Source organism: Sycon ciliatum, chromosome 6 (assembly GCF_964019385.1).
Source record: "Sycon ciliatum chromosome 6, ocSycCili1.1, whole genome shotgun sequence".
Lineage (NCBI taxonomy): Eukaryota > Metazoa > Porifera > Calcarea > Leucosolenida > Sycettidae > Sycon > Sycon ciliatum.
The window spans coordinates 27,761,542-27,833,630 of NC_088648.1; the positions used below are offsets into that span (position 1 = coordinate 27,761,542).

The 72,089-nt window shown below is 46.6% G+C and overlaps 1 protein-coding gene across 1 annotated transcript; it reads right to left on the bottom strand.

Moving 5' to 3' along the window:
- Nucleotides 1-20,641: 20,641 nt before the first annotated feature.
- On the bottom strand, nt 20,642-42,719 carry LOC135820177 (P-selectin-like). The gene is made up of 8 exons (XM_065333489.1): nt 42,587-42,719; nt 42,263-42,436; nt 40,808-40,981; nt 37,326-37,496; nt 37,030-37,209; nt 28,207-28,383; nt 24,735-24,983; nt 20,642-20,646 (listed from the first exon to the last, which is right to left on the bottom strand). The coding sequence occupies exons 1-8, from the start codon at nt 42,711-42,713 to the stop codon at nt 20,642-20,644; spliced, it is 1,257 nt and encodes a 418-aa protein (XP_065189561.1). The 5' UTR covers nt 42,714-42,719.
- Nucleotides 42,720-72,089: the final 29,370 nt, after the last annotated feature.

Genomic DNA, 72,089 nt, shown 5'->3' on the forward strand with positions numbered 1-72,089 from the left:
TATTGCACGAGCGGGAAATGTGAACACTAAAAGCCAAAATTGAGGTTGATGCACACTAGAGTGCACACTAGAATGCTCTTCGTTGAAAACATTATCCAAAAAGATGAGCATTTGATGAAGATACGGAGACAGGCCACTGGGGCATTCACTCCGTCAAGGCTGCGCGACCTCCAATGCTGGCCGTTATGGATTATCTTAATGCACCTGCCTGCCACGGCTGAATCAGTGGAGCATTCGCATGGCCTTCAGTTGATCTTGCCTTCAAGTGAAACAGACTTGAGATCAATAATAGAATACGTGGCGGACACAATAGGTATGGAACACCTTACTGCATGTGTCCGCTACAGTTGAATTGGAGCATTAGCGTGGCCTCCAATTGATCGTCCAGGATTCCTTTCTTGGCGCTTGTCAGGGCTGCAAGCAGGGAGAAAACACGCTCAGCAGCCGCAGATGATGGCACAAAGCAGAATGTAGCCAGGGCTGCCCTCCGCCAATGTGGAAGCTGCTCTGGTTCTTGCACCAAAGTAGACAGTCGTCGCAAGCTTCGACATCTGCAGCAGCCACCAAAAACACAGGCTATTCATCTTTTAGATGTTGAATGGCCACATCTTGGCCAAGAGGAGGAAGGCGACGAAGCTGGTCTACGTCCTGAAAAGTTGTTGCAGTTGACGGGCTTTGGCTGGGCAGAATATGCCTAGGACTTTGTACAGCTACTCGACCTGGTAGAGTGGACTGTTAACATGACTGAACTTATGCAATAAGCATGCGATAGCGGGTGGTACGCAGGCTCTTGCTTGATTGACAAGAGCTCGGGTCTGATCAGCATCTTCGTTCGCTAGCTTCTGATCCATGGCCTCTGTGTTGGGATAGTGCGCGTGAGCAGCTGCTGTCGCCAGTTCCTGTAGGGGTTCGTACGCGTTGACGATGATTTGGCCGTCCCCGTCCATCAGGTATGTCTTCTTCACCAATCTTGCGCCGACACCAATCACTATAGCAAGATCCAAGATCAGCAGCTGGCGTTGGTTGGCATCATCTAGAATGCGGAGAAGACGAGCGCGTGTGGCATGGGAAACAGTCAAAGCATTTAGGAATGGTTCGACGTCACCAAAGTGAGGGAGAAGCTGATTTTGAACTTTCCATTCACTCCACCACCTTGTGTTGTTGCAGTGCGGGATACCTGTGCCAACGTTTGCTTTACAAGCTAATTTGGCAGATGGACTCCTGCAAAAAGACTAATCCAGGCTTGTGTGAACTCATCTAGGTTGGGCGTCTGGAAATGTCTTCAAAAGTGATCCAAAGTATGCGATGCACAGATGATATCCAGTAGGTCAGGGTACATGATATCCTTTACTTTTGTCAAGGCAGCTCCGTTAATTAACAGCGGCACCATCCCGCATTGCGGCTATTAGCATGTCGGGGGCAATTTGATATTGCGTTGACAGGCAGGGGCTGAGTTCCCTTGCCAATTGGGAGACGTTGAGGCTCTTTGCCGGGACATGAAGCCAGATGAGGCAATACTGGAGCGACCAGGTTGAATCTACATATCTTGTCACTGTTACCAATGCCTTCCCAAGGTGACCGGGCCTCTTTCAGTTCTTCCTTCAGCTGCTTCACTAGAGGAGGAACGGCACATAGAGTAACAAGTGGCTTGAGCCAGTCAATCATTTGTTTCTGTCAGACTCCAAAAGCGAGCGTAAGTAATCAACCTTTTGTTGTTGTTTGGCTTTATTCAAAGTGGAGTTCCAAAACAGGCCTAAACCTAATGACAATGGTCCCACTGATAATAAGAGAAAAGAAAAATACATAATAATAAGCGGACAAACAGAACCAAGAAGAAGATACAGCTGTAGTTAGATAACTAATATGAGCACGGCAGCAGGGGAAAAAAAGTCACAAGCACGGCAACCGGGAAGAAAGGAGTGAGTGAGTGTGAGAGAGAGAGAGAGAGAGAGAGAGAGAGAGAGAGAGAGAGAGAGAGAGAGAGGGAGAGAGAGAGGTAGTGAAGCAGACGAGTTCATCCTAGTTGACGGTACTGCCTAACAGAAAGGCCAGGCTTAGCGATTTGAAAGTGGAGCGCTTTCTTTCGAGGCGTGCTGTGTCTGGGAGCTGGTTCCACAGGATAGCTCCAGCATGGCTAATGCGCTTAGCTGAGGATGCAGTGGGGGAGACAGGAATGATGAGTAACTTGCTGCTCCTTCCTCGTGTTCGGAGAGAGGGACTACGGGTGAAAAAGCTTGCAAACAGAGCACTTGAAGATTTGTTCAAGCAGCGCCAAATGATTACAAGAATGTGCATGTGGGTGTATATGCTGAGGGTATGGGCATTCATGCGTTCAAGTAAGGGAGCCGTGTGAGTGCGAGGGGCTGCCCTGCACACCGAGCGAGCCGCACGTTTGAACAAACTATTTAGGCGCTTATCCTGATAAGACAATAAGAAAGGGGCATAGGCAGCATATGCATAGTCAAATTCTGATAGTATGAAGGACCTGAAAAACTAAACACGGCAAGAAAAAGGCAAACATGCTGCACTTCGATTTGGTAGCCCAATCTTAGCAGCAACGCTGCGTGCAACATGGCTTGTCATGGTGTTCCAGCTCATGTCTGAGTCGAAATGTAGGCCAAGATACTTGGCCGTTTTCACAACAGGCAGCGTCTGCCCATTACAAATGACATGCAGCTCAAGTGCTTGAGATGGGGATGGGGGAATAGGCAATATCTGTGTCTTTCTTTCATTAAGAATTAAACCACGGCCCTTCAGCCACGTGGCCAGGTGCTGAACAGCAGCTGAAAGGTGTGCAGAAACAGCTTCCGCAGACTCCCTGCTACATCGTATAGAGATGTCATCAGCAAACTGGATTGCTCCCACATTAAACGGCGATAGTTCTTCTGCTATGCCGCGGGCATAGACAATAAATAGCAGTGGGCCCAGTACCGACCTCTGGGGAACACCTGAGTAACTGGTGTACGGGAGACTTCTAGTCTGGCCAACCTGAACGCACTGTTCTCTATCAGAGAGGTAATCCACCAGCCAACAGAGTGCCGTGTCGCAGATGCCAAGTTCGAACAGATCTTGCACAAGAGTTTGATGTTTCACTTTATCGAATGCCTTTGACATATCAACAAAGGCTACACCTGTGTTGAGTTTGTTCATACGGGCCTCACAGATACCTTCCACAGCTAGCACTAGTGGGTCGGATGTAGAGTGGTGGGATCTGTAGCCGAATTGAGTTGGCGGGAATAAATTGCTCTGGACTAGATATCGTGTGAGTTGCTCGTGGACTATCCTTTCCAACACTTTGGATGCAATCGATAACAAGGACACTGGTCGATGATTCTTTGGCATGCTCGGATCTCCGCCTTTGAAGAGTGGCGATATCCTAGCACTATTTCTCTGGGCAGGAAATATGCCCTCTCTCAGGGACTTGTTAAAGATCAAAGTCAGGGATGGCGCCAGTACGTCTGCATGTGCGCGGAGAAGGGCTGCAGAAATGTCATCATCACCGCTGGACTTGGCCGGATTTAAACGTTCGAGGAGCTTCCTCACTCTGGCAATAGACACTGGCGCAAAGGCTGTCAGATCAGTGCTTGAGGCGGGCCCGTAGGGAAATGAGAGATGCACTGGGCGGCTGGCGTCCTCTACTATCTCTGCAAAGGTGTTTCGGATGGCATCAACAGAACATTGAGGTCGCTGAGATTGTCGATGTTTACCACTCAATTCTTTGATCGTGTGCCATGTCTGTTTGGTATTGCCAGACGCAGGTCGAAACTTGGATTGGTAGTAGGTCTCTTTCTGTTGCCTATTATAGCTGGTAGCTTCCCGCCTGGCAGCCTTGAAAGCTGAGTGGGAATGTTCTGTTCCATCACTAAGTCACCTCCTATGGAGCCGGTTGCGCTTTGTCAAGAGGTGTAATAACTGGCGGTTCATCCATGGTACTGATTTTTTCTTGCGTCGAGGGCTTGGTGCAAGAGGAGCATGTCTGTCTAACACTTGTAGAAAGCGGCTGGCCCACTCAGTCCACATGACAGTTGGGCTTCCGTCAATTTCACAAAATCCTGTTGGACCAAATCTGCCTTGAACTGGTCATGATTTATGTTTCGGTAGTGTCGCCGTAGCCCAGAAGTTACAGTACTTCTTACTGGGCTCAGTTGAAATTCACTGAAAACTGCTGCATGGTCACTGAACGCGATGGGGATAACAGTAGCCATATTTAGAGGGTCGAATGTATTGTAAAATTGATCCAGTGTGGTTGGTGCAGAGTTTGCTGAGAACCGAGTCGGCTGGTGAACTCCGGGATATAAACTGTAGCTGGCCACGAGGTCAGATAGATAATGAAGCTGTGGATCTGGAGGTGCTGTTGGATTGGTGTTTATGTTGATGTCGCCACAAATAATCACGTTCTTCCCGGGCATTATAGCTGAATGGAGATGGTCGTCCAGGCAGTCCCAGTATCGAACTGGCTCAGATGGAGGTCGATAAATGGTTCCTATCAAACAAGTTCCAGATTGGCAATGGATTTCTCCCCAGCAGCTCTCAATTGCCGATTCTGTGAGGTCCATTCTTGGCTTGACCAGGAGGGATGCCTTGGAGTACAGGCAGACTCCTCCGCCGGCCTGATCTTTTCTGTCTGAGCGCAGTATGTTGAAGCCATCCAAAGCTATCTCTCCATCAGACACGGTGTCGTCTAGCCAGGTCTCGTTTACACAGATGATGTCAGGACTGTGAAGGTCGGCAAGCCATGGCAGCTCTCCAACTTTGTTCCTCAGGCTCCTAATGTTCAGCAGTAAAATTCGAATTGTTGGAGTTTACGTTTGCATATTCAGTTCATGAGCAGCAGGGTCGTTGCCTAATCTTCTTCCAGTCATTGCACAGATATATTATCCACATCCTGACTTAGAGATGCAAATGCGTTGCCAACAGTGACACTAAACTTCGCAGCTTGAGTCTCGGGCGGCGAGTCACGCTGATAGCCACGTGATTTCTGGCCTGGAGTCCGGGCCGGTGCACCACAACCTTTGCGAGTGGGATTCCTGCTTGCAACATAGAACGCACAAACTGGATCCACAGCAGAGACTCGGCTGAACTAACGGCCTCAGTATAAGCAGTGCCAGCTAGAGCCTTCCCAAGTCGCCAAGACAGATTCCTTGACAAGCTTCTGCCTCTGAGTTTCCCTCTCCAAACGGGACTTAACGAGTATGCAACTGTGATCTCTTTTCTATGGGCCAACCGCGCGGCGCGCTGCCTTCATTACATCATTCAGCTGCAGTTCGCGCACTGCGGAAAATCAAACACCGCACTTTCCCTCTAGTTTGAAATGAACTTTCGTACAGAACTGGAGTTGTGTAGGTACTGGAACGAATCGAGCAAAAACGGATGGGCTCGTGCGAGAAATTGAGAGTTTGAATGCGCGCTTTCAGAGCGTGATGAAGGCAAGTTACGTAATGAAGGCAGCGCGCCACGCATGCACCCATAATCACAGTTGGGTTATGGACTCTTGGGTTATGGACTCTTGCCTGTAGTAATACATCGCGTATTGTAATAAATGTTGCCAACCAAAGACCAACGCTATAACCGATACCAATTTGTACATGACGATTAGACGATGTGTGTAGATCTACCATGCAGTCATGTAGAACGTCGTATAATGCCATTTTTTGGCCTCGTAATGCTTTATAACGCTCGTAATGCTCCGGGTGGTGTATAATGCTTGATATAATAGAGATGTGAAGTTTCACGTAAAAGTCTTACGTCCGTGAACTTTTACGTCAAAAATTAAACAACTTACGTAAAATTTGACGTGTTTTACGAGAGTTGACTGTCCCGCACGTAAGTTCGTGACGTGGGTTTTTGGAAGTTTCGCTTGGTTATCCTGAACGAATTTGTGTGAGTTATCGAATTTTATCGAGTTTGTTGGAAGATTTGATATTTGTGTGAACTAAATCCGAATCCTGCCAGGCAAAAGTTCACGTCCCTATAAAAAAAGAATACTACTACGTCACGTCGCACATGTAACTTAACCTCTAACATTTACAATTAACATGAGATTTGCACCGCGTTTTGAAAAAAGGCAAAAACGTGTAACTTTTTTTGTATTTATATCATTATATATCTATATATACAGTGTAACTTAACCCCTCTATTGCCGGCATTATACGCCAACACCTACATCCCGCTCGCAAGTATCAATAAATCAGAAGTAGCGACAAAGTCGGCCATTTCAAAGATAATCTTAACCGTTCACCTCTCCACACTGCGCTATTGGTCCACATTCACAACACCACTCCAAATCGAGTAATTTCGTTCTTGGGTAGATGTTCCAGATCCTCCAGACAGCTGTTTTGCTCATTAAGAGATTAGCGGCTGATACGCACTGCCACTGGCTACGCGTGCGCCTACAACAACTAATTTGTCGTCAACTGCAGGAGTGGCGGCTGAGGAACCTCGCAGGGCGCGCAGGCAGTGCAGTGAACGTCCCACGGGCCTCTGGGACTATCGCGGCGTCTGGCCGTCCATTTCTCTCACCTCGTCGTCCAGTCACTATGGGACAAGTTACCTTTTTTTCTTCTTTTTTTTTACTATTGACACAGCCCTACTGGAAAACAGGTGGAGAACAGAAAGAAATGAGGAAAAGGACAAAGCATAGGGGATGTAGGGACGACGTGCTGATGTGCTGGGAGCAACTCAACCGACCAGAGGTCTGGGCGTCAGCGTTTTAACTAGGCATCGAAAAATGTGTGTGTGGGGGGGGGGCACAAGAACAACTGCAAAACAAACAGAAGCTAGAGAATACCACAAACTAAGAACTTGGTGCGAAATAGGGAGAAGAAAATAATGACGCCCAAAAGCGCTAAATACGAAATTAAGAAAAAGGAAAATAATAAACCACATAGCGCTAAAGCTGCACCAAATAATACTGAAGTAAGTTAAATTATAATATAACCTACTGTATCTATCATCATGCGTGTTTGTCTGGCACCGTTATAGCGAACTTCTAGTGGATTTTCTGCTGCGCGCGTTTGTCTGAATTATAGCGCCATCTGTTTGCATGTCACAGCAGCACGGTGCGTTTCGTTATCGCCTTTAAAACTTGTGTCACCTTTAACTTCTTTGGGTATGCCGCTTTTCTATGTAGAAAGTGCGCAAATGCCCACTTTTCCCTATAAATGCACTCATTCCTTTATCTGCTGTCCATTCGTTATCTACTTCCATTGAGAAGCTCTTAATGAGCGAAACAGCTGTCTGGAGGATTTGGAACATCTACCAAAGAACGAACTTCCTCGCTATGGAGTGGTGTTGTGAATGTGGGCCAAGAGCGCAGTGTGGAGAGGTGGACGGTTAAGATGATTGTCTTATTTTGAGATTCCATCAATACTCTTATACTGGAGCTGGAATGAAGAAGACAAAAAGTAGCTTGCCGTTTAGCCTTGAGCACATTGAGCAGCTAATTGTGTGCTTTGCCTCTGAAGGCAATCGTCCGCAGGTGCCAAAGGGACAAGTATCCCTTTTTCCCTGTCAATGCATGTTTTCTGAGATCCACCATGTGAGGAACAGCAGCTTGCATAGGAATCCTCAGTTATGTTCTCTTCTCGCATCATGCCTGTATATCAAGGTTCTTACCACAAACACCTTCCTGTCCCGTTTTGTATAAAAATGTAATATTTTAATGGTCATCTAATCCGTTGTAGCTTTTAAACAAAAGAATGCTATTAACCGAATGTATTTGGCCCTCTACAAAGTACCTATGCTCGCCTCTGGGATGTGGTTTTTGCAAACAACAATTAATCCTATTGTAGGGCATGCATCCATTTTCGGCTTCGGGTAACATGACGTGACTCCTTTTACATTGGTGTAAGCTGTGTTCCTGGTACCAAGCACAGAGTCAATGTGCGCAAGATAATTTCGGAAGCAGGGTGATGTTGCATCTGAAGGTTCCAGTATTTGATATGAAAGAGAAGTACAATGTTGTGAAGCAGATTCAGGAGTTGCTCCTGTCCAGTCACTGTCACTGATGTAATAGAGACCGTCGGTACTGTTACAATTGAAGTGAGCTGCAAATAGTGATAAGGATAGTGGAAAAGTTCGAAAACAACAACAATAGCAAAGAAGTGAATCATCGTGTCCGTTCCAGAAGGCAACTCACCACCCTAGCGGCGTATGCAGGGCCTAACGGTGGAGGTGATTGGGAAAGTCTCGCAACCACTGGCACAAATGCCGTGAAAACCCATTAGCTCCACCCATTAACCCCTTGTGCCTGGCCACAAATTCCCAGTGACCTGTGGGTAGCAGCACGGTAGGAAACACTGCTCCAAGACCAGCAACATGCTCTGCCCTAAAGTCTATAAAAAAGTAAAAAAAGTAAATTATCGTATCCGTTCCCGAAGGGAACTCACGACGGCCGCTAACACCCGATAAACCCTAGCGGCAGATGCAGCGCCTAACGGTGACCTAAAGTCTATTGAAGATGGTTAAAGGGCGAAGTTTGTCTCCTCCGCGGAGGGCATTGATGACGTCACGTGTGATTAGTATTCAAATTCCCTGCATTCGAAGGTGTTAGTTGTTCGGATTTTCTGGTGATGAAGAACGATGGTTGGTCGACATTCCCAAGCTTCAAAACTGCGGCCATACTCCAAGGAACCTTAAGGGCCTCCTCAGGTGCCTCTGGTAGAAGCGCAGCGTAATGAGCGCCAGGAGATTGGCACAGGCGAATTCACTGGTCGACAAGTAAGACACGATTGGTGTTCCTGCCAGAAATGTGGAGTGATGCAGATGGCAGTCGATTGCCTTTGCTGTCGAGCGAGCGATGGACAGCGATGGACAGCGCTTTGACACCCATTACGCATCACCCCAACTTCCCGTCAGCTTTTCTATACACTTACCAGGTCCTCGTCCGATCCATCCTCCTGCTAGCGTTTTCGATTGAGGTAAAGTGATTCCTTTCGAGGTGTTGTTTTCGGTGGGGAGCTAGATTTTGTAGACACGCTTGAACTCGATGATAACGTTGGAGCTGCACACTCCACGCGAAGCAGGTCGATTCATAGTGGGCTGAACACAAACGATGCCACTTTATTGGCTCAACGAGCTTGTGGGTTTTCCAACCGGCGACTCGAGCTGCTCTGCCCATGTTTTTGACCCACGAAAGACGCAACTCAGCGTCGTGGGGAAACATGAACCATGTCAAATTTGTGCATGCCTCATCCATTGATTCATTTGAACAGCCAGGAGCGCAGAACCTCCGCATGAATGACAGGAAATGTCAAGCTAGCACATCGACGGCGTGAAAGAAACAAACTTTACGACTACCGTGCAACGCTTCACCCCCACAGTTTCAGCCGTGTTCCCATTTGAGCTCCGGGAGCGCATTGAGCTCCTAATAACACGTGACGTCATCAACACCCTCCGTGGAGGAGACAAACTTGACCCTCCCTGGCTTCATATATCGACTTTTGGGGTTTAGTTTTCGCAATTCCCCATTCCTTGGGGGTCTACGAAGCCCCTATGAAGAGAACACACTACCGAAAAAATTCCCGGGGTGCCCCTTAAATAAAATTTAGGAAAGATCAAACCAGCATTTCTGCATTATTTAAGTAGTAATCATGCATCCATACGTCGTTCATAGCAGTGTAGAAGAACAAATAGAACATTTTTTGAACGATATGTTTTCGTTTTCTTCTTTGTTTTTGTTTTTTTATAATTTTGTTTTACGAAGTACACAACCTACTCGTCAGAAGGGGAGAAGACAACAGAGTATACAATAAGAAAACAGCAGGGAGAGAGGGAGCTGCAAAGCAAGCCTGTGCTGGTGAGGCGAGCCCACAACTGCTCCCTTTGCTCTGTTATTTACCATGGTATTGGTGCACCACCACACTTCTTATACTTTCTTTCTACGCCATGGCTGGCAAACGCCCCCTCCTCATCTATATTGGCAATGATTCATCCTTAGCCGCTGGAAAGTGTAATAATAATAACACCGACCTATGGTCTCGGCATTAACGTGAGCTTGCGCACCATAGCCTAAAAGAAGGGGGTGATTTAGTGCGATAAAGACAAGAGAAGGTGAGGTAGAATGGTTGAGGAGAGAGAGAAAGAGAGAGCAATAGACTGAGAGAGACAGAGAGAGACCGAGAGAGAAAGAAAGAGAGAGAGATTGATAGAGAGAGATAGAGAGAAAGAAAGAGGGTTAGAGGGGTGGGGGTGGGTGGAGAGAGAAAAAGAAGAGAGACAAAAAGATTCAAAGGCAGTTCAGATGGCTGTGAGCATGATGCAGTACGTCGGGGGGGGGGGGGGGGAGCTTCAAGATGGAAAAAGCTGTTAAAGAGTCTGTGGCCCAAAGCCACTGGCTTCGGCGAAGATAGTAGTGGACATTCGCTTTGAAGGATTGTTGGCCCTTATGAGATGGTGGTTTGGTGAAGAGGGAGGATGGCGGGCGTTCCAGGTGTTGATGATGTTGTACGGAAATGCGCGTCTTAGGTAGTTAGGAGAGCCTGGAGGGAGAACAATATCCAGTTGGTAGGGGTGTGAAGCAGGCTGTTGGCATTCTCTCCGGGTTACAGGTGCGGCATGGTGGATAAGGAGAGGGGGACCATGGATCTCAGTAGAGGAGGACCTGGCTGGCCCAGTAGCTTGTAGACGAATTATCATCGGTTCTAGAGTGGAATAATATTATACATAGGCAAAGAATTGAGGGACATGAACAATCACGCTACAATAGTGAAGAGTTTAGTGCAATCGGTGTCTCACAAACAGCATGAAGATGAATATAATACAAAATCGGAAAAAAGAATGAAAAAATATGACTGTCGCGACCAGGACTCCAATCAGTAACCTACGCTTCAGTGCAGCGAGTCAATTAGCATTCCTGCTTTTTGTTGATGAGAGTTATCTGTATCATGCCATGTTACTCCTTACGAAAAACGGAGCGCGAGATGGGCTGCGCAGCGCAGCAAGTTGGACCCTCCATAATTCTGAGCACCAGCCAAGCGTATTTTCGAGCGAACTTCGTAAATTGTGCCGACAGGTACTCAAAATGTCGAAATTAGAGCTTTGTTCGACTTTAAAAGTACCTCGAGCAGAAAAGCAATTTCGAATGTAGCTCGCGGGCTACGTGTACATGGGCAGTGGTATTGCACAGAGCCACAGTACATGATGCAGTACTCTCCTCGACAGTTGGTGTAACACACGGCGCATCCGTGACCTAGCCAAGGCATCAAGGTTCAGGGTCCATACGCCGAAAACCATTTCGGCGAGTGACATTACATTGCTGTCGACTGGTCGAAAACCGCTTCGATGCTTGGACAATTCTTGACAGGCACACTTCGCCGAATTGCCATTTAGGCGATTACCATTCGGGAGAGAGGTTGTTCGACTACAGAGCATTTCGCCGAATTCTTGTCTTTTACTTGCCTGGTCCCAAAAATACATAGTGAATATGTTATACTAGGTAGGTACATTAGGTAGGTACATTTTTATTTGAATTCGCAGAACCAAACGGGCGGTGTCGCCCAATTACATGGAAGCGAATGGAAACAGTAAAATATTGTAGGAAATAGCCTAACATGATAGCAGGGTGTAGTACAAAGCAAAGAACGCTAAGTCAATGAATAACGTTAACGTTAGAATACAACAACGGGGAGGCGCATGACTGGTACTGTGGAGTACCGCAAACGTTCAAAGATTCCTGCAGTATTCAGTAGTGCTAGCAAGACAGAACGGGAGGCAGGCTTGTTTGAACTGGTGGTACTGGGTAATACCACGCACGTCGGATGGCAGGGTGTTCCATAAAATGGACCCACGAGCGGTTGGACGGTCGTGGCCGGCTTTGGAGGCAGATTTGGGCACTCGAAGGCCCAAGCTGCGTTGCGCGCGCGTTGTTCGAGTACTGGGATGCTCCAGAAGGGCTTGCAGTGCATTGCTTGCCCGACCATTCGAGCAACGCCAGATCATAATAAGGGTCTTTTGCTTGTGGAGCTCTCCGACGCCATACAGCTGCAGACCAGCAAGCAGAGGTTGGGCGCTTGTGCGAGGTGGCAGGCCGAATACGGCGCGTGCCGCACGGTTTTGCTGGACCTGAAGGCGGGACCGCTGGTCTTGTCGAAGGCACCCAGAGAACGCCACGGACACGTAGAGCAAATCTGGCATCACAACGGATTTCACGTACTGCTCTCTGGACTTTCTTGTAAGGCAACGGCGGGCTCTCCAGAGTGCTCCCACCTTCTGCGAGGCCTTCTTCACAGCATTGTTAACGTGTTAGTCAAATCGAACGTGCTCGTCTATCGTGATGCCCAGGTACTTCGCATGGGGAACTGCTGGTAGCGGGTTTCCACGGCATTTGACAGTAATGTCTTGGCCGGAAATTCGCAGGACATGGCTTTTGCTAGTGTTCAGGATTAGATTCCGTTCCTGGAGGTGGTTAGCAATCGCGGTTGTAGACGTTGGTAGAACTCGCGATACTTCCTGGCAATCAGGTTGGCTGAACGTGAGAGCAATATCGTCAGCAAACTGCACTGAGATGGACGGACTGGCAATGGTGGGCACATGCCTGGTGTAGATGTTGAAAAGCACGGGTCCGAGAACGGAACCCTGCGGGACGGCACATGAGCATGTGCCACTGACACCAATGGATCCAGCGATTTGCACTTGTTGGGTGCGTCCTTCGAGGTAGTCTGTAAACCGTTGGAGTGCAGTGCCGTGAAGGCCAACTTCGAAAAGATCGCGTACAAGAATGTCATGCTTGACTTTGTCGAAAGCCTTCGACATGTCCAGCAAACACACACCACTGGCTAGTCGCGCGTCCTTTGCATGGAGAATGTTCTCCGTCAGGAGTACCAAAGCGTCTTCAGTGCAGTGGATACTAGCCTTCAGAATATCAAAAATACCTTGAAACATTAGGAATTAATGCCTCCCCGCCGTGCATTGTCATGTACATGAACATGTCCAGTACCGCCAATGCGCCCAAGTTAGCTGGTGTGGTCTGAACATTGTCCGCTGCATTTCAGGATCTGCGCTCTTTTCGCTTCAGAGCTACGGGAGATGGTAAGCTCGCCACAGCTCACCCTTTTTCCTAGTGACCTTGGGACGATCCGGTGGGAAGAGTCCTGGCTCGTCGCGGCTTGTTTTGTCTTCATGCAGCCTCTTGCAGGGCAGTTGGTCTCTCTTTCACAGCTCCAATAAGCAGTCTCATTTCTTCCTCTCTTGTCTTGCACGTATGCACACCCATCCTTGACTAGTTTGGGTTTGCCTCCCAAAGTTAGGCCAGTGAAATTGGTATAAGCGTCCATGATTGAGTCACCTAGATAAAGGATTCGTACCCAAAGCTTACAGTTTTTCAGTTAAATTCGGCGACAGGGTCGGCGGTGAAAATATGACTTCGTCAAAATGTACTCACCGGATGTGTCATTCGTCGAAAAAATCAACCTTCGGAACATCAAAGTTGCGAAATGTCATTCGACAAATTGAACACCTCGAGATGTGTGGCCTCGAAATGTCACGCGCCTAATTGACTGGGTACCAGGCAGCATCTAGCTAATGATACCGTTCTAGCAGAGCTTTGCTGGAGCAAAACAGCTGGTGACAGTCTCTGGCCTGATTGATTGATTGATTTTATTTTGATTCGCGAGACCAACCCAGCAGGAGTGCTCAAAAACAGGCCTCAACCCAAGAAAGCATCCGTCGCTTCGCGTCATTCTCAACGGTCGCGAGAAACACCAGCAACTCTCTTCGGTCCAGTTTACCTTCAGCAAAGAGGCGAAGCGGGTCAAACAAATAGACTTGCAATGCTGCTATAATCAAGAGCTTATGTACTCTTGAAAATGTATGACAAAATCGCGAAGCCCCTTGGTCATTCACAAATCAAGTTCTACTAAAAAACAATGTTGCAAGGGGACTATTACCCCTGTCCCGGGGGCTTCTACTTTGAATATCCACATGATTCAGCCTAACAGTAATTTTTAGGATCAACGAACTTTTGTATTGCTTCCACAGAATATCAAAATAACAGCTTAAATAGTGGTTTGTGCAATGCCCTCGCTTCATGCAGTCCCTCCCAGCAAATGAGACTGCTGAGTAACCTTGATGAACGGTGGCATCAGTCACCTTCTTTAAAGTGCAATACAGAACTCTGGGAACATTACAAATAATCCACCTGGAGAGAATAGTTTGATATTAGTTATGAAAAGTATGAATGCCGCAGTCATCACCAACGCAACATGACAATTTGTTGCGGGAACATTCTACAACAAAGTAGAATATAACACATTAGTTCTTCCTGGGCCGCCACAACCCGCTTTATTATCTTTTCCTTTACTGGACTTCTTGAAGTCGATAAATTGTGAAAAGGAAAACTTGCCTGTTTGCTTGTCCACTCCATTTTACCACTGCAGACTACTACCACCTCTTCATTAACGACCAGCGAAAATGGGTCAATTTTACTGGAAACACCCGACCTCTAAAAAGTTCGTACTTCTGGCATCCATTTCCCGATGTACAAAATCTTGAGCTTCCTGGAAAGCTGGAACGACGGGAGAGACGATAAACCAAAGCACAAGTCTCCACAAGTTTGTAGATCAGCTATAGAGCAAATCGAATCTGTCCCAAAATCATCGCGCATTCGCGCAAGTCAAAGAAACTGAGCCTTCGCACGCCATTCCACTCTTCTTCCTTGTATCGAGTCCATTTTTCTTGTGCACACTCCCGCGAGTCCACTGCTCGACTTCAACTGCAGTTGCCATGACACCAAATGGCAAAAATACAGAAAGAATGAAATCCGCAAAAAAATGTTGTTCTGGCCGTGTGAAGCTGGGTAGCCGTCGACCGCCATAACTCAGCAGTCCTTCAACCTTTCGCTTCGACGATTGATTCATTCGAAGGCGGAGAGTTTTCTCGTCGAGATGCATTCTTCGTTCGTTGCAATTTAGAAAGAGTTGGCTGAGTTACGATAGTTTGAACGTGCGCGCCTCCTGCACATTTTCATCAGTACGGGATGTACACACAGGACACAAAGGCACACAATGAAAACCTTGTACACTCAGGACGCAAATATAAGTCCTTATTGGACGGGCGTCATTCCCAAGGACATAAATATACGTCATCGGGCGCTTTCGCTTACATTCATTTTGGTCAATTCTGGAATTAGGTATTGTTGATGCACATTTCTATTACACAAAAAGTGACAAATTCCGTCGTTAGAATTGATTGTAACCAATTCCGTCAAATCTGTCAATTCTGAAGAGAGGGCGGAATTTCTCTAATTCTGGCGCCCGAATTGCACACTCGTTGTGTTACCGGTCTGGTAATGCTTGACTCCAGTCAAGGAAGAGCCTCCCTGGCTGGTGTGGCGCGAAAGCAGGGCTTCAACTGCATTTCTTTCCTCCCGAAAAGCTAATTGCCGCTGTTGAGTTTCCGCTGATTATTAGACCAGATCATTTTGGGTGGTCCTTTCGCACACGCATTCCGCTTTATCTAAGCCCAATATCTTTGCTGACATGGAGCCTTCGCCGGGATGGACCAGTACGGGAATCTTGGTCGACGCGCGCGCGCGAGGGTGTAAGGGATATCTTTTACGACCAATTTGGTTTGTGATATAGCATGAATAAAATGCGTTGTTAATTCCAGTCGTTCGTTCACATGGCCGGAATTCATACATTCTGGTCATTCGAGAATTACAAAACCCAGTTCCAGAATTGTTTAAACGTGCAATCGAAAGCGCCCATTAGTGGTGAAAGGGTTATAATCTTTCACCGCTAAAAACGTATGTTTGTGTTTAATTATTAATGAAACCAAAAAAACGACAGGTAAGAATGTGGCTGATGCCTAAGGGGAACTAACCCTTACTGGATCCCAGCTATTGGGGCGGCCTGGACAAAGCAAAACTTTCAAGCTGGATATGTTTCTCTCCACACTTGTGCCGCTAATTAAAGCTTGGATTTGCGCCCTTTAAGTTTTTACCAACAAATCACATTCCACTGAAGAAACCCCAATGTTGGACTTAGACTATTACAGTGAAACCTGTCTAAGACGATCACTCGACGCACCTACACCTCAACTGTCACTTACCAACATAAGAGAAGCGGCCCTCGACATTTCCTTCCAACCAAATTTGACTTAGAGCAAGAACCACCAGAGCGAAACAGCGAAGTTGACCCATTGCAAGCCAGTGCATCCTGAATCGAAGCAGAAAATGGTCATGTGTTTTTATTAATGTTGAAACGACTCCTCTGACTTCTCGACTTTTCGCTCGAAACACAAATTTTGCGATCGAGTTTCCTTTAAATTTATGTAAATAATCTACGTGGAGATAATAATTTAAATATGTATAGCTATAGACATGATGAAGGCCGCAGACATCACGCAACTACGTTACTTGTTCGACATGTATGTGTTATATCATTTTTCTGTACTGTGTCGTGCGCGTGATATTCAGCAGTTGAAAATCCTTGAGGCAGTTTCTATACGTATTCATAAGCCTGTTTTGTGTAAGCAAAAAAAGCACATTGTTGCGCTGAGGCTGTATTCATAGGTTTACACTTCGTTCAGTGCTTTCTCACCTTTGGTTACGTAATCTAGTTACCTTTTGCGTTTCCTAGCGTATTTATTGCACTTGTATCATGTATCATGATGTATCATGATGTTATTTATCATTATGTTATTTCTAAAATCTAACATCTTTCTATAACAGTACTTTACTTCAGTGTCTTTGGTTGTATCCTTTAGTTCAGTATTTTTCCCACTGATGATAGGAACTAGAAAATCGATTCTGGGTTTCAATAATAATTATTATTGTTAAAAAAATCCCAAACATGCCGAACATGTAACGTAGTTGCGTGATGTCTGCGGCTTTCATCCTATGTAGAAAGTACAAATATGTGCGCTTGAACCTCTGTAAAAAAACTACCGTAACTACAAGCACATGTATGTGTAATAATTACCAGATTTTCACAAGTTTGCACCGGTTTGGAAAGCTGGTAAATACAGTTTTCCAGCGATGTTGAGATGAATTTTTGTCAGAGCGCCCAGGTGGTAAGTTCGACATTACTTCAATTACCCGTCTACTCACTGAACCAGTAAGCTGCATTCTCCACAATCCCAGCCAAACTGGGGATTTCGCAAAACCCAGCCAAACTGGGCATTTCGCAATGGGCTGGCCCATGACAAATGAGCACCAAATTCTTTCTTCAAGCTGGGCGAACCTCTCCCTATTGGACGATCTTATTTCCGTAGAGTAAGCGTGCATATCTGATGTAAATTGGCGTCGGGTGTGAACTATAGTTCTGATGGATCAATGGAGTATTGCAATAACTATATCGTGCTTAATTGCATGAAGAACAAAGGATAGAGCGATTGCCAGCTGACTAGAAATCCCGGGCGTTTGAAAATATAAGGGTGGTGATGTAAGGAGTGCTACTTGGTTTGCAAAGGAAATCAGTTTTTAACATGAATTTTGTGAGTTCCGCATAAAATATCGTGAGCATTAGCTATTCTCAGGATGTAAATTTAGTGGTGGGCCTCAATGATGGATCATAATGATACATTAATAATGAACCTTGTTGTACAGGTACAATGATATAATCGTTTTCATTTTCAGGAAATGGCCAATACCTTATAGCCGGTTCACTGTGGATAGGTATTACTGGAAACGTCGTTAGCATTCTCAATAAATCGCACTCCTTTTACGGACTCTTAAGTGCATATTTTTTCATTAGAAAGGAAAAGGACATATGGAAACGAGTTAAGAGTAACTCTCCACCACTGTAACTAGATACTATATACAGTCAGAAAGTGCAACAACTAGGCACCAAACAAACTGACAGAGTACTGTCAGTTTGTCAGGTTTTGTGCCTAGTTGTTGCACTTTCCGAATGTATATAGTATCTAGTTGAGCACTCTCATATGGAGTAGTGCCTTTGCTGTTTGCATTACGCAGAGCTCACTGACTTGTCAGTTTGAGCACTCTGGCAAGGTACGATCGGGCCTGATTGGAAATGTTTATTTCCGTTGCTATCTGGTTCGGCCTCATTTCCTCTGTGCTCCGCTGATCAGTTCACAAAGAACGAAACAGTATACTGTCCGCAGATTGAGTAGTATCTAGTTACAGTGGTGGAGAGTTACTCTTAACTCGTTTCCATTATGTCCTTTTCCTTTCTACATTTTACTTCCACATTATGGGATTTTTGTATAACCCCACACCCGTCACTGTTGAATATTCGATAATAGCGTGGATTTCCCCAACAATATATTCTCATTTTTTGTTATCCTCTCCCATGCCGTTGTACATAAGCGGCTTGCCGCGTATATGTCAATACTACTACTACTATTGGATCAAATCCCGAGTTTCAAATTTCTTTTTTTGGGTTCATTTTTTACTATCTCTTTCTACGTCTCCAACTTACTCCTTCTCCACTCTTTCCTTCTTTTTTCTTCATCTAAGTGCCCCACTGCCTTTTTGTAAACCGTTGCGACTCCCTCTCGTTCTATGGCTCTGTCCTTCCTAGTTCCTCTCTCTTTATTTCTGTCTTATCACTCTGTACTTCTGTCAACATTTATTTCTTTCTGTCTCCTTCTCTCTCTCTCTCTCTCTCTCTCTCTCTCTCTCTCTCTCTCTCTCTTTCGTTCTCTGTACCACTCTACAAGGCTATCTTTCCGTCGGTCTCTCTCTTACTGTATTTTGCTGTTTCCGCCTCTGTTTCTCTCCCTCGCTTTCTCATTGTGTCTCTTTCCTTCGTTGCAGTTCATGCCAAAGAATATTAAATAATATCTACATTGCCTTTGCTGCTTGCATTACGGAGAGCTCTCTGACTTGTCAGTTTGAGCACTCTGGCAAGGTACGTTTGGACCTTGTTATAATCTGGCTTTGGAAACTATATTTTTCATTGCTCTTAGGTTCAGCCTCATTTTCTCTGTGCCGCGCTGATGAGTTCACAAAGAACGAAACAGCATGCTGTTCGCAGATCGAGTATTTTCGCTCCTGCTCTTGTAGTAGTTTAGCACTTTCATGTGAGGTAGTGCCTTTGCTGGTTGCATTACGCAGAGCTCACTGAGTCGTCAGTTTGAACACTCTGGCAAGGAACGTTCGGGCCTGGTTTAAATCTGGCTTTGGAGATTTTATTTTCATTGCTATCAGGTTTGGCCTTATTTTCTCTGTGCTGCGCTGATGAGTTCACAAAGAGCGAAGCAGAATGCTGTCCGCAGATTGAGTAATAATATCTACATCCACATGTATTTAGTAACCTCTGAAAAGCGAAAAGATGCCGGGCTTATCCTTACCAGGGCTCGATCCATGCTTGTGTTCAGCAATGCCCTTACTACCTGTAAACACTCCCCACTGTTCAAGTCCCTAGAATACTAAAATGCCTCCTCTGCCAGCATTCATGACGTTCTCTCCCGACCCGCTTTCAAACACAAAATCAACTCCCTACTGATTAACTCAATCTGCTCTGGCAACGCTCATACTTTCCAACTCCATAACCCGCAGCCTCACCCACAGCATCTCACCTTGTAATGAACGGGTCTCCTATTTGGCGATGGGGTCATCATGAGAAGAAAAAATCCAAACAAACAAACTGAGCTACTAGTATTGGACTAGGCCGTTAGTAGAAGGCGCTGACATTTTTTCGCTCCAAAGGCACCTCCCACAATGAGCCACACATACTGATTGCTCATGTTCTAGTTTCACCTTGTCCACTAGCTTATTTGGCTAGAGCGTTGCTCACCACAAGCAATGTCCAGGGTTCGAGTCCTAGTGGGTCTGTTGTTTTTTCTTCTCTTTTTAGACCGGTCGCTCCCCTGATTTAACCTTCCAATTCTAAATTCTTTCTTAGTTTATAGAAAATATAAAGAACCAGCCGTACCGACGCACTACAACTGACTGGCTAACACCTCCTGCACAACTTGGATGCGCACTCCAACAGCCTTCTCTTACGGAATCACAGCCATTCCGTTCCCTGGGACGCAGGACACAAAGGACAGGACTAGTTTGTTTTACATGATATTGTTGAAATGACGGAATTAAAGACGCAAAGAGACGACCAAGAAGACTGACAAAAGGACTCTCGACTATAAAATCGAGCAATGTTATATCACACATGCACGCGACTAGACGAGACAATTTGGGGAATGCCATCACACAGGAAAACAACACATCATTTCACAACACTTGCCCCCTAGATGACATTCCACAAAATAATAAACCGACACCACGTTCCACATGCACAAGAGCAAAAGTAATCACAGCAAGAGAGAAAAATCAAAACCAGCTTACATTGTAGCACAACAAGCTAAAAAGAGCCAACAGAACTCAGAGCAAACGCTCTAAAGAAAAAAAGGCCACGACACAGGGCCGCCAAAAAAACTATATCCGACGCTCTACAACCAGGCCACGACACAGAGCCAAACACAACAAAAACCTAGAGCCGGTGCTCTACAACCAGGCCACGGCACAGGGCCAAACAAAAACCTAGAGCCGACGCTTCAAAACCCAGGCCATGACGCAGGGCCAAACCAAAAACACCAGAGCCGACAACGTCGCTCTACAGCCAGGCCAAACCACAGGGCAAAAAAAACAAGAGCCGATGCTCTAATCACAGGCAAACAAGGCCAACTGAAACGCAAGGGCCGAAGCTCCAACAAATAGTGCCATGCGCGCAGCAGCGCAAAATTAACCTACAACACAAAACAATGCAGAATAACAGAACTACGAGAAGAGCAACTGAACGACACCAACCAAACTCAAACAATACAACAACAAGCAACGAACTGAACAGCGAGAGAAACACGATCAGACAACACAGCGAGCAAGACAACAAAAAGACGAACAACAAAGGACAACACGCAGTCGATGATGCCAGACCCACTGGCCCCTGGCGAGCCACATGCTCCATGCAATACCTTCCATCCCAGGCTCCAGTCCCCAGATTCTGACGGCTCACCACTTCCCTCTTCGTCCACCCTCTTGGGCCCATACCAGCTCCTCTCCTGATTTTGCTACGCTCCCGCTTACTTGTTACCTATACTTTCTTTCTTGTTGATGACGACGGCGAACAGACTCACGACAAACTAACTCATCCTCTGCGTTCCGGGTTTCGGCATCACGTTGCTGCGGAATCACAGGTATTCCGTTCCCCGGGACGCAGGACACAAAGGACAGACTAGTTTGTTTTACAGTATATTGTTGACATGACGAAAATGAAGACTAAACTCAAAGAGAAGAACAAGAAGACTGACCAAAGGACTGTCGAATATAAAATCTGCCATGCTCATATCACACACGCACGCGACTAGACGGGACAGTTTGGGGAATGCCATCACAAAGGAAAACAACACATCATTTCACTACACTTCCACCTCCTGATAGCGTAGGTGGGTAAAGTGGGAAAGCGATGTGAACAATGAATAATCCAAAACCGAATGCCTCAGTCAAAAAGCAATTTACTTCGACTGTGACTATTTTGTTGGACAATAAGCAGCGGTCACAAGCAGCAGTTTCACACGAAGATCGTTTCGACGTATAGGTACTGTTGGTCAGTGTCGTGCAACGTGCACTGTTTCCACAGCTGATTGCTTAGTAACTGGTGGTGTTAGTGGACATTGTGGGCCATAGGAACGACGGGCATTTCGTAGCTGACCAACATGTAGTGCATCTTTGCGATCTTGGCCTAAGAGTTTCTCTGAGCCGACTCTGCTGTTTATGCCGAAAGTTTGGAAGCGAACTCAGCTTCAAACCGTGTCATATGTTGTTCCCCTTATCCATGGCTGCAACTTGTAGCGATCGCGAACCAAATTTAATGGCAAACCAAGTCCTCGGTGAGTGAGTTTAAACTGCACAATGACTCAACCTCAGCTCTCCCATTGGAATGAAATTTCAGCCTCGGGGAATATCGACCATATGCACAGTTGCTTTTCATTAATCTAAATACAATTGTACATATGAGTCGTTTGGAAGGCTTTACTTGGCCGGTGTTACCCTTTCTAAAGTAATTTTATAGGAGAAACGGAAGCTAATCGTTGTGCATAGTGGCTCCCAGATGTCGCAGCTTCTGGTCTCTTGTTTCCGGAACCGGGGGAAGAAAACCACCAGTCGTTCTTAGCTAGAAAGTGGTCAGATTTTCTAGGGGCTCGAAGTTGTAAAAGTAGTACTAGAATTCCTCATGAGCCCTCTTCCTGGATATGTTAAGGATCGAGAGAATCCTGCCAGATTGGTGTAGTTGTGAAAGGAACTGCATGATACGAAAGCGATTATTCAAGTAAGATATTGTAAGGTAATTTAAAGTAAAACTGTCACGAATTTAAAAGAAAAGAAACCAAGCAAATGAGCAAAGTTGCATGTACATTGTATTTCGAAGTACGGAGAAACTTAATTTCTTTGCCAAATAGAAGCCGCGATGAACAATTTTTAGAAAGGAAAAAGCACCAATGAACTACAGGTCGGGCTATGATGTCCAATAACACCACCACCACCTACAAAACAAGTAGCTCATGCGATAACATTGCATGGCACTGATACGGTACTGAGGGTCTACAAGTAACTGGTTATCAACTTGGATGGGCACTCCATGAGCCTTGTTATTTTCGATAAAATTGTCTTTCACTCTTCGTCCGAGAGAGAACAATTCGATATGATACTTGTATTTCTTGTCCAGCGAGAACATTCATGAGCGAATAAGATCCCAGAGTCTGATTCTCTCCAAAGGAAGCGCGGGAGGGCGGGGGGGGGGGTAGTTCACAGTCTATCCAAATATACATAGGACATTGGCGTACCTCGAAAAGCACTTTATTTGATGGTACACCAGAGTTGGTCTGTGGGATATGCTTTGCCCGTCACGAATTTTCAATAAATCGGCTCCTGAATCAACACATTGCGGCGTTCTTTTATAATCTTCAGTTGTTATCAAAGGATGAATTATTTAATCCGACAAACTTTCCACACACCTCCTTGCTGATAAATTCAAGTAAAGGAGTGTTATTTATCCCTATAAAAGCTTATAGAACATAACACATTTCACCTCCCTTCTAGCACCAGAGACACCTTATATTATACATACGTGCTGGATGGTCGCGCAACCCAGTCATTCAGCGTAAGCAATGGGTAGGTTTAGCTGAATCTGTTCTCAATAATCACAACAATGGCGCCATCAAACACTTGAAGTCGATAGGCTTCAGTCGAACACTTGCAGCCCGTTTCACTTTGGAGTACCTTCAGGCAATGTAACTAAGAAGCGAGAGTATGCAACTGATAATATATAAGTGCATCGCAATCACTCTCTAGACTTAACCTTGCCATTGCTCAGGTCCGTAAATGATAACAATGGAGAAAAAACGGAAGCTAATTTTTCGCACCGTGTAACCCAGCTGGTGCCTTTGTCGGGTTCTGATTCACCTGCAATTGTATCTCGGAATTCCAGTTGTTCGGATGTTGTTAAATTGGGTGCGCGCTACAAGCACGTTCGTGCTTTCCTTTCATTTGGCCTGACAGGCTACTGACTTCGACTGTCCATTGTTCACCAAAAGCACATGGTAAATTAATCAGCCAAGCGTCAAGAAAGTATCACACCTGGATCAATACACAATGTTTCCGGAAATCCAGCATACGTTCGTTGAGCATGAATAAGACGAGGAGGATTGAGTCTGAAAGGCAGTTCAGCAACAAACCTCAATTGCGACAATAGACTCGGATGGAGAACCAAGGATAATTTTATTAAAAAGAAAAAAAGGACAAAGGAATTGCAAGTTAGGCTGTAGTGTCCACTAAAGCTACCAGCTACTAACCAATCAGCTCATGCGACAATATTGCACTACCCTGCGTGACCGTACCCTCCTTTCTACAGCTAACAGGTTTAGCACATCTTGGATGCACACTCCAACAACTCCAATTTGGAAGGTTCTAAGGTAACTGTTAGCCAGTTAATTGTCGAACATCAGTACCGTAGGGCAGTGTCGTGAAATGTTATCGCATGAGCTGATTGTTTAGTAACTTGTGGTTTAAACGGACATTACAGAGTAACGTGTACTTCCTTGGTCCTTTTTATAAAGTTGCAACAATATTGAATCATCATATCGGAAGCACATTAAGTCGTTGTGATACACAAGTTCCAAGCATTGCTGAGAACTTTTGCTGTAGTGCATAAAAATAACGAATTCAAGCGCCTTCATACTTGAATCGGGTGGATAGGGAAGGATAATTTTAAAGGAAAGAAGAAGGTCCATGACCCACGTATATTATGATTATAGTGTCCTGCAACTGTTGGTGCTACTGGAAAGTATAGCTTGACTGCTAGTAAGTTCATTGCTCCTTTTCTTTCCGCTAAAAATTTTCGTATTTGCTGCCATTGCGGGAATTCCATAAAACAACCGAGTTGACAGCAGTCCGAGAAGAGCGGAAGGTTGGACAAAGAAAGGGTACAGGGGAATGTTTGTTAGCAGGATGTGGATCAAGCTTGGCGCTGTGGTAGGACGTTAGTGGACTGTTTCATATAAAAGGTTAACGGAAAAGGGACAGAGTTGAAATTTGGGGTGGCCTAGGCTTGCAATTTGGGTAGAGGGCCAGTGGCACGTCTTGGTGCATAAAAGCGATATTGCTCATTTAGTGCTCCGTACTTGTTCCATTCGTACTCGCCTACATGCAACTTTGTCTGATATACATGTAGGGTCGCTCTTGGTTCTACGGTATCGTATTCCAAGTAATGATGGCATTTGACGCGGTTGGGACTCGTCCGCCTTGGCTATTGCTGTTTACGATAATTCCCAGGTCTCACAATTGTACAGGAATATTGCCAGTGCGATAGCGTTGTACAGGCGTAAGCGTGTCTTCTCTGCTGGTTTATCTCTACGCAGCCATAGGGCGTACAGCTGGCCAAACACACCATGGAAGACCTTTTCAGGTGCCGGCAACAAGCAGCGGGCAAGACCGACTTGTTGGGCTAGTTTAAGAGCATCGATTACACAGTATGAGTCTAACCAGCAGAACACGATCAGAGGGCTGAGAGTGATCAAAAGCCGGATTACTAATACACAGCACACAGAACAAACGAATAGAAAGGAGAGATTGTTTTATTTATTTTTTAATTTAAAGCTTTTCTGCTGATGTGAAACACTCGCGCATTTGACTAGCTTCCGCACTAACAATGTCAAGATGCGCGCCATTTTCGCGCACGTCCAGAAATACAATTTAGTCTACTTCTAGCAAAATAAACAAACTGGTTGACAGGAGGAAAACACCTGTGGCCTTGTGACCTGGACAAAGCTTTGCAAAATACAGCATATCCACATATGAAGGCCCTGTTCCACAAGAACTGTATTTTATTGCCCTTCGGAGATGCCAGACCAGTCAAGGTCTTCGGCGGAGGCTTAACAACGCCTACGTCATCCCTGTTCTTACCTACCACTGCGGCATTTTAGGCCTACGGATGTCGGAGCTCGCGCGGATGGATACGTTCCACAGGACTCAGGTAAGGAGTACAATCAACATGCGATAACCCAAAAGAATCGGACGTGACCCAGAGCTAGCTAGAGATCGTCCCGGGGTCACTGGGGTCACTGGGGAAAAGCCAGACCCATGGCAAGCTTAGCGTTTTCCGCAGCTCTGACGCGAACAGAGCATAGAGCCCGAAATGCAGCCGACAAGTAGTCCACCAACACCATCATGTACAGGTATCAGCTAACTTTTGGGCACTGGTGGTACTGGACATGTACACTAGTGAAAATGCACGGCGGGAGGCATTCGTTATCATGGTTTCAAGGTCTTTTTGATAATCTGAGGGCCAGGATAACATTTTCACTATAATATGGCACCAGATATGTAAAAGACAAGAATTCGCCTAAACAGCCATGCGGCGAAGTGCACCTGTCGAGAATTGTCCGAGCATCGACGCCGTTCTCGACCAGTTTCCGGCAACAAAAATGTCGCTTGGCGAGCTGGTTTTCGGTGTACTGACCTAGAACCGCTGTAGATGATGACGAAGTCCGCACAATGGCAGTGGACCTAAAGACATGGCGTGGAGCAAGCCGCACCTAAAATGATTCTCGTGATTCACGTGATTCCGCCAGACATGTTGTTTGTATAAGTATTCTATTACAAATGAGTAATTTTGTCAATTGCCGGCAAAGTGTTCAATGCACACAGTCCAGGGCGTTTCACACGAAAAAGATAAATAGGTCCAGTTTGGACTTGTGCATGGGTGTGGCAAATGGGATTTAGGCCTTTGGCCTCTTGTTGGTGGATCTGATCTATCCTCCCCCACCGTTTAGGAGCCGCATCTGACGCCCGATCATGGGGTGGTGGCGTCCCACGGAAGCGGAAAGGTGGTTCTTGACCAGGGAGTTGTACGACTCCTTGTTCTTGACCTGCTCGGTACGCAAATCCGTCGATATATTTTCCGTATTTTTCGCGAATCAAAGGAACTACAATTTACATTATAATGTCCACTAACACCAACAGTTACTAAACAATCAACTCATGCGATAACAATGCACGACACTGACTGACTTCTCCTCATACCTCACCACAAGTCTCCAGCCAAACGTTCGCCTTACAGGTTTCTGCATTTTATCGGCAGTTATGCCCATGAGAGAAAACAATGGAGTATTTTCTGCTCAGCCATTTAAAATTGACCTTTATTACAAGACTCTTGTTCAATTTGTTTTTCCACTCTCACACATACATGCTCGCAGTCAAGTATGTAGTTGTAAGTCCCATTGGGTTCGGATATGAGAATAATAAGAGTCATCTTTCGCATGAAAAACATCACCACGCCTCAGTTGTTGCAGGTAGTAATTTCTTGCCCACAGGCTATTATCAGACAATTAATGTGTTTTCAACGCATGATGCGTGGTGCTCTGTGTCGTCTGGAATATTCATACATTCATGCAGTTTGAACGTGAAATGTGTGCATACAGTGAGGGCTGCCCGTCACCAGCCTGTGTAGGTTCACAGGAAATGGGAGATTTGATGTCTGCAGAGGATGTTGAACAGGCTCTGGTCGGATGACAGATCTACCATGGATAGGTCAGTAGTAGGTCATGGAGTCCATAATCTCTTTACACTTTTCCCTTTTCCATTCCCCAAATCAGTGGATCGTTTTGTATAGTCAGCTATTCGCCTTGACATAACGAGCCAAGCTTGACTATTTGTAGCTTCGACCAAATGAAAGAAAGAATGAGGAACAAGCTGGGTTGATGAGTTGCTTAGACGCACGCAGCCGAAGAATAGGAAACAGGGAAAGTACCTAAACAATCCTACAAGTACAAGAACTGTCACCTCTTCAGACCAACCAATGAGACTCGACAACTGCTGCGTACTGAAATGTTTTGATGATAAAAGCACATGTTAATGCAGCGAATCCATTAAAAGTGAGAAGGAAACGGCAAACAACCATCCCGGGACTGCACAGTCTGACGAGTATTGCACATAACATAATTAAAATTATAAAGAAACGTTCACAGTTGGTGCAGAAAGAAAAAGGCTATGCGGCGCAATAGGAGAACTGGCAGCGAACCTTATGGGAGATAGCGGTGATATGGACAGAGAAACGTCGTGAAGGAGTGGTATTCACGCCGCGATGACATTGAAGATCAGAGTTCTGAATACACACGCCATTCGTTGCCAAATATATTTTTGAAAGTGTTGGGAAAAAACTTACTGATGGCAGCTGCTGCCGACCATTGACAACAATTATCGATGTCAGTCTGGTGCAATGCATGATGCATTGAATGGAAAGATGTTTAAATTAGAGTCAGCAGAGGCAACAGGAAAGGTGAAATGGTATGCGATAGATCAAAACAATTGACGTACTACAGCACAAAAATGTGAAGCGAACGGGTAGGTGACCGAGAGTTAACGGGTTCGGACTTGGCTTATTGTTACTTGCATTTTTCTTTTGAAACGGGCATTGAAATTGCAGAGAGGCAATGGGCAACAGGGCCAGAGAAGTGGCAAATGATCGAAAGAGACAGATTCCAAACACAGGAGAAGTTGAGACAAAGGAACTGGACAACAATTTCTGAAGACAGCATTATTTCAACCACAAGCCAGCGCATTTGACCAAGCTGTGGTCAGTCTTTTTCTTCGCACTTGCATCTTCTGCGGATGCACACGCGTCGGTGAGACGCAGACAAACCAAGCACACATTGGCAATTAGATGTGCCCCAATGATTCATACTGGGGCTCCTGGGTTGCTATAGTGCTAGCTGGGGTCATCTCGTACGCCTCGCTCTTCGTCATATGGTTACCAATTACACCAGTTGGCAGGGTATTATTGGTCTCTGCTACCGTTTTGGACGTGGACTTGCGTCGGCGTCGCACTAATGCAACCAGGATCAGACAACCAGGAACAAGCAAACCAGCAAAAAAGCCTATGCATGCTGCCACAATATTGGTTGTGGTGAGAGACGCCGTTGTACGTAGTTCTATAGACAAAACAAAAGACCCGGAAAGCAAAATTAATTACAGGTGTGTACTGGCAGGGCCGTTAAGACTCGCTCTTTGGGTCAATATTTGCAAATCGGTAATTTCAGGCTCGGCACAATTTTGCTTCACACAGTAAGCGGGATAGATATCAAGAAGTTACTGGAAGCAACCATTGTTAAAAATTCTATGCTACTTGCAAGTAATGCAATTTTGGCTTCCGCAATTGAGAAATTGTGCTTATGCAATATCGTAAGCTTGGCAAGTCGGTGCTGGCTGCGACCATGATCCAGATATTGTGCACACATATTCACTTTTCCCCATCATTGCAAAGCCTGCGTTTAAGGTGAAGTATGTAGCACCGCCAAGGTCATGCGTGCTGCTGGGTATTGCACCATTGATGAGAGGAGGAATCATATGATGCATTTGCGAATTTCAAAATGGGATTGCCGTTATTAGGGGGCTTAGAATTTCCCCAAATTTGGTGACTTTTATTTATTTTGTATTTTGTTAGTGACAGTGGGTTATGTTTTCAAATACTAGCAGTCAGTAAAGCTCCGAAATGCCAGGGGGTGCTACCTAGTCCCGCCCGGCATCATATCATTCCACATACTATAGGCATCCAGAAGAGGGCGAATTTGGCTAAGAACTACACGTGAATAACGCGAAGAGGAATACATTTTGGGAGCAAGGAGATTGGGGACCATGAAGGTGGTGATTTGTACATACACATATTTCACGTGTCGTTATGGTCAATAATCGTATTCCTGAATCGTGCCGAAACAGACAAATTTGTTCGTCCGAAGCTTGTAAAGTGATCCATTATGTTATATGCAGCATAGAACGATATGAAATGCCAAGGCAGCTAAAATATTCTAGGAACTTCCTTTGAGTTTACCTTGGTCTGGCGGAAGCCATGTTCAGTAGGCACAGTGTCGCTGCCGATAAAGCATTTCATTTGATTTTGAATGTTTTGGCCAGGAGTTTGGGGATGAATGCGAGGTGAGTGCCTGGAGCTTTGTGCGCGAGCAATTAGAAGTGATCGAGCACAGAGACACATGGTTATATGCTCCAGATGAAGATGAGTGGATACTAATTGCCTTGGCTTCTCGATCAGTCTGATCTGGGACCCGAGTCGAGGGGGCAAGCGGATAATGGTGGTGATAAAGCTATGGAGCCATACACATAACAGAACATCAATCTCCAAAACTCGGGCAGGATTTCCTTCATGAAACTGGGTTTTCAGGCAAAGTTTGTAGATAGTGGAAATTTGTTGCACCAACCAAGCGCGAATGCTTGCAGCAGGCTGTTGCTTCCGAAGTTTGCGGGCTTTTCCGGAATATTCACAATTTTGAAGATGGGGCAGATGCATCACTTGCATTTATTGACCAGAATATGATCCATGTCATGCTCAAGAGCACAAGGTAGGAGGGAAAACAGAAAATATGAGAGGACTCTACTTTGAGTGAAGGCAATGTCATGGTATTTGTTTCGCAAATTTCCGCAAGAGGCGTCCTCTGTATAGTTTGCCGACGGCCCTTCGGCTGGATAGGAATGGACGCCATAATAATTACTTCCTCCGTTAACAAAAACTTCGTGATGGATTTTGATGGATATGTAAACGCTTAGAACAGGCCAACAACAGTTTGTATCGACTGCAAATCACTGGACGAAGGTGATTCAGGCTATGTACAGCGTCTTTACAAGAGACACTGTTGGCGGAATGAGCAGAGAGTTCAGTTTGCGTCGCTTTCGCTCGACCAATTTTTGACCTGCGTTGCTGTCGTCATCTGCTGCACGCGCGTCGTCATCTGCTGCACGCGAGTCGTCATCTCTCTCCAGTCGTTGTTCCGCTGGTTTCAGCCTTGCCTCGGCTTCTTTGATCACACTCCGCTGACCTTGATGTCGCCGTCGTTCAAGTAAGTTGGCTTTCAAGCTGCGTGATCCGCCGCGATGGCGATTACTCGTTTCCACCAGGGAGTCGTGAAACATTATTAATTTTTACGACTCCCTGGTTTCATCTTCGCTATCCAGAACTCCGCGAAACGAGGAGTAAAGGCACAGCCAAACTGATTCCATTTTCTCTAATGGATACCCCTGCTAGCACTGAACGGCAGCGGCTAGCAAGTCCAATCGACTTTCTTTAGCCATGAGACTCGCATCGGACTGCAGACTTCCTGAAAGAATGCATGGTGATCATCATTCGAATCTGGGCTTTGCGCAGGTTGAACAAGAAATTGAGTTCAGAATTTGTTTCATTGAGCCGTGCGATCGGAGAAGCTCCTTGTTCACTCGCTCATTGTGTGGGCTCGCTGCTCCATTTTATCGCTCTCCAACTTACTTAGTGCTAAAGTGGTAGAGAGGCCAAGCAGCGCAATATATCCCTCGGAGAAATGGTATTTCAGTTTCGCTCACCATGACTGTCATCACCTATGTTTCCACAGCGCAACCATCGATTCCGCTCGGCTTGGTATGAAAGGTCGTTTGCCTTGCATCGTACCTCTTTCATGGCATGCCAGGGAAGGCCAAGAAAGTGATTGCGACTCATTTCACGGCAGTTTGTGCCCAAATCAGCCCCTCAAAAATCCATCACGAAGTTTTTGTTAACGGAGGAAGTATTATAATCAAGTAAAATCCCTAAAAATAGTTTCCAGGAACTACTCTGCTACTTGACGTTTGATCACGAAGATGGTCCCCGAACACGACCTCGAACGGAAATTATTCGTTTGCTATGAGTCGCGACACCACGTTCTCCTTTCGCTCGTATTTGTCACAGCAGTCAAAGAATGACCAACCTTGCTGAGAAAAATACAGCAAGCTGGCCAAGCAGCAGCCATCTCCGGGGTGAGAGACTGAAATGTAGAGTTTGCAGGACGAGCATGGCATGCAAATGCTCTTTTATTTCTCCGTAAACTGACGAGAGGTCGCCCTTTCGCTGTGCGCACTGCCAGCTGCTGGTCTCCAATATAGTGCAACTGTCATCGGTTTTCCTTTTAAAAGGTACCTTTTACCCCAAGGACTTCTATATTCACAAACGAGATGTATAATAACATTAAATACCAGAAGTACGAGGTGTCGTGTTTTCCGGCATAACAAAAACATGTTTGACTTCACTTGGACTCTATCTCAAGCAATGAAATTTTCATTTTAGCTCATGGTAAACTTTCTTTTAACAGCCTTTTAAGCTAACAGAGAGTCAATCCACAATTTGCTATTTCGAAATTGGTCAGAAATGGCCACCTTGTCACAAGTGTCGTTATGTTGATCTTAACGCTATTGGTTTTGTATTGGTTTTGATTTACTGACGGCATAGTCTTTTCCCACTTGAGCCATTCTCTTCACTATCTTTTAAAGCGAAAGGAACAAAACGGTACATACCAAAACGAGCCTTGTTGATCTGACAGGATGTGGAAAATTGAGAGAATTCTTAAGGACATGAATGCAGCTTCATTTCCATACTATCATCCACCTCCCACCGACCTCTGTTACGAATCAGAATAATAATTCCTTTTTCTCTTATTTACTTATTGATACGGAGTTGGAAAGCTGGGTATGGGTCAGGTATAAATTGGTATAGACCCAGCAAACCTCATACGAAAAAGGCCAGCAATGCGGTGCCGCCCTAACTAAAACCCCAATGCTAACAATAGTTATACGTTCGAGGGAGGTAGAAGCGGGAAAAGTCAGAAAAATTCTGTCACAGTGAGAAATTTAACCAAAACCCTTGATTACGGTTAGTAACAACAAAAAAACATACTTGTACATGTAGGTACTGTGTTGGACCAAGCACCGCTTGCTAGGCATACAGATGCCCGGTTTCCCGTCAGTTGATAGCCATTATTACACTCGAATATGGTCATTCCATATGACGATGTGGAACTGCTTACAATTGAACCATTCGTCGGTGGGTTAAGTTTAGTACATGACCTTACTGTGATAAGCACGTGGGAAAAAATCAAAATGTAAAATTTCAACCTATGATAGATAATAAAAACATTCAATGGAAACTTATAAGACACTATCTGCATGCTTATCAGTTGTAGCTCTTTCCCGCTTTTTACACCGCCTTTTCGAAGAAAAATGAGCGACGAACAGCTAGTTAAAAGCGTCAACCGATAAGTAGGGGTGAAAGTTGGCACTGAGATCCCGAGTTCGAGTACTCTAATTTTCTCCGATCGAATATTCGAGTATTAAGGAGTTCAAGCTTCAGCTTCTTCGTCCCAAATGATCTCACCATTTTCGTCATGCCTCCCCTTGCAGTACTCTCTTTGTTTCTCTCCTTATTATTCAGTTCGCCGTGGTTGGCTACCACCCGACTTCTCATATATATTGGCAGTCTTCTGACGAGCCAGAAGATGTTGAATTAATAATAATAATAATAATAATTCGAGTATCCTTCATCTCCTAAAGGTTGCACACCAAGGGCCTTAAAATCACATGATACAACCCTGATTGAACCGAGTAGAAGTTATTTTTCTCGCGGAAATTAGTTGGTGGGTCATTTGGGCTCTCTCTACTTGTGAAAACACTCTGCACATCAATATCTGCCGACTGCACCTCTGAAACTGCAGATTTCTGTGGTAAATGCCCGTACCATCTATGAACGAGTACTCTGATTTATTCCAAATTCGATTATTTTTGAAAAAACCGAGCGAGTACTCGAGTATTCGTTATAATTGTTTCACCCCTACCGATAAGTCTCGATTTTTAGACTGCACGATCAGTTACGTTTAAGCAACTGTGCTAGTCTGCGAAATCCAGATCGCTCGAGATCACAACAAACAAGGTTGCTGTAAAACCGGAAAGTCTAACGAGTCATACAGCCTTACGTTTTAACGATCAATCTTTATTCGCTATTTGAAGAAACGTTATCCCGAAACCAGTGGGTAAAAATGCGCATACATCGATGCATATTCTTGGTGGCCAGGTAGCCATCTTTAAATTTTCTGCACGTTATCATGCCAAAATTACAAATTCGTTTTGGTAATTAGACTTTTCGGTTTTACAGTATAATGTAAACATAGGTTAATGATGCATCCAGATGAGTATGTCGCAACCGAGACTTTGAAAATTAGGCTTCCGATAAATGGGTACCCATTGCATCTAAACTGTTTTTGAGAGCAGTGCAGTGCTGTGCATGGTACATGCAAAACCCTGGAATTGAGTAATTGGAATGTTAGTTGCAGCGGTTGGAGGGGGCAGATACAAATAGAACTGAGGAGTAGAGGAGGAGGCTGTTCAAATACAACTTTTCCTCTTCCCGTCAAAATGTGCGAGCAAGAATGCACTCAAGTTTGTATCAATGGTCGTAACAAACGTGTTGCTGGCGCAAATAGAAGCTTAAAAGATGCTTTAACTCGGATGCTGAACCAAGGAATATAATATTATAATTATAACCATGAACCATCCAAGCTGGAAGGCTGTTGGTTTGCGCTCTAGAGGTGTGTGAAAAGCTAGGTCTCAGGTCGTTGAATGTGAACATGTATATGCCCTGTTATCGCACTTTCTAACTGCTTCTTATCTTGTTACAGGCGGGAAAAGATAATTCATAACTCGATTCGATGTGATTTTTTCTACTTCCTCCGTTAACAAATACTTCGTGATGGATTTTTTTTAAGGGACCTGTTTGCTCACAAACTGTCGTAAAATAAGTCGCAATCACTTTCTCAACCTTCCCTTGTATGCCATGAAAGAGGTTCCATGCAAGGAAAGCGACCTTTTACAACAAGGCGTGTGGAATCGATGGTTGCGATGTGGCAACATAGGGTATGACAGTCACGGGGATTGAAACTAAATTACCATTTGTCTAATCAGATAATGCGCTGCTTGGGCTCTCTACTACTCTAGCATTGTGTGTGAGAGTGATAGAGAGGGACGGAAAGAGGCAGTGAGCCTACACAATGACCGAGTGAACAAGGAGCTGCTCCGATCGCACGGCACAATTATACAATTATGAACTCAAGTTCTTGTTCAACCTCCGCAAAGCCCAGATTCAAATGCTGATGACCATGCATTCTTTCAGAAGTCAGCAGTCCGACACGAGTCTCGTGGCTAAAGAAAGTCGACTGGAATTGCTAGCCGCTGCCGGTCAGTGCTGGCAGGGGTATCCATTAGTGAAAATGGAATAAGTTTGGTTGTGCCCTTACTCCTCGTTTCGGGGAGTTGTGGAGGGCGATGATGAAACCAGGGAGTCGTAAAATATGTTCATGACTCCTGGTGGAAGCGAGTAATGGCCACCGCGGTGGATCACGCACCTTGAGAGTCAATTTACTTGAACGACAGCGAAATCAAGTTCAGCGGAGGGTGATCAAAGAAGCCGAGTCAAGGCTGAAACGAGCTGAACAGCTACAAGAGAGAAATGACGACTCGCGTGCAGCAGATTACGACAGCGACGCAGGGTCAAAAATGAGTCGAGTGAAAGCGACGCAAACTGAACTGTCTGCTCATTCTGCCAAAAGATTCTCTAGTAAAGACGCTGTACATAGGCTGAACTACGTTCGTCCATGGTTTACAGTCGATACAAGCTGTTCTTTAGCTGCTCTGAGCGTTTTCAAATCCATCAAAATCCATCACGATTTTTTAGTTACCGGTGGAAGCATTATAAAAGAAGCTTAGGTGATGGAAATCCATAACTTGTTCTGCAGCGTTTTAAGTATTGTTAGAGTGAAAATGATTGACTAAGGGTATGGGAAGGGAAAACATTCCTGTGCAGGTATGAGTTGGGAAGTATGTCAGTATGGTTGAGAAAAAATATCAAATATTCCGTAATAGCCCACGCCTCATTTAATAGGCTTAGATAATGAGTGCGTGCACAATACAAAACAAAAATAAAACAAAAAACATTCGAATTCGAATACTGAGCCAAAACTGAATACAGTCCTGTAAATGTCGACACCTATTGATGCCGTGGGACTAAATATATGCACTTTTCGCTGCGCTTATACACATTTTACATGTCATCGCTAGCACTTCTTCAAAACTTAAAGTAGCTACAGTATACAATCAGTATCGCCTATAGCGTTGGTGTTTGATTTTGAGCATTTATCAATATAAGCCTTGATACTCATTAATGATCTCAAGAGACTGGCGATGACTTGAACATGCTGCAGCAGCTTGCCCAAGACCGTCGACAGTGGAGGGAACTGGTGAAGGTTGTATGTAGCTGCTAATGAAACAATGGACATTATTTATACCTTTATATATAGATAATGGAGATGACTGCAACAGGCTGCAGCAGCTCGCCCAGGATCGCCCTCAGTGGCAGGACCTGGTGAAGGTTGTATGTAGCCGCTAATGCAACAATGGACATAACTTTGCGTTTCCATCTTGTCATTTTGGCGATTGTGATGCTTGATGTGCACTGTGCTTCCTCGCATTCACTTGCTCCTTCTTGCAGCTTGTCTCTTTTTCTGTTTTTTTTTTGTTGTTTTGTTTTGACGCTCTGTGTGCATTGCGCTTCCTCGCGCTCACTTGCTCCTTCTTGCGGCTTAAGCGAAGGCTATATGTGAGCTTTATAAGCTCACTGATGCTAACGCGAATAGAGCAAAATATTAATAAGCCGTGATAGCTGACGGCCTGGGTCTATACCCGTGATAGCTGACGGCCTGGGTGACTGGTCACTCAACGTTAACAGCAGCAACACAGAGTGGCTTCACATCTCTGCCTCCACCACCGAATGGCGAAGATCGAAGCAACTTGACTCTCTCTTGAGGGAAGAGGAGGACTTGAGCCGACGAATGGACCAAGCATCAACATCGTATGGCCGCATGTATTCGCTCTGGATACGACGTCAACTTGCATCCGAGGAAACCAGGCTTCGTCTCTACAATGCCATCGTCCTACCAACACTGTTATACAACTGCGAAACCTGGGGACTGACAGAGGCTGCACTGGAGAAGCTGAACGCCTTCCATAGACGTCAACTACGGAACCTGTTCGGAATTTGGTATCCTGCCATCATCTCCAACAAAGACCTATATTCCAGAGCACACACACAGCCACTTTCGCACACCGTTGCTGTCCGCCGTTTCCGGATGTTGGGTCATGTTCTGAGGATGCCCTCAGATGCCCCGCCACAGCAGGCAATGGACAACTACTTCCGTCGAGATGTCACTGGTGTGCGTGGACGCCCGAAATCGAACCTGGCCACGGCAGCCAAGGCAAGCACAGCTGCCAGAGACATGCCACTGAAGACCATGACTGATCTGAGTGGGCTCAGAATGCGCGCTTTGGACAAGCAATCATGGAGGGAACTCTCAGCCTGAGCTGGTTTCGCTCGCGGCTGCAACGCACGGGGTAGTGAACCCAGGACAGAAGCGGACCAGGCATCATGACTTTGCACATCTATCGTTATGCTGCTTCATTACGCGACCTGTTTTATTATTATTATTATTATTATCACTATAAGCGATATATTACTATGACCGATACTGCATGCACTGTATGCGAGTGGGGTGTCAAACGACTCAGCGCGCCGTGCACATACGCACTACATACATGTACAATGTCATGTAGGGGGCTGTAGCTCCTGACTCACAAAATCAGCATTTCCTCATGATGGATAATTAGTTATGGCAATTGTACCTTGGGTTTGGAAATTTCACTGAAGATCGAAACAGAAGATCGATTCAGGAACAGACAACACTTACTGTTGCAAACAGGCAAGGTGGACCAACTCTTGCTGGCCAAACATATGACCATTGAGTTGCCCGAGAGCTCAAAGCCGGCATTACATGAGACACTGCGGATACTGTTAACTTTATTTGAGCCGCTTGACACAGTTGCATTGGAAACAACCAGCACAGGGCATTCTGGTAGTAGTGGTACTCCTTTAAGTCGACAAAACAAGAACAAGACAAACAGGTCGTTGGGAAGTGTTAGATTCATATGGATATATGAATTTCACACTTTTCTACTCGAATAGCAGTAATGACTCGGCACTTACGGTTGCAAATCGGCAAGGAAGACCATTTCAAGCTGTCCAGACAAATGACCACTGCGCTTCCTGAGAGCTCAAAGCCTGCGTTACATGTGATGTTGACGATGCTGTTCACTCTATATGGGCCACTGGATACAGCGGCATTGCCAATGATTAGCGGAGCGCATTCGGCCAACTCTGTACCAAAGAAAAAGAAAGTTGTGTAAATTTACATTTTTATGCATTCTAAGTATGAACAGACACTGCTTTTTCACACATTCACGCATTTATGCCAACTTTCAACAAGTATTGCCTCTCAATTTCAAATGAACCCATACATCAATTTTCTTTTGCACCGCGCTTGCTTTTGATGGTCTGCAAAAATGAACATATTGCAGATACTGGGTGACTTTGCCGATCATTCGCAGGTAAACAACAAATCCAGTGAAATCCAGATGTAGTGTTGCGCAGTGATATCACTGACCAACACTACATCTGGATTTAACCAGAGCATGTCGAGGTAAATTGAACAGTCAAACGAGTGGGTCTGTTTTATCAGTCTAGTACACATTCAAAAACATATACGAATACTGATGTTCACAGTGAAGACCTTTCCCCTTTTCTAATCCCTCGCAAGGAGGAGAAATCGATTTCGGGCACGAATGCACGAACACACAAGCAAATGCAATGTGGGGTAACCTGTATGATATATAATTATTTTGGAGGCTTTGTCACCATTGTGAAAAAGAGGTTGGTACGACTTCGGTGATACTTTTGACACCACTGCTATCCTAATGCCATCACATTTTCTAGAGGACAAGGAAAGCCATGCACAGGAAACATTAACCGATTTCCGTATATTATGTAAATTTTTAGTAGCTGCATCTGTTCTTTGATTCTTGAAGCTGGTCTAACGGCAGGGCTCACCATGACCATACAAAGCGTCAATAACGGTTATTTGGATTTTACCAATCAGCGCACGGCAAAACGGGCTGTGTCTTGCAATTGTGGGGTGTTTCCTGAGTGGAGCTTGGCTGTATTTGTTGCTTTTAGACATTAGGCCATTGCAGATTCGTGTTCAGAAGGTGTGTCTTTGGAGGGTTACCGTCTCGAATTTTTCGATTTGGCCTTCGTTTGGCTGAGATCGGATGGTGAAATCACTCAAACGAGAGGGCGTGCGAACAAGTGAATGAAGAGAAAATTAAAGATCGGGGACGGTTAACCGAAAGAGAATTCCAAGACCTTGAAAATGAGCTATCGATGGTGAAAATCGGCCAAGGAGAACCGCTGTTCTGCTTTTTGAAGACATCAAGTTTGGCCGTACGTCGCCGCGCGCACCAACAAAAACTGGCAGCCTTTCGCATATATATCTGCAAGTGCAACAAGAAAGGACGGAGGAGACAGCAAGCGTTCCAAGTGAAGGGTTTACCTTCGTGTTGACTCAAGGTAAGGACTCATGCCAGTCAGGGATCCTACCTGTCACCTCTCATCATAGTCATGACTAAGGCAGTAAGGGATTCATTTGTGGCCAGGAAACTCCCCATTCGCAGCGTGAAAGCTGCGAGGCCAAACAAAAAATAGTGTGCCGAGTCGCGGTCAGGAAACCCTGAGTTCTACTGAAAACATTGGTCAGCTAGGCGCGTCTAATTCTGGTAGATTCCAGGAGTCCAGTTCACCAGTACCTCACGGACATATCTTGGTCGACACTCACCAGCGGGTTGAGAAAAATGACCGAGATGGCTTGGAGAAAGGACGTCTTCTCCGCGTGTCTTGCCCAGCATCAAACAACAAGAATCGCTACTGCACTAGCCCTTCGCTGTACAGAGTAGACCAGGGAGTCGTAAAATACCGGTATTTAAAATACCGGTATTTTACGACTAGACTGTACATCGCTGTACATCGATGAACATGAACTCGGGTGCGTAGCCTCTATGACTGCACAAACTCTGGCCTTGGCGGCGTCGCCATGTTTTCAAAATGGTGGTCGACGCTTTTAGAATTTTGTATGGTCGTGGTGAGCCCTGAAGGGTCCAGTCACATTGAGGGAACAATCCTCAGATCATAAACCAGGAGTATATTTTTCCTACTTTTCATCACGGCTTCACTGGATATGCACAATGAAAAAAATCTGACCTGCATAAGCTATTTTTTGTCGCCATTCGCTTCTGGCAGTCTGTCAGCCCCGCTCATGGGCCAGAGCTGCATCAGGCCAGATCTAGGGTATCACTCCACTTTATAGCGCAATAAAAAAACAAGGAAACTCAAAGAAAGCCAGTTGAAGTTAGGGCACACTAAGGGAAAATTTGCAAAGAACGTGGTTACCATGGATAGCTACCGCTGAACGGGATATTTGAGAGTTTTAATCCACTCGATGCAAGTCAGCTGAAGGCCTCGCTTTTCCACTGAAGATTATACTCATCCGTGGTGAGATCAATGGAACCGGGTAAAAAAGATAGGGCTTTATCCTTGTACCCTGCATCCAAACCAAAACTTCGCATGCAGCATGTCAGGTTGTGCCTTTCATCGATTTCGGCCAGTTTCACTATCCATGACAAGGCAATCGATCCTTCAGGTTTATACCCTTTCTCTGTAGCGCCCCACCATAAACACCTTGGCATTGTCATAGATTCCGCCCTCACCTGGTCTCACCATGCTGATCATGTGTCGCCCAAAGTATGCCGATCAGTCGGCATAATGTCAAGTCACTTGTCCCATTTGCCCCAAATTTGCCGGATTATTTTTTATAAATCATACATTCTTCCACTCTTCACGTACGGCGTCCCTGCCTGGTCCACCATTAGCAAAACCCCACAGCGGTAAATAATAAGAAGTTCTCCATCGCCGTATACTGCGCATCATATTTTCTAACTGATCGTTATATCTCAAATCTAGACTTGTATGCTGCTGCATCCACTGCCACTCTGCCACACTACCTTGATGCTTCCAAGTGCACCCTGGCACCTTCAATTTTTCTTGACCAGCCCCCTACTCATTTACAGTCCCCTAATTGATTCAATTCAGGTGGCACCACCCGAAGCTGCGTTCGTCTCCCCCTAGCTAGGTTTATCCTTTGCGTAAATTCCCCTTTCTTTTCCTCCAACTCCACGTGGCTCCAACTGCCTCCCAGTGTTAGACAAGGTCCAGATATGCCCAAATTCCGTACCCTCGTCAGACAGCACTTCAGTATCTCCCAGTAAACAAAGTCACAGTCCCCATTTCCGCTGCATAGCTCGATGAGCATCCCATTGCTTTGTAAGTTGCTAATCCCTTCCCACTTTGTGTACGTGCTCTTCATTTTCTTTTTTCTCTTCTTCTGTGGTCGGTCTCACCCTCTCCTCAATTGAATTGGCTGTCTCAACATGCCACGAGGTGCAGAAATAAATAAATAAATACGTACCAAATTAAATTAAGGCCCCAGCAAATGGAGGATCACACCCAGTGTCATGCGAGAATATTTACTAATCCTGATGTGATTGAAAGGTGAGAGTGGAATGTCCACAAGCACTTACTGGAACAGGTTGGAAACGGGGCAGACCAAGATCCATTCAAAAGACAGACCAGTTGTGAATCCCCCGACAGGGTATATCCATCACTGCAGGAGAATGTACGTTTGGCCTGGAAATCCACTGGGCCAGCAGATAATATTGCATTGGGCGGTGTAGCCAGCACTGGGCAGGTGATCTCTGCAAGGGAATACAGTGTACACACAACATATAGTGTTGCTCGATGAAATCCAGTCACACCACTCAAGTACGTGCCTGGCGGTGCGCAGCCAGTGACCAGCGAACACTGTGCTGCAGAATAAGGCAAGGAGCAAACCTGAATTACACGACTGGATTTCAGTGAGCACCACTGTACTTTGTTTTACAGAATCGCCATATCAATGACCCTGCACCTGACACCCTTCCAGAAAATCTAGTTTGGTTACGCTACTCAATTTAATCTTTGAAACCATACATTCATTTTTACATACATGCCACAAACTTCATCCTCACAGTACCGTAAAATTCCGCCAAAGACCGCCTGCATCATTCACATTCCAAGTATTGCAACTGGACACGATAGAGGTAATTATGGGAACCGATGGGACTTTCTGACGGCGCCTGATGTGAACACTTGAAATGAGAACGCTATTGTACTACCGTGCATCACTGGAAGAGAAATAATTAAAAAAAGCAAGGTAAGCTCGAAAGTCACTCTGTCACGGACCATGATCGATGATTCAGGCCGTTCGACGTTGAACATCGCAACAACTGCTACATGTTCTGTTGTGCAAACCGTGCAATATCTTCCTCATAATCTCATCAAACAGAACAGATCATTGCATCCTGTACTGTGACAGTTGAATCGAATGTCAACTACTTCGAAGTAGGCTTAATTTAGAACGCTTTTTAAATATCCACGAATGGTGCCAGTCCTACACTTCTCAGGTGTACTTCCTGCATACGAAAAAATCTCTATAAGCTCCTGGTATCTAGTGGCCAGAGTACATAATCAGACTCAGTGCTGATCAGAGGAGGCGCCAGGGGGCGAGTAGGCCACGAGGACGCCACCCACATTTCTGCCAGTAGAAACCTACCATGGTGTGTGGTGTCCCCACCCATAGATCGAAAGGGAGAGCCCCAAGAAGGAGGTGCATTGTAGATGACGAGGCATTTTTGGTTGATGTCAAAAATTCAAACGTTTGTTTGGTCACACATTCAGGAAGACACCCATTGATATGGTGAATAATGCTTTTAGAAACGTTCTGTCAAAGTTACCAGGGAATCCTGGCGTACGGTATATTCCCCTTTATCTTCAATATGCATTTCTTGGGCTTTTTATTGTTGTAGGTGATTCAGGGAGAATTAACTCCGTCTGTATCTTGTTGTGAATGACACCGGGTGGTCTTTGAACCTGCTCTCACACTAGTATAATGCTAAGAAAAGTGTAACATTATGTATCGAATAGTGCTTGTTACCTACTTGTACATCTTGGACTGATTGCAGACCAGGTCCGATCGGTGCGACACGTAACACTGGACACACCCGTCAGCTGATATCCAGCATTGCAGCTGAAACTTGCCTTTGAACCAAAAGTCGTGTCATCCATGTAAACATATCCATTGATAGGGGCTGATAGACTCCAGCATGTGTTTGCTGTGGACATAAGGGCAATGAGGTATAATTATCTAGAGACTTGTATAAATAACAAGAAACTTCACATCTCAGCGGAACGCGTTATTGGCTTTTTCTCTGTTCCATGTACTTGAAGTATGCACCAAAATTACATTTCCCAAATATCATTACCTGTGCAATTTGGAGTTGCTGTTGACCATGTACCGTCAGCCTGACAGACAGTGTACCTACTTCCACTGAGGGCGTTGCCTGGGTAACAAAAAAATCCACGCACTGTCAAATATGTGGTCCCTCCCATTTCTACACCTCCGTTTGTTAGTGATGGGATCGGTGCCGAGCACAGAATTCCTGTTGAAGAAGAAAAAGCAAAGGGAAAGCAATCATGGAAGTTCCTCATGTGATCACCCACGCACATGAACTACGACATCAGTAGCAACACCCATTCGCAAAATTAATAATGAACAGAAGTAGAAAAGGCGTCGCTGCAGCACCCTGTCATCTCCTTCATTCGCTCTCCTGTTGCGCGAATTTCGATTTGTTGGATTGCCCAGGGATTGCATTTCATCAGTCACTCTCTACAGGATATTAGTACCAGCTTAATGCAAAGAAAAGTAGTGCGGGGAGTATGGTACTAACGTGTACACATTGGATTGGCAGTTGACCAAGTCCCATTGGCTTGACATGTTGTGTAGCTGGTACCACTCAATTGATAGCCTTCCATGCAGCTGTACTGACGCACTGATGAAAATGTATTAGTACCGCCGGTTACAGCACCATTTGCTGGTGCTGTTAATGGAGAAGTGCATGTGATCTCTGCATATAGCAACCACACCCACAGACACACGGATATACATGTACAACAAAAGAATGGCCACCACCACTCTGGAGCTCTTTACAAGCACAACATGCTATGCAGAGTAGAAGTCCAAGCATATTGCAACAATTTCCAACTTTCAGATAGCTATCATAGCAATGGGATTGAAATTCAGTCATGACAACATACAATTAACTTCCTCCAATCACGTCAACGGAAAAGCTATGTGAACATCGCCGAAGTCGTTACCACTATTTCCTTTACTTAGGTTATGATATTGGACCCGAGCTTCCTACAAAGTGAAAACTGTTGGGAATACACGAACCAACAGAGTGCAACTTATATCTTGAGCTCTGATTGGTCCACCCATGGCTAAACGTTTGTAAGCGTTCTTCTTGGGGAGAAGTACGGGAAAGCGTCGCGGCAGCACCTCGCCATCTCCTTCATTCGTTTTCCTGCTGTGCGAATTTTGATTTGTTTTAATGCCCAGGGCCTTGCTTCTCGTCAGTCACTCTCTACAGGATACTAGTACCAGCTATATGCGAAGAATAGTAGTGCGGAGAGTATGATACTCACGTGTGCACATTGGATTGGCAGTTGACCAAGACCCATCGGCTCGACATATTGTGTAACTCGTACCACTCATTTGATAACCTTCCATGCAGCTGTACTGACGCACTGATGAAAATAGATTACCACCGACGGTTACAGCACCATTTGCTGGTGCTGTTAATGGAGAAGTGCATGTAATCTCTGCATAAAGCAACCACACCCACAGACACACGGATATACATGTACAACAAACGAATGGCCACCACCATTCTGGAGCTATTTTAAAGCAAAACATGCTATAGAGAGAAGAAATCCAAGCCATTCAGTCATGACAAACAAGCAACCTGAAAAGATTATATTCTGGATCCGATTTATTAAAATGTGCGTTTTGCTTCGAACGTCAACCAAACAAATTCAAGTAATCTCAGGACGGAATAAACATTTCAGCTCCCTCACACTATCCTTCAATTGTAAGTTTGTGATGTTGAAGAAGAAATGGCTCCGACTCCTAAGGAGGCAGCGGCTCATGATCCTAGTCGACTCAAGATTTTTGCGTCCAACATTTGCCATCAGAGGAGTCCTGTTGCTTCTCGCGCAACACAGAGAAGGCCTGGTGCTGAAATCAACACCCCACTGCGGTTTGTGATTGTCACTCAGTATCCGAAACTCCTGGGCGATCGTTCTCGAGTGCTTCCTGGCGGATTGAAATCGCCTGGCAATCGTTTCCATGGCAGAATTTCAGCAAATGCGTCATCCAGAAACTTGTGCAGAAAGCATCACAATCGCTCCGTCCAGTTTGCTGATCTCTCTCGCAGTCGTTCACGATGTGGCGGCCGCTGAATCAAGATCATGGAAGAGATCGTCGAGAAGTTGATCGAAATAAAAAAACGGCCTTGAGGTCGACCTTCAGGCGCCAACCTAGCTGGAAAACTGAAGAGCAGAAAGGGTGAATTATCAAGCGGATACGGTGTGGAGTCCTCGGACCCGCGATCGCAATGCGTCACAAGATCGCCAGTCGACAGTCTCCAGGGCCATTGGATTCGTGAAACAGGCAGGGAAGAGCCCGCATGGTCTGACTGCATGACATGTCGACACAGATCAGACTCAGTAGTGACAGTAAGCGCGCGACACCCGGTGATGAGAAGTGATTTTTTACGCGTGGTGGTTTACTTGTTCGCCTCAGTTGATGGTGTCGTGGGAGCGTCAGGCTAAAACACCTACAACCACCATTCTGGCAGTCATACTTCACGAGGAGGGGGCGAAGTCGATCGTCTAAATTATGCCTATGGAGTGGAAAAACAAGGAGGCGCAGTGTAGCTTGGAGGAGGTGAAAAAGGTCGACGTTTTGCAGGCTGATGCCTTTGCAGATGCGCTCTGAGACACCAGAAGCGATGAAAACTGGAAGGTCAGGCAAAGAAACGACACAGTAGTTATCTGTCTACCGTCTCTTGGTTGATTTTTTGGTGCTCCTTTGTACATATGCTTAAGTTTTGAGGTGAAGCGCACGTTTTAATAAATCGGATCAAGTAGAACATATAAAGTCATCTCCAACATTAACCCTAGAACTACCAGAGGCATCATCTGATGCATTTGAGAATTTCAAAATTTAATGGTAGTAAAAAAGGGGTTGGAATCCCGAAATGTTGGGACTTTTATTTATTTTGTATTGTGTTAGCGGGCGTGGGCTATATCTCCTCAAATTGTGTACTGTTCCGAAATGCAAGGGGGTGCTACCTAGAATTACCGCGTGGCATCATATGACTCAACATACTACAGTCATCAATAGGAGGGCAAATTCGCCTCAGAAGCGCACATGAATAGCGTAAAAAAGAAAACGTTGAGGAGCAAGTAGATGGGGGACCATGAAGGTGGGAATTTCTACAATTGGAAAATGCTAATATCCATAATCTACGTGAAGTTATGGATAATATCGTAATCCTGAATCTTGTCGAAACAGATAAATTTGTTCGCCCGAAGTGGTGAAAAGTGATCCACTATCATCTGCAGGATTGTATGTTGTGAAGTGCCAGGGCAGGTCTAATATTCTTGGAACTTCCTTTGAGTTAACCCTTTATGGGTCTCACATAAGCGTAAGGGTCGTATGTGACCCTTACAGTAAAATCGCCTTTTCTGTGAGTTTTGTTGCTAGGAGACAACTAAAATGGTGCTCCACTCGTAGCTGAGGTCCCAGGCTTTCCAACGGTGTAAAAAACAACCATACTTACCATACAAATTTTCGCAGTATCGATCGACTGAAGTCTGGTGAAATTGGAAAAGACGACCATCCGCCATGCGCGCATTTCGAGAATGGGAGTGCATCTCTTGAAGCCGTGTCAGAAAAGCTTTCTGAGGACACTGACGGCACCAGTCTAGGCTGGATGTCCCTGGAGGATTTCCAGTGTAATGTCGTGAGAAAGAGAGCTCCATTGAGTCCTCCTAGCTCAAATAAATCGTCCCCGAATGAAGAAATCAAATTTACCAACCAGCGAGGAAGCACAGCAACAGCAACTCTTACAAGGACTTGTCAGGTGCGATCAGCTGATTCGCCTGGCCGTGAGAATCACGGCACGCGTGACATCGCGCCTGAGTACTCATCTGAGCGAGAGTGAATCTGACGCGAGCGGCGCTGAGGTGAACGAACCAAAATTGTGATATTGTGGAACTGTTGCTGCTGGTGCATCGCCGATGGCGAGGTATTGGAGTTCAAGGACGGAATTAGGAGCATATATTCTTCACCAAGACGTAGCGCTTACCTGATTGTTTATCATAAGACTTCAGCTCCATCACGAACTTGGTATGCACTTCGTGCTGTGATTTTCGTGCTTTATTGTTCGCAATTGTATTTTCTCTCAACTTGAAGGGCTACCACAGGTCATATCCTTGCCTGGACATAGTCATATTTGTGTTTTCTGGACGCGTCCAGGCATACAGATTTTGAAAATATATAGTTTACCCATACCTACAACTCACGGAACTTGAGTTATGGCTCGTTGTTTGTATGCGTGTTTGCGTGACCACCCCTCACACACATTGAGTAAGACCCACAAAGGGTTAAGGTCGGTCTGACGGAAGCCATGTTCGGCGGGCGTAGTATCGCTGCCGAAAGCATTTCATTTGATTTTGAAAGTATAATGGCCAAGAGTTTGGGGATGAATGCAAAGACAGTGACTAGATTATTGTGGGTGAAGAATTAAAAGCGACTGAACACAAAGACACATATTTATATGCTACAGATGAAGATGAGTGAATACTAATTGCTCCGGCTTCTCGATAAGTCTGATACAGTATCCGAGAAAATAAGCGGATAACGGTTGTGATAAAGTTATGGAGCCATTCCCAAAACATAACTTCAACCTCCAATATTCGGGCAGGACTTCCTTCATGAAACTGTGCTCTCCGGCAAAGATGGTAGACAGCGGAAAATGTGTCGCACCAAGCAAGGTCGAAAGCACGCAACCGGTTGTTGTTTCGGAAGTTCGCGAGGTTTTCCGGGATATTCACAATTTTGAAGATGGCTCAGATGCTTTATTCGCATCTTTTGACCAGAATATGATCCATGTGATGATCAAATGCACCAGGCAAGGAGGAAAACAGAAAACTGAAGAGGACTCTACTTCGAGTGAAGGCGATATCATGGCATTGGTTTCGCCAATATGTTATTGTGTAAGGTGCTGATGCAAGTTTTTAGGTCCCTGTGGCAGAGACTTGATATGGACACACTAGGAATATGGTATTGAATATGGACATCGATCTCGCCTTGCTGACTTCCGAAGGGCTGCGGCATCTTGCCCAGCATTAGCAGTATTTCGTCGTCGGAAAGTCCCCATTCCTCATAGCATGGAGAACGTGTTTGATGCTGCTGAATGGGAAAGTCTTACGTGGCGGTGGCATATACATTGCCTCAAACTGTTTTACCATTTCACCCGCCAATACCTGGACACCCTCAATAATTTCAACATAGTTCTATCCAAGAGTGCACGACGTCCTCACTTTTACCTCCTGCTCATTCGCACTGGTCCCTGTTTCCGCTCCTCTCTACTACATTCCATGATCACCACGTGGAACTCCCTGCCTACCGAGATTAGGATATCTAAAACCCATGGTGTATTTAGCCGGCACGTTACGTCCCATTTTCATAGGTATAGATTCCATCCTCGAGGTTTTCTCACTTCCTGATTACCACCCCCCCCTTCTTTACCAGTACCCTTTTCGCTTGATTCTACTCAGAATTCTCAATTAACCTCTTCACAATATTTTTTTATCTTAATATTTTCTTACGAAGTAGTGGTTGCGACTTCGGCGATGACTTGTAAGAAAGGGTTTGCTCCCCACACCGGCGCTCGCGCTATTCCGCCGACTTTACTTGACACTTGACTGACTCACGACTGCCATCCAGAGCACATGAGAAGTCCATCGAACCTTCGACTCGGCAAACCTGCAAGAAAGCACCACTCCCTGCTCAATACACAGTGTTTCGGGGAATTCACCCCTCATCAGTTGAGCTTGAGTAGGCTGAGGAAGATTGTGCCCGAAGAGCACCACTTATATAGTGCTCTCCAGGCACAAACATTACCAGGGATACAAACTTACAGAGACGCTCCGTTTCCAGCTCGACAAACACGTCGTGAACACCAGATAGCAGCGTGAGTCAGTGTCGCTCCTGGATGGTGAGACAGACGTCGAGGACCCTCGGTCATTCGCAACGCTGTCACCTCCTAACCAACTAGTCGCCAGCCCGCGCCGGGCACAACAGTACGAAGTAGTGGTTGCGACTTCGGCGATGACTTGTAAGAAAGGGTTTGCTCCCCTCATCGGAGCTCGCGCTATTCCGCCGACTTTACTTGACACTTGACTGACTCACGACTGCCATCCAGAGCACAAGAGAAGTCCATCGAACCTTCGACTCGGCAAACCTGCAAGAAAGCACCACTCCCTGCTCAATACACATTGTTTCGGGGAGTTCACCCCTCATCAGTTGAGATTGAGTAGGCTGAGGAAGATTGTGCCTGAAGAGCACCACTTATATAGTGCTCTCCAGGCACAAACATCACCAGGGATACAAACTTACAGAGACGCTCCGTTTCCAGCGCAACAAACACGTCGAGAACACCAGATAGCAGCGTGAGTCAGTGTCGCTCCTGGACGGTGAGACAGACGTCGAGGACCCTCGGTCATTCGCAACGCTGTCACCTCTAAGCCAACTAGTCGCAAGCCCGCGCCGGGCACAACAGTACGAAGTAGTGGTTGCGACTTCGGCGAGGACTTGTAAGAAAGGGTTTGCTCCCGCCGGCGGAATAGCGCAAGCTCCGGTGTGGGGAGCAAACCCTTTCTTAATATTTTCTTCCTTATAAAATTTATTGATTCCTATTGTACACGTATTGTACACGTGTATTTATTCTCGGAGCCTTCCTTCATTTAGGCATCGGCCTTTGGGGAATCCCTCAAATAATAATAATAATAATAATATCGTATTGACGGAGCCGCGTCAAAGAGCCAAGTTGATTTTGTGGTTTCCCTAAGACAAGCTGGTGTGAGTGTAACCCCGATCAAGGCCCATGACGTCAGTGCTAGTAGTAGTCTGAAGTCTCCAAACGAGCTTGTTTGTGTAGTGATAGAGCTAAGAGAGCAACTTGAGCAAGCCAAGCATGACAATGCCCTTGTTTCTTCACTTTGGGATTAGGTTTCAAGCCTAAAGTTGGAAGTACTAGAGCTGAGGAACTTCACAACAGGCGCACTTTCTCAAACTGCCAATGACACCCACAACCGTCACACATTTAGTAAGGAAGTTACTGTAGAGCCCCCCCCCCCCCTCTGCATGAGACCAATTCATCAATCACCACTGCACCGCAAATCCAGCACACCTCCACAGTATGCACGCTCAAGTTCAAATGACCGTGATACCAGTATGCACTCGCAACCACGTGCCGCTTCCCAGCCCAGAGAGTACAGCACCTAGACCTGCCGGCTATCATCAACGTCACTATGGGCAGCAGTTCCTGCAACACATAACATGGACAGAGCTCCTGGGTAGATGTTGTTCGACGTCGGGTCACATCTCTGTACGTCAAGCCTATGCCCACCGTCGAGACAAAACCTGTAGTCCTGACAGGTGTTGAAAAGGTGGACAAAACGATCTTCTATGTGGAAACCGTCCACATAGGCTGCAGTGCCGACTCCATCAAGGATTGGTGTAAAGAGTGTGCAGAGGATGTGCTCAACTGCACCACTGTAAGAAACTGGCGGTTTGCAGATTCAAATGCGAACAAACCTGGCATAACGTCCACGTAATCAAACTGTTGGCTTCCGCACTGCTGCGCGCCCAGGCCTTCCCACATTTCAAATGCACTGACGGTAGACAAATGCACTGATTGTGGACAGTTGTGACTGTTTCAGCTCCCCTAGTAGCCCAGCCGGCAGCAGGCCGGTCTGTAAGTAGGACAGTAGTGTTACTGTTAGTGGCAGTTCAGGGTAGCATAGTGTAGTAGGGTAGCGTAGTGTAGTAGGGTAGAGTGGTGTATGGATGTAGGTAGATAAAGCAGTCATATTACCACTTGAACCTCTTCGCCATGGGCGAGCTCTCAGGAGAACCTGCGACAAATCTGCTCTGCCCTCTCCTGGGTATAGAGCACACTCTGCTCAGCGTGCTGCAGACCCCGACCTCTTATATCAGCGAGTCAAGGGATCGTGAGGGTCGTCTCCATCAGCGTGTGGACCTCTTCACGCAGCTCCTAGCCGTACGTCAGGAATTGTGTTTCCTGCAGGAATCCGCCATTGTTCCCGACAAGGCCCCTGCACGATCCTCTCGGCACCAAGCCCAAGGTGACAAATCTCGTGCCTGTACGAAACCTCGTAACCGTCCTCCCCAGCAGGGCAAGCCTGACCCAGCAGGAAACCAGCTCGACCAAGCCAATGCAGGCGATAGAAAACAATCAGGGCAGATCGACGTGGCCTCTGGCTCTGCACAGCACGACACCCGTACCCGTACGGACGACCCCGGCTTGGTCGATCCTGCGCCTGTGCAATCATATTTTTGTGTATAGTAGGGGTAGGTTGCACTTTTTGAAGCTCCCGTAAATCTGTCTTGGTAGAGCCCAGCCGGCATCAGGCCGGACTGGAGGTAGTTTCCGTAGGGTAGCAGTAAGGTTTTCTAGTAGTGCTCGTAGAAATTGGTGACCTCCGCCATGCCTGGGGCCACCACGAGAACAAACACTCGCGCGACTGCCCTGAGTGATGAAGAGCTGGGGCTGATGGCGTCGTTGCCGGGCATTGAGTTATCTGTAGTAGAAATCCTGAAAACGTTGGCCGCACTTGTCTCGGAATCGGCATCAATATATATAGAAGAATATGTAACACTATGAGGAGAAGGGTGTGATGAGCTTGCGTGGGGCACAAAGGGTTGGGCAAGAGGATTTAGCTGTTGGCTAGGTGACCGAGGACCAATCACTTGCTAGCAGAGTCGGCATAGCGCCATTTGCAGACGGTGTGCGAAATGGTGTCGGGCCAGAATTCCATTTCAAACAGCGTTTGCTCAAACTCTTCCGCGACAGAAACGCGTGTATAGCAGGTACCAAAGTATCGGGTTTCGGCAATTGTGCATGCGTATGCATCAACGCCCCTATCAGCGCACCAGGTTACAATGGACTGTGCCTTACTTCCAGGACTAACATTCCCGATAAAAAAGGCACATCGCTTGGGAAGATATGTGCCAGTGAGTGTGTTGGGGTTGGGGTTTTCTGTGGCTCAAACTCTTCCGCGACAGAAATGCGTGCATAGCAGGTAGCAAAGTATCAGGTTTCTGCAATTGTGCATGCGTATAAATCAACGCCCCTATCAGCGCACCAGGTTACAATGGACTGTGCCCTACTTCCAGGACTAACATTCCCGATAAAGAAGGCACATCGCTTGGGAAGATGTGTGCCAGTGAGTGTGTTGGGGTTGGGGTTTTCTGTGGCCATTTTCTGTAGACGGACACAACTTTGGATTTTGTTGCCCGGGAAATGGGATCGCTGTGGGCCGCTGATTTATTGCTCCTTCGCCGCTGTTCTTGCCAGTTGTTCTCATGGGGATCGCCTTCTGTGCTCCCAGCAGCAACCTGAGTACATGTGGGCTGTACTGGTGCACCACCGACGCCTGTTGTAAGTGCGCCCCCAGTTGTTGCATTTCTACCAGTTTGTACGGGTATGTTCCTGCGTTCCATGTGGTTGGTATTAGGTACGGTGGCCCTGCTAGTGCTAGTTGAACTGCTGTGTAGAGTGCGTGCATCCTCTTCTGGCTGTTTGCTGTTCGTACTCACTGTACGAGTACAACGAGATTGCATGTCTGGAGTGTCGCAGTGTACGGGTTTGGATGAACCATTGTACTGCTGCTGGTGACGCTGTTGCACTTCCCCCTTGAGCTCCGAAATTTCCTGCTTCAAGGACAAAATTATGCTATCCCTGGCCTCCCTCATGAAGCCAATCTCCCCCGCCAAGGCTTGGATAGTGTTAGCAAGGCTATCTAGCTTAGAGTCCTTATCCACGACGTACAGGTGTCAGTGACGGGCTTCACTCCTACGCCGTGCTTCCGCAGTGCCTGCACCAGTTCTGACCGGGCGAGGCTCGAAGGGGAGTCCAGGGACTTGTGTTCAGCGATGGCGATTAGTTCCTGGTACCCGATCAGGGCAAGATCATGGTTCTGGTCCAGGGACATTCTTAGTTTCAGCAAGGACGAAGGTAGAAGGATAAACCTGCTGCGGGGGGGGGGGGCTCCCGGAAAGCTGTTCCGAGGACCACCAATAAATATTATGGAATTGCCTTCCACCCAAGATTACCGCTATAGATTCTGTTTCTGAATGTTGGATACAATTTCGCGCTCACTACAAACAGCATATATTTGCCTGCACAAGTCGCTTCACCAGTATAAAAATCAATGACCATTTTCACTGTTAGGAGATCCCCCGATAGGCTATGCCTTTTGGAAATCCTTTAAATAATAAATATAAATTCAAGATTACTTGTCGGCGCTTGAGGACATGTTATAGCAGACTACGGTGGTCGTCTACCCCCGATTTCAGGACCGCTGCTAATGCCCTTGAAGATGGCCTCCGGAATGGCTGCCATTAGCCGGCTGAATTGATCGAATCGTTCGAAGGACTCAGCAAGTCGCAAGTCGAAAATTGGATGTCTAAACTTTCCTAGATAATTTGGATTGGGTGCGGACATAGTTGGGTTGGCTGCGCTCCATTGTTGTGTGCAGCATTGACTCCTTGTTCTTTTACCTTTATGCAGTGTGAATTTGAGTAATTTTGTTATTTTCGCCAAAACTCTAAGGAACGGAGGGTCTACCTTCCCCTCCTCATGGAATTTCTATAGCTTTGAACCTTCCAAGTTGGAATGCTGTTGGAGTGAGTATCCAACTGCTAGAGCTGTTAGCCAGTTAGTACCGTCGGTCAGTTTCGTGCAATGTTATTGCGCGAGCTGATTGTTTAGTAACTGGTTGTGTTAGTTGACATTATAGCGTTACTTGTAGTTTCTTGGTACTTTTTCTTTACGATACACGGAAGGTCTCTGTACCAAATTCTCAAATAATTGTTATTATTATTACACAGCTTCGCGTAATGGAGATACGGTAGATTAAAACAAAGTAAAAAAAAACATACCATATCCGGTCATAGGTGGCGAATTCAACTCAAGGGTAAAAGAAGCCAACCTCGAGTCAAGTCGGAAACCTTGCCACGTCGGGTGATATCTGCTCCATACAGAAATTTACAGAACAATAAATGTTTCCAAGATGTACAGATCAGGAGGCTAATCATTAGTAGTTTACTTACGAGTGCACGTCTGATAACCACTCCAAAAAGCCCATGCGCCATTTGCTGCACAATCTGCGTACCACTTCACTGAACTCTTAGTATACCCCAGATCACAATCGAGAAAGGCCTGCGACGGAAACACGTCTCCACTTGGATAGGTGATAGTTCCGTTAGCTACAGGAGATAATGCGGTACCACAGTGTGGACTTGGTGGTGAAACTGTATGGTAAAAATTCAAAGCAGAAGAAGGATCCAGTTATCTAGTTATTGAATCTGGTAAATTTGGTATACGAGTCTAAAATTATGGATAATTTCACGAACTGCTATGCAGTTCTGTGTTATATTCTGCATACACACGATCTACTCTTCGGGGACACACCTCATCATGCAGACGCGATGGTGCCTGGTCGAGGACTATGCTCGACATTAACCAACCGAGAGTTGATCAAAATTCTGCTAACTGATGCACATTGTCTATACTAGCAGTATGCATTGTTTCAAACGGAGAATCAGCCGGAATTGAGAAGTACAAGTAGTTTTATTATTATGGTACTTAAGAAAAAAAGTACCAAACAGAACAAAACAGAAGTGATATTTATTACTCAGTTTGGTACATGTAGAGAACTCTACCCAGACTTGTGATGATTTAAACTTGGATGGTGAGGTAATATTAAGTAAGAGTAAGAACAGACCATTAAGTTACTAGGTATGTCTAACAGTTCACCCAGGTAACTAGATTCTATACGTATTAACACACCTCTCTCCACTTAGATAATCACCAACGCTGTCTCCTATTCCACTATCGTTGTCTGATGATTGGTTTTATTTATTTCTTTTATTTATTTCACTCAACTCGTGATTCATGACCAATTGGCACGCAAAGTGCGAGAGAGGGGTGATAGCCAACCACGGCAAGAAAAGAAAAGAAAGTAATATAGAAAAAGAGAAGAAAGAAGGATAGACAAGAATCCAGCAATCAGATCCTATCGTACTACATTATGCAATCGGAGTGCATTTTTAAAGCTGGAAAGACATTTTGATGTCTTAACATGCTGAGGAAGTTGCAGCCAAAGGCTGTAGGACAAAAACAGAGGAGAGTTGGTAAATGCGGCTGAATTAGCACGGGGAAGTGAGAGACTATTAAGAGTGGACCGGGACAGAGAAAACCAATTGAATACGGAGAGATGAATGGGAATTTTACCACGGCGAATTCTGTGGTTCAAAACGCAAACCTGCTGTTTGCGATTATCTTGCAGTGGCTGAGTAGTGCTGATGCAATAGAGCTCAAGACTAGGAAATAAACGCTGCTTGTTAAACAATATTTTAAGAAGAGATTTATGTTGGATTTCAAGTTTGTTCACAAGATGTTGACTTAGACTATACCAAGACTGACATGCATACTGGAAAATAGGTAATAGATACGAGCGATAAAACATAGAACGGCATGTATTTGGCAAATGAGAACGATGAGGATATAGTATGCCGAGAACACTACTAGTTTTCTTGCAAACATAGTCTACATGAGGAGCCCATGTTAGACAGTCGTCAATAATTATACCAAGGTGCTTATGTTCATGGACAATTTCTATGGTCGATGAGCTGCCAGGACATGATAAAGACAAATAACAGAACTGATCACTAGCACCCCTACAGAAGAACATCACTTTGGTCTTACTAGTGTTCGGTCTCAGCTTCCAACTTGGCAATCAGGCCTCTATGCCAAACAGTGTCAAAGGATTTCGCGAGGTCAAAGAAGCACATGCCAGTATGTTCTTTCAAATGTCGGGACTGCATGATGTTTTGGATTAGGTGGACTAGGTGCAGAACTGTGGAGTCCCCTCGCTGGAAACCAGACTGCATGGTATGCAAGTATGGGGAGAAGTGTCGATATAGCTGATCGTACACAATGCGCTCAAACAGCTTTGAAATACAGCACAGTAGGGAGATTTTAATTTATTTATTTTTATTTTTTCTAAGGCCACAGCTTCCAATCATGACATGCAACGCAGCGGTGCAGCATCGCAGGCATGAATCGTGGACGTGGTGACGGGGTCTGATGTGCTCCACCGACCTAGGGTCTCGGCTTCACTTCACAGCAAACGCGTCGAAAGAAAACGGGGGCTAATAATTATCGGGAGATAGGGGGGGAAGAAGAAGAGAAGAAAGAGAAGAAAGAAAGAAAGAGAGAGAGAGAGAAATAGAGAAAGAGAGAGAGAGAGAGAGAGAGAGAGAGAGAGAGGAGAGAGAGAGAGAGAGAGAGAGCGAGAGAGAGAGAGCGAGAGAGAGCGAGAGAGAGAGAGAGAGAGAGAGAGAGGGAGAGAGAGAGAGAGAGAGAGAGAGAGAGAGAGAGAGATAGAGAGAGAGGGAGACAGAGAGAGAGAGCGAGAGAGAGAGAGAGAGAGAGAGCGAGCGAGAGAGGGAGGGCGAGAGAGAGAGAGAGAGAGAGAGAGAGAGAGAGAGCTGGGAGATAGAAGAGCACAGTGCTCTTGGGGATGGGGACTGCGAAGGATAGCAGGTTCTGGGATATGTGCATGAGAATCAGAATATTGGTGATGATGGCAGCAGGGTTATAAGGTAAGCAGCTGAACACTAATAAGAACAGGGAAAGCGTTGGCGAGCAGATTCAAAGTGCATCAGTAGCAGAGAGCCAGTCCTGAGCAAGAAGGTGACGGTACACCTTTTTCTTAAAGCTTTGCATGTGAGGCAGGGCGGGTGGGTGGTGGAACAGGTCTGGTGGCAGGGCATTCCATGTTGCAACAGTGCACGCAGGGAATCCTTGGAGACAGCTATTCCGGGTGTTGGCAGGCAGGCCAGTTGTCATCTGGTATGGATGGGAATCCTGCAGCTGGAGAGACTGACGGGTAGGTCTTGTCTCCGGGGCACGGTGAGTGGCTGGTTTAGGCAGCATCTGCTTCAGAGGGCTGGATGCATCTAGATAGCAGAGCTTGTAGGTATAGGCAAGTGCAGCTACCAGGCGACGGAGTGCCAGGCTAGGGAGCCAAGTACCTGCTCCGATGATGTGGGGGGCCCTTCGCTGGATCTGGTCCAGCTTCTTAAGATGGGACGAGGGTGAGCCCATCCACACTAAGGGGCAATACTCGAGTGTGGGTCGCACAAAGCCGTTGTAGATGCTTTGGCGGCTCTCGGCGTCCAGAATGGGAGACGCTCGCTTCAGGAAGCCAATCCGCTGGTTAGCATGGGAAGCTAGGGAGCGGAGGTGGAAGGAGTAGCTCAGGGTATCGTCAAAGGTGACTCCCAGGAGTTTCAGCCGACTCTCTTCACTGACCGGTGTGCCGTCAAATGTTGCTCGAGGGAGCTCCCAGGGCTGGCGATGGTGGCCTATAGACATAGCCTGCGTCTTGGAGGGCTCAAATTTGATCCTCCACTTATGTCCCCAACGGGAAAACGCATCAATGCCCTGCTGGAGGAGCTCGGAGCCACAGTCAATGTCAGCTCTTGATGGGAGGCAGTGGAAGAGAGTGGTGTCGTCAGCGTAGGCGGCTAGCTCCATACCTGGTGGAAGGTGGTCCTCGCCATCATTGGTGTAGAGGATGAACAGGGTGGGACCAAGGATACTGCCCTGCGGCACGCCAGCTTTGGTCGGGTACGGACTGGAAAGTTCACCTCCAACTGCAACCCTCAAGTGACGATCAGTCAGGTAATCCCTCAGCCAAGCGAGAAGTGGACCAGTTACACCATAGCATTGTGCCTTGTGCAAAACGCCTACATGAGAGACGCGGTCGAATGCGCCAGCCACATCAACTGCAATGACTCGAACTACACCACCTCTGGCTGCAACGCGACTCCATTGGTAGTTGAGTAGCGTGAGTATGTCCTGGGTGCCGAGTTGGCTGCGGAAGCCATACTGACTTTTCGATAAGATGTTGTGTGCCTCCAGGAACTGTCGGATTGAGTGGTTAATAATGGCCTCCATGACTTTCGACAGAATAGAGAGGAGGGAGATCGGGCGGTAGTTCTTAACATCAGACTTGGATTTTTTCTTGTGCACCGGCACAACCATTGCCGTCTTCCACATTGTAGGTTGCCGACCTTGGTGGAAGGCCTGCGAAAAGAGCCGCGACACTGGTGCAGCCAGCTCTTTGCTGCATTGCCGGAGTACACGCCCGGGGATGCCATCTGGACCCGTGGCTTTGGCGGGGTGGAGTTGCCTCAGCTTCCGCTCAACCGTGCTTGGCCGAAAGTGGACATTGCGGAGTTGGGCTTGAGATCGGGGGCGGACTGGAGGGAGGCTGTTGGCTTGCAAGTCGTTGTCACCAAGACTGCACTTTGCGGAGAAATACTGCCCGAATGCTTCGGCCTTTTTGCTGCAGGTGGTGTGCTCAGTTCCGTTCGACGCACGCAGAACAGGTATGTCTGCAGAGCGGTGTCTTTGCCCACCGGCTCGCTTGACGGTTGTCCACCATTGTCGGCTGGAAAGGGCACCTCTTATCTTTCGGCGGATACTGGTAGTGTGCGCTTGCTTGGCTCTGTGCAGACAGTTTGTTGCTTCACCTGTTGCCATAGAGTAGGCCAGCCGCAGGTGTGCATTGTTGGGCGGAGATCAGTGACGTCGCCAGGCACGTTGCTTCCTGTCAACAGCTTCCTGGCACTCAGGTGACCACCAGGCTGGGTCTCCCTGGCGTAGCTTCAGGGTTTTGGATGGAATGAATATCTGCATGCCCTCTTTGATCTTCTGTGTGAGTTTCACACAAGAGACGTCAATGCTGTTGTCATCAGTCAACACCCAGTTTGTGGACCGAAAGAAAGCCCGTATCCGAGGCCAGTCAGCATGCTGGTAGCGCCACACGGTTCGCTTACTGGGACGGTCACGAGAGGGGGCAACTTCAGAGTCAGTTACCACAACTGCGTGGTCAGATTTCCCTAGAGGTGGATGGAGAGTTGAGATGACGCTTCCAGGGAACTGACATTATGAGGTCGAGGATATTATTGCCACGTGTTGGCTCATGAACATGCTGATCAAGGCAATGGTGATAACACAGATCTTCAGCAGCTTCACCAGCAGGGGAAGTTCTACTGCTGCCTAGCCATTCCCGGTTGTGAACATTTAGGTCACCTGCAACGATGATATTCTGGCAGCATTGCCTAGCTTCATCTATGCCAGAGCTGATGCTGTTTAGGGCAGAGATGTCTCCATCAGCGGATGAACCTGAGCGATACACAGCACATACTCCAATGGATGGGCCAGCTTCTGTCTTGAGGCGAACCCACAGGATTGCATTTCCACCAGTATAAATACATTCTAGTTCTGTGAAAGCCAGGTCGGCCCGAATCCAGATAGCAACACCGCCCCCCTGGGCCGTACGGGACCTTCGAACTGGTGGGAAATATCCAGGGAATGTGAGGTCAGCAGGCGTGGCCTTGTCCTCCGTGACTTTTGTCTCCGTGACGATGACAATGTCTGGGTGGTGGGCATTGAGAGAAGCTTGGAACTCCACAAGCTTTGACAAGATACCGAAAGCATTTGTCAGCATGAGGCGGAGCATTCTAGGTGGTTGCCGTGCACGTGTTGGAGCCATCATTGTGAGGATTGGTTATCCTGCCGGGGTGGCTGCGCACCAGGCTGGGCAGGACGCTTCGCATCATGCGACAGCGAATCAGGTGACTGCTCGGCAGAAGAACGTTTGTGGCTGTGTGGCGTGGTTACAGGTGTGCCGGCAGCGGCAGCGGACAGGCCACGACTCGCGCTCAGGAAGTCAATTATCGTGGCGGCAATCCCAAGTTGCTGTTGCTCTTGATCATGCTGCTGTGCTTCCAGCTGGTTGGTGCTACTGTCGCTACTGCTGCTGCGGCGACTGCTGGTGCTGCTGCGGTGACTACTGGTGCAACTGCTGCTGCGGCGACTGCTGGTGCTGCTGAGGTGACTACTGGTGCTACTACGGCGACTGCTGGTGCTGCTGCTGGTGCTGTTGTTGTTCTTGTTGTAGCGGCTGCTCTTGCTGCTGCTGGTGCTGTTGGCTGCATTCGCATTTGTGGAGGTGTGGAATCTCCACGTCCTGCAGTAGAGTGGCCTTGGCCAGAAATTGGCGGACGTCACTGTCAGCTTGGAGGTGGCATCAACCGATATCCTGGCTGACACTTGCCCGTTTCCGGCTGTATGTAGGCTGCATTGGTGGGCTTTGACAGGCGTCCCTACGCTTTCTGACCTACGGTGTACAAACTCAGTGAGACTGTCCACTGTGCAGTCGTGGCTCAAGTTGCCCACAAAGAACACAGATCGCTTCTTTCTTGGCGGGCCCGCCGCAACTAATTTCCAACTGTCATCCTTGATGACGGCCATGATAGGGTGGCTCTTCTCGCAGTCTGATTGCACAGGCTCAGGATCGACAAAGCCGGGGTCGTCCGTACGGGTACGGGTTTCTTGCTGTGCAGAGCCAGAGGCCACGTCGATCTGCCCTGACTGTTGTCCAGCATCTGCATCGGCTGGGTCGAGCTGGTTTGCTGCTGCAGCTGGGTCAGGCTGGCCCTGCTGGGGAGGACGGTTACGAGGTTTCGTACGGGTACGAGATTTGTCGCCTTGGACTTGGTGCTGAGTAGATCGTGCAGGGGCCTTGTCGGGAACAACAATGGCGGATTTCTGCAGTGAACAAAATTCCTCACGTAGGGCTAGGAGCTGCGTGGAGAGATCGTCCACACGCTGATGGAGACGACCCTCACGATCCCTCGACTCGCTGATATGAGACGTCAGGGTCTGCAGCACGCTGAGCAGAGTCTGCTCTATGCCCGGGAGGGAGCAGAGCAGTTTCATCGCAGGCTCTCCTGCGAGCTCGCCCATGACGAAGAGGTTCTCCCTGATTTTGACTGCTTACACCCCTACACTACGCTACCCTACTACCCTATGCTACCCTACACTGCCACTAATACTACTGTCCTACTTCCAGACCGGCCTGTTGCCGGCTGGGCTGTCAAACACTACGGAGCTGAAAAAGTCACAACTGTCCACAGTCAGTGCATTCATGGAGATGGGTCTGTAGTTCGTTCCATCCGACCGGCAGCTTTTTTGCTATATTCCGCTGACGTTTGTACTGCGTTGCTTTGGACGGGGTAGGGTATTTTTTATAGATGCTGTAGAGGTCATGCTTTCTCTTAATGCCTGCCCTGAGCACTGGTGTCATCCATGGTGGATCCTGGCGTGAAGGGCGGCTTCGGTTTCTGGTTGTTGACTGGTGATCGCGGTGAGAAGAGCAGACTGAAAGAGACGATTTGAGGACAGACGAGAAGTTAGAAACGGCTGTATCAATATCAAGGCCGCATAAAAGGTCGCTCCAGTGAGTTGCGGCAATTTCAGCATTGACGCCTTCCCAGTGCGATTGAGTGAGCAAGTGATGGCTGAAGCGAGGCGGTGCAGTGTCAGATGTGGACTCTCAAGACTGTGCTATGTCTTTAGCTATGGAGAGCCTGCCGAGGACGATTAAGTGATCGGAGGCACCCAGGGGGCTCAGGGATTCAATGGATGTGAACCTCTCGGGAATGTTTGTGGCGACCAGGTCCAGGCAGCCAAGGGGCCCATTGGATGTAAGATGGGTGGGGATCGTAACAAGTTGAGACAGTGCTATGGAGCGAAAAAGGTTACACAAGGCAGAGCCTGCAGCAGATGTTGAGTCGGAGGCACACCAGCTCTAGCAATGGGCATTGAAATCACCAGTTACAATGGTAGATGATGAAGCAGGTAGCTTAATGAGAGCAGTCCGCAGAATGTCTACAAAAATATTGTAGGTCAGCAGCGTGAGGGTTAGGGGGTCTATACAAGCAGGTAAACGACAGTGGTTGGGATGAACCTATGGGAGAAGCTTCAACAGCAATTGCTTCAAAGTTCTGTTGGCAAAATGAGTGAATCTCTCTCACTTTGCTGAAGGCGTTAGTGAGCACCAGGATGGCAACACCCCCATAGCCTCTGAAGGGGTCAGGGTTAGAGGGAGTTTGCGGGCGGTCGCGGCGGAATACTGCAAAATTCGGCATGTGTAAGGTATGGTTGGTGGTGAGCCAAGTTTCGGTGATGCAGATAGTGTCAGGCTTCTTGGCATTACAAAGGATGGAGAGTTCACCGAGTTTGTTGTTTATTGAGCGTGCATTTATCACCGCAACAGACACGTGGGAAGAAGATTGAGTAGAATGGTTAGAGGAGCTAGAGGAGCTGGAGATAGTATAACGTTAGAAGGGCTGTGCAAAAACATTTAGTGTAGAGTCGAGGCTCGAGGAACGGATGTGGGCCCGGAAGGAGAGAGTACTGTCAAATAACACTCATAGCAGCTTGAGCTGAGGGCTCTCAAGCACCTGCATGCCATCAAATGTGAGCTGTGGGACAACATCCAGGGGTGGTCTGTGGCGGTCAAGGAGTATTGCCTGAGATCTTGATAGCTCGAACTTTATCTTCCCTTGGGCACCCCAAGGCGGTCAATAGATCATCATCAGCACACGGCTACATCCCTGAAGCCGTCGGGGCCTCACAGAGCAAGTATGAACAAGCGAGCGCCATAAACATCTATCGCGTGCAGCAGGGAGCTTGGACTGCACGTCAAGTGCAGTCCATGAGAAAACATTATCAAGCCATGACATACTGGGCCTACCTCCGCCACGACCTCCAGCAACACAACCCTGAAGAACAGTCAATGACACACAGCCGGAACGAACAATATGACCAAAACATTGCAATCTCCTTTTACGAACAGAAACAATAAGTGGGACTTGTTTGTGAATACTATTTATTTCCTCTCTAACAGACACATTCGTCCGGTCACGAGTGAACGGAATCCTGAGAAGGCGTCGATAGCTTCTCATTTCGAAAGCCTTGATCTTTTTGACAATTTCAGCAGTTAGGGTCCAAGACTGGCAAGCATAAAGGAATATGGATAAAACAATAGCATTGAGTAGACGTAATTTCGAGCCGATACTGATGTTTCTATCTCCAGATTGTTACTAGTCGTGCAACAGCAGCAGAGGCTGCTGCGAACCGACTCCTCACTTCTTTGATTGAACGCTGATCATCAGTAATCGTGCTGCCCAGATATTTGAACTCGTCAACCTGCTCGAGCTGCTTACCGTCGATGGCTATGCTTGCGGACAGACCTTTGCTGGTTCCCGTTACCAGCAGCTTACTTTTCTCAGTGCTGACTTTCTTGCCGTTCTTCTTCGCTGCCAGCCACCAGATCAATGTCATCTGCAAATCGCAGGTCTGTTGTAATGCGTCCACCAATGCTAATGGAACCCGCGAATCCCTCTAATGACCTAGATACCAGTTCTTGCAAGAAAATGTTGAATAGGGAGGGCGATAGAATGCAACCGTGCCTAACGGAATGGAACCAACTCCTAGCCGTTGTTTCTACTCTTACAGCATTCTCGGACTGCTGGTACATGCTGGTACAGGGACTCGATCAGTGTGATGCTAGTCGGGCTAAGCCCGCACTTGCGCATTATCTTCCACCGAGCTGCGTGCCAAACTCTGTAACAGTTTTACACCAACTTTCACCACTCACACCTTATCACCTTGTGTCACACCTACTCTCATATACATAACCAGTATATTGAGTAAGAAACGCTCTCTTCTTCCTTCGCTTAATGAAAAACTATTACATTGGTAGCAAGAGGATGGATCTCCATCCCCTGTGGTCGTTCGTGGGCCTAGTTTTTGCCTCGGCTATCAGCTCTATCGTCGTCAGCATCTGGATCGTCAACCGTCTCCGGAAGGAAGCTCTACCCTCTACTCAGTCGTCACCCCAGTGCGTTCCTGAGTGTCGTGCTTCAGCTTCCCAGCCTGCACCGCGTGATCACCCACACGTCAAGGAGCCGCCCGTGTTCACCGGAGATCCCACCAGGTTTCGGGAATGGGCATTTTCCGTCGAGTTGGCCTTGGCTTCGTGGCGCTCCGCGGACCCCCTTTGGACATTTCAAGTTTCGGGTAATGGGATTTGGTCTAACCAATGCGCCTGCCACATTCCAGACCTTGATGAATTCAATACTGCAGCCCTATTTACGTGATTTCGTGGTCGTATTCCTTGATGATATCCTTATCTTCAGTAAAACATGGAGCGAGCATTTGAGGCATGTCAGCACTGTTTTGGAAACCTTGAGAGCCAACGAGTTATACTGCAAACCCTCAAAGTGTGAATTTGAAATGTGAATTTGAAATGATGGCTTGAGACACCGTAAGAAGTGTATTTTGGTTCCTGCAATACCCTGTTCTTCGCTTTTATATTATTTATTTATATTTTTTATTGGGAACACAGCCCTACAAAGAGACATGTGGAGGCAAACACAAAACAAGACACAGGGGATGTACAGTGAGCAACTGGACCGACCAGGGGTCTCGGCGTTAGCGTTGCAACCTGGCATTGAAAAAGGGGGAGGGGGGTTGCATGGTCAAGTAGCAAAAGAATAATTTGGTGCAAGAAAGAGGCGCTAGTAGTGCACCAAACAATGTAAATACGTGAAATAACTAAACCAGAAGGGAAAAAGGAAAAAAGAAACCAATAATCATAACAAGCAAGTACTAGTAGAAAGGTAAATACTAAATGGGTCTCAATATCATCGGGAAAGGTACTTTGTGGACCACAGCTATCTCTTTCGGATTAGATCATTACATCCGTTGACCTTGAAGGTTTGGAGACGTCTTGCATGAGGTTCGTGAAGCAGGAGGTCCGCAGGCAGGTTGTTCCAGTGTGTGATGGCGGAGAAGGGGAAGGATTGCAGGAGGTAGTCAGGCGTTCACTTCAGCTGGAAATCATGGTGCGTCTAACGTCTTTGACGTGTGCACATTCTAGCTACGGGAAGGGGCTTGGTTGGTGGAAGCATTGCCTTTACCTGGGGAGGCCCTGGAATGTAGTGCAGCTTGTACAAGTATGATAGGGCTGCCACCATCGGCGAAGCTGAAGACTTTAGAGGATGGTTCCAGGTCCCAGGAAATACAGGGCACGTTGCTGAACTTTGTCCAGCTGGGCCATATTAGTTGCGGCTGCGCTCGAACAGACCAGTGGGGCATATTCAAGTAGGGGTCACACGAATCCATTGTAGACTGCCACTCGACCATTGTCGTCCAGGATGGGTGCTGCCTTTCGTAGGAAACCCAGCCTTTCGGAGGCGCGCAGTGCCACACTGAGAGTGTGCGCTCTGTAGGAGAGTAGGGTCCAGCATGACTCCCAGCAGCTTCAGGGCATCTGTCTCCTGGAGTGCTTCACTTCCAAAGGTGACTGGTTGAGTGCAGGGGGGGGGGGGGCTACCTTGTTTTTCCGAAGTTACTCCCGTTTGGATTTGCGAAATAAATCAACCAATATCATAAAATCACTAGGAGCTAGCTCGAAACTAGTGCCCATTTGAAACCCGGAAAATGGACGTAGTTACCGTAGAAAAACGCTCCTCGCGCTACGTTGTGAGATGCACTTTCGTACAGTATGGGAGACAGTGCATGGGGTCAGTGCGTATAGGCAAGCAGATCTTGCAACTATGGGATGGGCGTTTGCAGCGGACTTTACGGTATAGTATTTGTTCTTGGCTTGGAGCCTCTTGGTGGCCCGTACTCAATTGCCCTTGCAAGGACTCTGCGTACGACATGTTGGTCCGCGAGTTGCGTACGACATTCCTCGCCTCTGAAACTGCTGTACCTGGGCAGTCTATTGCCAGATGGCGAGAGACACTGCGGCGCCAGCAAGTGTAAATTTTACATTTGTGCCATACTCTTACAGTACGGGAACCTTCTGGCAAGCTAGAAGGCACAGCCTTCTTCAGAAAAACTTTGACATACCTGGTCCCCTTGTCAACTCCAAATCCCTCATGGCTAACAATCGTACGTGAACAATCTAGTTCAAAACTAAAAATGGCCCTAGAGTACTGACTGTTCAAAACCTGGTTTAGTTGGTGGACTCAATCGCATAACTTGTGCCCCCAATTTCCATGTTAAGTACAAACAACAGTGTTACAATTATTACATAACCATTTGATAAAGAGGAAATGCTTTTTAATTTCTCAGGTTTTACCTGCATCAAGTCTGGTGTTTATACACATGACAACATCAGCGGCTGGGCATGGTGTCACTTTAGGATAGCAGGTAACACCTCCGCTTCCGTCCGACACCCAAACAGAAACCGATCTTTTCAGATTGGTGGTGATATAAGCGATATAGGACTGAGAACATGTTCCAGCGATATCAGACATTGTCACCAATGTAGTATGAACAGCAGTACACCTAGCTTCTGCAGCTGATGAAGCAGTTCCAATCCAGTTACCGTCGCTTACAAAATAACGCCCTCCGTCGTTGCAATTATAGTGAGCTAAGAAGAATAAACCGAGGAGAGAAACAGCATAGACGAAATACTGCATAAAGCTTTAAACAGCGATTGAAATCTTAAATGGTATTGTTTGCTATGATGAATTATTTTTACATGCCACAGGAAATCTGAGGAAAAAAGAACAAAGAAAAAGGACCAGATTGGGTACGTAGACGCTAGATAAGCCGTGCAGGTGAGGTACGGTACACTTTATTTTCGATCCATGGACAAGAGAGTAATTTAACAAAGGGTTAAAAGAGCATGTCTGAGAAAGCCAGAACAGCTGGGCTGGACCATTTTTACCAATTTCGCTGAACAATTGCAATAAGGTCTCCTTTGCGGTCTGCAACAACCATGCAAAATAGCCCGTAGCACAACTTATGGGCACCTTGGAACTGGGGACCACCTCGAAATGGGTCCAAGATACGACTGAATTTTGGGACCATAAACGAGCCCTGGTATAACGTGCAAAATGGATCTAAGAACAAACCACAAAGAGGCCAAAATTATCTCACCTGAATTATGTTCACATCACCACCACATAGCCCCCTGGCCAAATACGGGGAACCAATGGCCATTTTGTTCAATTATCACCATATTTCCTTACTAAAATGGCCCAATGTCAAGGGCCATAGCGGGAACCATTTACAGCGTCCATGTGCACTATCTCCACTATCACCTAGGACATGTCTCGAAAAACAAATGTTCCACATTCCTTGGAAATAAACAAATTAGAATATTTTCCCTTCTCTACATTGCAACTCCGCCAATTTCCAACTAGACGAAGGAAAGCGACTCCTGAATCTCCAAAATCAGGCACCGTTCCAGACGCCATGCACTGCAGCACTGTCATCTCTACCGGGTCTGACAAGAAATTTGCACTGTCAACCCTTATCACTCCAAACAACAAGCATGTCCTTCCCTGAGCGACTCGAATGTCACTAGCAGTATTAAAAGCTCTGTAGAAATGCAAAAATACTGAACAAATCTCGATTTTTGTGATCGAAACACGATATGTTTGCCTCCTGAAACTGGCCATGCGACGCGTGACATAGCAGATCGACGCGATTGGATCGACGCGATCGACAACCAAGATCATAATCAAAATCTGCACTACTTTGAAGTATCATGTTGATCAGCAACTATGCTATGATGTTTGCTGGTGACATGAACCATGAAGAGGCATGATGCACAGGATTTCACCGTATGTATGGGACTAGCTGTAACCCGATTTACAGACAGCTCATTTGACTGTTCGATCGCGTAATCGCCACAAAATTGAGATTGGCCTGCTGGGTACAGAAAAACATACATTCACGGCTATTTCGTGTATCTGTTCAGTTGGAGTGTGTTTCTTGCATTGTTTGAGGATGCCAACAGTATTTTTTTGTTGCGGGCATGAATGACATCTGTTGCCGGAGCGATATAGCTCGACACAGAGAATTCAAAAGAAGGGGTTGGTGCGACTTGGGGGATACTTGCGGAATTGTCTGTTGCCCCCTAATTGGGAGCTCGCGGTTTTCCTGCCTACTTGAATTATCACTTGACTAGCTCACAACTGCCATCCAGTGCACACGAGAAGTCCATCGAACCGTCCAATTGGCAAACCTGCAAGAAAGCACCACTCCCTGCACAATACTCAGTGTTTCGGGGGATTCACCTCTCGTCAGTAGGGCTTGATTAGGCTGAGGAAGATTGTGCCTGACGAGCAACACTTATATTGTGCCCTCCAAGCACAACCATCACCTGGGATACAAACTTACAGAAACGCTCCGTTTCCAGCGAGACAAAAACGTCGTTATCACCAGATAGCAACGTGAGACAGTGTCGCTCTTGGAGGTGCTGAACAAGTGCTGAGGACCGTTGGCCATTCACAACGTTGTTGCCTCCAAACTATCTAATTCGCACGCCTGGGGACAACAATGTGAAGAAGAGTTTGGTGCGACTTCGGCGATACTTGCCAAATTGTATTTTGCTCTCTACGTGTCGGCTCCTGAGTTTCCTGCTGACTTGGCTGACTCACGACTCCTCACGAGAAGTTCATCGAACTGTCTACTGGGCAAACCTGATAGAAATCACCACTCACTCCCCAATACACAGTGTATCGGGGAATTCACCCCTCATCAGTTGAGCTTGAGTAGGCTGAGGGAGATTGTGCCTGAAGAGCACCACGTTTATAGTGCTCTTCAAGCACAAACATCACCAGAGATACAAACTTATAGATGTAGCAAGAACCCACCAGCCATCGTACCCCCTGCTAGAAGGTACAGCGTGATGACACAGCCCGTTGGGGCGGGGGAGCAGTGTAGCAAGAAGGACCCGTGAGTGTCTTGTCCCTGGTAGCCGCATCGGTAGGGCACTGTCCCGGAAAGACAGAGGTGCTGGGTTTGAACCCCGCTCCTGGATCCTTCTTTTGCAACATAGAGACGCTCCGTTTCCAGCAGCGTGAGTCAGTGTTGATCATGGAGGTGCTGAACAAGCCTTGTTGCCTCCAAACGATATATCTTGCAAGCTCGCGCTGGGGACAACAATGTGAAGAAGAGGTTGTTGCGACTTTGGCGATACTGGGGGAATAGCGTCTCCAATCCCACCGGATCTATATTCCTGCAGCCAGATAATATGATGGCCTCAACACGGTTTTGGTATTTTGGGCATAGTCATCCGAGCCCTATAAATCGTTTTTCATTACGAGGTGCATTTCAAATTAACTTCCTTGCTAAAGACGATGGAGTCGCGCTGAGACCAAACGCTGCTCGGTCAACCAGCCCTGCATTGTCATTCGCAGATTAAACTGCAGATCTTTTGGAGACAAATAGGTGCTCGACACCAAAGCTACAGCAAGCAGACTTACACTAGCTCCTCACCGAACCTGAGGAAAATTCATACCTCGCTGCATGCTGCGAACTCCGGCAACTACGGTATGTATGCCAGAGTGGTGTTTCTGATCAGCCTTTTTCATCGAGAATTTGATTCTGATCTTGATTATCGATCAACTCGATCAAATCCGTCCACCTGCTAAGTCACGCGGTGGTGTGGTCGGTGCATGGTCAGCTTCAGGACGCAACAACATCGTACTTTGATCACGCAAATCGAGTTTTGTTCAATGTTTTTTGCACTTCTGCAGAGCTTTGCTGCTAGGTGCTAGAGTCGCTCCGGGAGGGAAATGCTGGTTGTTTTCAGTGACAAGGGTTTTCAATTTAAATTTCTGCTCAGACCCTTTAGAAGTAACCGCACTGTGGTGTTTTGGCGTGCTGACATCCGGAGTGTTGCCTGGTGTTGGGGCTCAAGGTGTCGCCTTCCGTCAGCGGGAAGGAAATTGGCAATGTTGCAATGTGGTTAAGTGGAAATATTCAAATTTGTTCATTTCCAGTCAGCGTAGAACACTTTTTAACCCTTTGTGGGTCTTACTCAATGTATGTGAGGGGTGGTCACGCAAACACGCGTACAAACAACGAGCCATAACTCAAGTTCCGCGAGTTGTAGGTATGGGTAAACTATATATTTTCAAAATCTGTATGCCTGGACGCGTCCAGAAAACACAAATATGACTATGTCCAGGCAAGGATATGACCCGTGGTAGCCCTTCAAGTTGAGAGAAAATACAATTGCGAACAAAAAAGCACAAAAATCACAGCACGAAGTGCATACCAAGTTCGTGATGGAGCTGAAGTCCTATGATAAACAATCAGGTAAGCGCTACGTCTTGGTGAAGAATATATGCTCCTTATCCCGTCCTTGAACTCCAATACCTCGCCATCGGCGATGCTCCAGCAGCAACAGTTCCACAATATCACAATTTTGGTTCGTTCACATCAGCGCGGCTCGCGTCAGATTCACTCTCGCTCAGATGAGTACTCAGGCGCGATGTCACGCGTGCCGTGATTCTCACCGCCAGGCGAATCAGCTGATCGCACCTGACAAGTCCTTGTGAGAGTTGCTGTTGCTGTGCTTCCTCGCTGGTTGGTAAATTTGATTCCTTCATTCGGGGACGATTTATTTGAGCAAGGAGGACTCAACGGAGCTCTCTTTCTCACGACATTACACTGGAAATCCTCCAGAGACATCCAGCCTAGACTGGTGCCGTCAGTGTCCCCAGAAAGCTTTTCTGACACGGCTTCAAGAGATGCACTCCCATTCTCGAAATGCGCGCATGGCGGATGGTCGTCTTTTCCAATTTCACCAGACTTCAGTCGATCGATACTGCAAAAATTTGTATGGTAAGTATGGTTGTTTTTTACACCGTTGGAAAGCCTGGGACCTCAGCTACGAGTGGAGCACCATTTTAGTTGTCTCCTAGCAACAAAACTCACAGAAAATGCGATTTTACTGTAAGGGTCACATACGACCCTTACGCTTATGTGAGACCCATAAAGGGTTAAGCGACATGTCCTGGGTGGCAGTGGAGATAGTCCGCTGGCCTGCAGTTCATGGTTAAGGAAAATAGACGCCTGAAATGTTTCCCACTATGGTCCTTGGTAATTGGCAATTCTAGAGATGAAATTAATTTTAGTGATATCTGGGGAAGATGGCCATCGCTTTCCTGAATGTAGCCATGGCTCTATGTGGTGGTGAAGTGAAGACTAACCAGGTGATTTAATGATAACATGGTGGTGGTTTGTTCTTAGTTCCATTCTGGACGCTGTACCAATCTCAATATTCAGTTGTACTTTCGGCCCATTTCGAGGTGGTCCCGAGTTGCAAGGTGTCCGTAAGTTGTGCAACGAGCGAGTTTGCATTGTTGTCGTAGACTCCAAAGAAAACCTTCTTCCACAATTTGACCAAAATCGGAGAGATGGCCCAGGTCAGCTTTTCTTGTTATCTCAGACATGCTGCCGTTAAAATTTGATCGAGAAAGATTGAGGAGGACCAGTAAAATTTACAGAGACAAGGCGAAAGAGAGAAAGAGGAAACCGAGAGATAGAGAGAGACACGGAGAGAGATAGAGAGGGAGAAAGAAAGAAAGACACAGAGGGAAAAGAGGCGGGAAGAGAGAGAAGGAGGTATTCCTAAATGCATTTTCTCCAACTCATATTTAAACCTTTTTAAGTTTCTTTTGTAGCATCTCTCCCAGTTCTTGTGTGTAAGTTCTCACCTCTTTTCTGCACCATTGCCTTATGCTCTTTTATGTGCACCATTGCCTTCAGGAGCGCTATATTTTGTCCTCGCATCCTTTTTGGACATTTGCCTCCAGAAATGCTTTATCTGAAGTGGTCAAGGAAATCTCGCATAACAACTGCACTATCATAATCCGACATCATCATTATTCACTTTTCTCGTATCTTTCTCATAAATATTCATATCGCAGATTTCTCGTTTTGGTAGGAAGTGGAGAATCCTCCCTCTGGTGAAAAGGCAGTATTGCCTGTGCCCTGAGCGAATTGAAATAAAAGAATACAACAACAACAACAATTCCCTTACCGACATATTGCTGTGCAGTCACGGACATTACTGCTGCGCTGAGGGCCAATAAGACTAGATACCACGATTTCATCTTCTATCCTATGCAATAGGAGTTTCCTTCCCAGAACTGCGACAAACGCACGGCACCCTGTGAACATGCACAGACACAGACATAGGTAGCGACGTTTTCATTTTAATTTGCAGAACCAAACCGGCGGTGTCGCCAATGATAGCAGGGTGTAGTACAAAGGAAAGAACACTCAGTCAGTGAATACCTGAAGAACAAAACACAGGGAATGTGGTAGACAGTACACGACTGGGACTGTGGAGTACTCCAACCAATCAAAGGTGCTTGTAGTTTTCAGTTGTGGGTGCTACTGCTAGCAAGGCAAAACGGCAGGCGGGCATGTTTCAACTGGCGGTGGTGGGTAATTCTACACTAGTCGGATCGCAGGGTACTCCAAAAAAATGGACCCGTGAGCGGTTGGACGGTCAGGGCCGGCTTTGGAGGCAGATTTAGGAATCCAAAGGCCCAAGCTGCGTTTCGCGCGCGATTTGTGAGTACTGGGCTGGCAGTGCAGTGGTTGCCCGAACATTTCAGTAACGTCAGATCATAACAATGTCCTTTTGCTTGGGTAGCCTTTCAATGTCAAAAAGCTTCAGGCGAGCAAGCAGGGGTTGGGCGCTTGTGCGAGGTGACAGGCCGAACACGGCGCGTGCTGCATGGTTTTGTTGGACATGGAGGCGGGACCACTGGTCCTTGTCGGAGGCAACCAGAGAACGCCACGAAACCGTAGAGCAAAGCTGGAAGCACAACGGATTTCGGGAAGTATTCTCTGAACC

Excerpts from the sequence above, each read along its gene's own strand:
- LOC135820177 (XM_065333489.1), bottom strand. The coding sequence starts at position 42,713 with ATGGGAGGGACCACATATTTGACAGTGCGTGGATTTTTTTGTTACCCA. Across the intron at positions 42,437-42,586 it reads AGCAACTCCAAATTGCACAG|CAAACACATGCTGGAGTCTA; the intron begins GTAATGATATTT and ends TTATGTCCACAG. Across the intron at positions 37,497-40,807 it reads CCCGTTTCCAACCTGTTCCA|AGTTGGCCGAATGCGCTCCG; the intron begins GTAAGTGCTTGT and ends TCTTTGGTACAG.